The 62,669-nt window shown below is 39.3% G+C and overlaps 1 protein-coding gene across 1 annotated transcript; it reads right to left on the minus strand.

The window, feature by feature from the left end:
* Positions 1 to 13,682: 13,682 nt before the first annotated feature.
* slc6a1b (solute carrier family 6 member 1b) lies at positions 13,683 to 29,152 on the minus strand. The gene is made up of 15 exons (XM_068712311.1): positions 28,715 to 29,152; positions 26,922 to 27,342; positions 26,500 to 26,631; positions 26,151 to 26,251; positions 25,530 to 25,639; positions 24,937 to 25,069; positions 23,895 to 24,029; positions 22,997 to 23,100; positions 22,125 to 22,249; positions 21,583 to 21,695; positions 21,308 to 21,439; positions 19,540 to 19,642; positions 19,234 to 19,334; positions 18,110 to 18,277; positions 13,683 to 16,436 (listed from the first exon to the last, which is right to left on the minus strand). The coding sequence occupies exons 2-15, from the start codon at positions 27,163 to 27,165 to the stop codon at positions 16,323 to 16,325; spliced, it is 1,815 nt and encodes a 604-aa protein (XP_068568412.1). The 5' UTR covers positions 27,166 to 27,342; positions 28,715 to 29,152; the 3' UTR covers positions 13,683 to 16,322.
* Between the last annotated feature and the right edge of the window lie 33,517 nt (positions 29,153 to 62,669).

Genomic DNA, 62,669 nt, shown 5'->3' on the forward strand with positions numbered 1-62,669 from the left:
TGTTCCCTGGTAATTTACTGGGGCCAGACTTACACAATAACTGCTGGGCTTCTGAAATGAAAGGAAGACAAGAGAAAGAGGACATCTGATTGCTGGAGAGCCACCAAACACACACACACACACACACACACACACACACACACACACACACACACACACACACACACACACACACACACACACACAGGAGCCATGCCTGTGAAGCGTTTCAGTCTTATTTGGATAACCTTCACAAATGAAAGACCACAGACACAGACAGTCCAAGCTACACTGTGAAATTGGTTGCTCCAGAAAATCAAGTCACGCCTTACAGTATGACAGTAAATTTGATGTCACCTGTTTGGATGTGCATTTAGTTTTCTTGAAATATAATGTCATTATGAATATCATAATGTGGCAGGCTAGTGAGCCGGGTCACCATGTAGCGATAATATTTCAGTATGATGTTTGGGTTGTTGAAGTTTATTATTATTATTATTAATAATAACAATGAAAAGTAATTAATATGTATATATTATTTTTATTTTGTCCTATTTTGACTCAAAGGGGCTGATCTCTGACATCAATTGACCAACTTCACCTACATTTGTGCACGTAAACATGCATGCATTGCCTAATGTGCTTAATGATTTATGTAACACCTCTGCACTACAAATGACCTCAGAATATGGGCAGCCGTCCAGATTTGAGCTAAGCAAGCTATAATTCATCCAGCCAGCAAAGCAAGGAAGCTATTTGAGAACAATAATAACCCCGACCCCCAAAATGACCCCTTTCCAAACGAATGGTCACAGTCGACACAAACACCTTGATTCACGGTAGGTTGTAAGGAGGAGGCAGTAGCGCCACCCAACAGATCGCTTCAACAAACATGGTGAGCAACATTTACAAACGGGGTACTCCCAACATCAGTTTTCAATCCCTATGTGTTTGAATTTTGTACGTAAGAATAATAACTATAAAAAAAAACTAAAAAATAATAAACTCAGTGATATTTTATCATGTTGCTACATTATACCTGTGTTAAGGTGAATATGATATGCAGGATTTTTTATGAACTTGGGATCTATTCCATGTGAAACACATGTATGCTTACTTTAATAAGGAACTGACTTCTTTTGGAAAATGTATTGTTTTCTATTGGAAGTAGAATTATGTCTCATTTATTTCTCACTGACTAACAAATGCTGACGTTGCATTTCCATATATAAAACACTGCATCTGTAGGCACAAAAGCAACAAATTATGATGATTGCAATATTAATATTGCAATCATCTTATTGCGGCAAATCATATTATGGCAAATCATCAAATAATCAAAATACAAATGGCATATAAAGCAAACATAAAGTCTTTTGATTCCTTCATTCTGTCTTTTGTGTTAATGTAAGAGGGCTTGCATGAGCACAAATTAGTGTTTGTATGAATCTATCTGTGGTGGAAGGGGGGAGGGGATCATGAGAGTGCAGCGTGGCTATGCACAGAGATTGGACACCTTATTTGTGAATGCCTTTATTGGAAATATAATTTGTATTTTTTTATATAAATTTGACTATTTTCATTTAGTGCACTTGACCATGACTAATGGCCCAATTAGTTCACTAGCTTGTTGGTCGGGAAAATGCAATCTTACACACACATTACTTAACTTCTTCATGCATTATAAGCAAAATGTTCCCCATCTCTACACATTTCAAAGAGTGTAGATGAAACCACTTAACCTATCCTAAAAATCAAGGAATGAAACATGTTGTTGTAGTTAGACTTTTCTAACCTTGCCTGTGACTCATGTACAATGAAAATGTCTTTCAATGTGTCTGGATTACATCAGTTTCAATTGAGTTGAGCTGCACAAAATAGCCTGCGCCATTCATCTCCGCGTGAGAAATAAGCTATAGGTCATTACGCAGCTGCACCTTCTCACTGTGCTTTTCCTAATAGGAACATAGGACGAAACGGTTCAGAATCCCCCTGCTCCGGTTGTCATGGAACGTCTCGCAATGTCTCCACAGCCCACGGCTTACTTCCCTCTCTCTCTGTCTGTCTTGATCACTCTGACTTTCTCTCTCCCTGCCTTCCTTTTCCCTTTTGCTCTTTTCTCTCCCTCGCCTTGGCTGAGACAAATAGGAGGTATTTATCTCTGATGTGAGAACATAATGTCTCCTGCTCAGTAGAAACTACATTTGTCAGTGCCACAGTGCTTTCTGCTCTGGGTGATTGTGCGCCATTGTCTTGCCGAGCGATATTCCTGCGGCAGACAAGGAAGCGAGGTCGGCGGGAGAGGGGGAATTTTGTGCCATGTGGAAATGAAAAGAATGTGATGTTCTAGTATGTTGTCACGTGCAGTGGCCTGTATGATTAATTGTGCTATTAGCAGATGCAACCAGTTCCATGCTATTTGGATCATGCTGATCCGTAACGTCTTCAGTTTAGTTTTTCTGATTGGTAGGTTAAACACTTTGATAACACTTTCAATGACGGCAATGTCCAAAAGGCATTATAAACATGCATTACATTACATTAGCATTACATTCAGCTGCCACTTCTGTTTCGTTTTCCAAAATATTTAAAAATGTTTGATATGATCTGTATACTGTAGTCTTTTGCCACACAGACGGTACTGCAATGTTCCTGTTTGAGGTGTTGAAGATCTTGAAAGTCATTGGAATGCATGTAGATGCCATGTTGAGCATACCTAGCCTCCGTGGTTAATTTGGAGACATAGCACCGTCACAAACTGCCTATTCCCCCTATGAACTTTGAAAAGTCACTCTTGAAATATGATTTCTGTATTCCGTATTCTAAAAATAGCACCCTCAGTGGGTTTCTTGTAAGGCTGCAGTAAAGTGCTCTCTTTGTAATCAGGGCTCAGTTGATGGGCTCGCCTCACTGATGACGAGGCTCGTGAAAGCGCCCAGTGGGGAATAAACTGCTCACCTGCTTTGAGTTGTTCACTCCGTCGTCACACAGCCATCCTACTCCCTACAACCCACAATCAGTTTCACCCTGTAAAAAAAAAATATCTCTAGATAGTAAACAAGTGCACATTGTATGCCTTATGTGAGCACAGGAGGACCCTTCAATGAGCTCCATAAATCCAGCCTGAACTATATATCGCACTCAGATCTGGTGTAAAGTCAGGAGTGTCAGAACAAAAAAGGTAAGAGGTGCCCACCTGTTCACATAAAACTACATATTAGGGTTAGAAAAGATAACCTGTGATAACATTTCACACAGACTCTGCCCTGATTGACCTGATAGTTTACAAAAAAACAAACCACTAACACCTCACCACGGCTGACGACCAGTTGTAGGCTGATCACTGGGGGACTTACCCTTGTTGCGTTGTACAACCCACTCAAGCTATATGTGAACCGCCACCACAATCGTCTCATGTGAAGGAGTAATGGCGGAAACACTCTGTAAACAGCTAACACCCGAAACATGATGGACGGCTCCACCTCTTGAACTAGGTGGACTTTTAGGGCTCTGATAGATGGGGGCATAATTAGGCAATACGAAGCTTGGAAGTAAGGTTTGTCTGGGAAAAAAACACTCCAGGGGAGAGAAAGTCTCCCAGACATTAATGCATTTATTATAACGTTGGTTCATTAAAAGTTGCTTAGTTTCACCAAAACTGTGGTTCTGATTTTGGATTATTTGATGTGGAAATTATTTAGTCAAATTTGCAAGCATTTGTCTGATTAGAGATTAGGCCTCTCTTTAAAAAAAATGTATTGCTAGAAGTTGATTAACCCTCTTGCAAGTACAAATTAGACAACAAATTAAAATGTCTTTTTTTCTTTTGGTGTTGTTATACAGTATAATGTCTTTCCACTTATGCACAACATGCTGTGACCCCTGGAAGCAAATATTTAGACATGTAGATGTGAACCAAAGTGCATTCGGGCTGTGAAGCATCTCTTTGTGTCCAGAGCTCGCTACCTTCCCAAGCCTCCCAGTCATTCAAATGGTAAACTAGCAGAACCAACTCTTAATTCATTGGGCAGCATTAACAGTCCAGTCCAGCTCTCAGCACTCCAGCCTGACTCACTGTTTCCCACTACTTTCTCCAAACAGAGAAAAGGAAAGCATTTACCATGAGAAAAGAGACAGGGAGGACAGTTAGAGAGCTGGATGTGGCACGCTTAATCTGTAATCTGTCTCTGCCATTTTTCTTCCAAGCATGTCCTATTCAGTTTTTTTGTTGTTGTGTCCGTCTTGTGTTCTTCTCAGTTGCTCTCCCACCAGTAACCACAGTACTCAGCCTTACTTAAAGGTAGCACAAGTAAGAAAGTAGGAAAATAATATTTTAACCATGTTAAAAAAACAAAACAACTAAATGTCCTTGTTGGCCTGATACGGCATGTCAAGTCATAAAACTCGATTTGAATCCATTTTTCCCTCGATCACAATATTTGGTACACATTATTGTTGTCCATGTCTGCAAACCATGTCTGCAAAGATAGTTATAACAAAAAAAGAATCAATTCACCTTACATTCACTATAAACCAGTTGAAATCTGGCCCTTATGTATATCATTTGGTTTTGTTTACTACATGTAGGTGTGGTCTCTCTAATATTCTGTATCTGCTTTCCTCAAAAAAGAAAGTATTTTGGCATGCCAGCATGACATTCACATGCAACACATTTTCAAAAAACCAACACATTTTAAGAGAAACGTAATGTTGCCTACTTTACTTTTTGTTTGCTAAAATAGCACTTGACTGGAAAACGTTGCCAGTGAACAAAATCTTTAAAACATATTTGGAAAAAATAATAAGAAGTACATAACATTATTAATAGGAGACAGGAACGTTATCTGTCTTCTATGATCAAGCTCCTCTCAAAACAAGAAACAACAAGACAAAAACTTTATTCAGACTTCTTTTCAAGTCACTTTATCTCTATTATAAATGTGTACAAGAACTACAATAAGTGCTAAAGTACGTCCCACGATTTCATGAAGGGTTGGGGGTCTTAAAGAACATCTGTCTACAAACATAAAGTGACTGCAGGAGATGTGCGTCTGGCATTCAACACCATGTTGAGTGGTGAAGCCCATGTTAATCTCCAACTGCCTCTCGAACATCCACCTAATTACATCTGATTTCTCTCAGCATGCCCCTCGGCAATGTTAGAATTGAAGCATAAAGCAAAGACAAGTGCATGTTCTGCTCCGGTGGCTCAGGTTATGTGGAATGGGAGAGAGAGAAAGAAGGAGCAGCAGGATGGGAGAGTCTCCATGCAATCACTCAGTCATCTGCACTTGATTTGCATAGTAACTGTAGCCTTTAGAAACCCATATAAATATCCCTTGCCTGCCACTTCCTGCCAAATTCTGCACACTAGCCTGAATTTGAATGATAATGGCTATGATGAGGAAAAAGTATCCAGTTGGATTATTCTGGCTCCCGAGGGTTTATCTTATTAAAATTCTCTTTATGAGATCATGATTTTTGGAATCTTGATATAAGTTCATTTATGAGAAAAATTTATTCATCAGTCAACTTTTTTTTTTTGGTGAGATGACAACAGAAATCAATTTCCGAGTAGAAATCTGCTGCATTACAGTGGGTGTGTAGTTGGTCAGGTCATGTGTTTGGATTTGTGATATAACTCTTTTTTTCTGTCTGTATTATATAGACTGTTACACGCACCAAGAGTTTGATAATACTGAGTGATGGGCTTGCATCTGAACTGTCATAGAAGTAATTATACTGTAAATAACGTTTGTCCGTGTATGTATGTGTGTTTGAGTGTGTCAGGGGGCTTGACAGCCGAGGGCAGGCAGGCATGACATCAGATTTCTTCCTCTCTGCATAAGTAGCATTAGGGAGAGAGAGAGAGAGAGAGAGAGAGAGAGAGAGAGAGAGAGAGAGAGAGAGAGAGAGAGAGAGAGAGAGAGAGACAGAGAAAGAGAGAGAGAGAGAGAGAAATCGTGGGGGGCTGCTGACATATGATGCATCCTTGGTTGGATGTTGTTCTGTTGAGCAATGAATCGTTGCACCGTAGAGGACATTTAGTCAAGGATACAGTTTTTTAGCATCTCTGTTTTTTTCCCCTAATATGGGTTTTGTATATGAGGACACACACTCACTTAAAAGGCTGTGGGGTGGGGCCCCTGAATTGCTGTGTCTCGATTTCAGTGGAATATATTAATTGGGGGATTGGCTCAAATATTGTAGTCATGAGACTTGCTGCCCACCTGTTGCTGGCTTCCTTATGAAAATGCAGAGAACATGAGGGGTGACTTTTCGTACGATATCTTACAAACTGTTGTATGAGGATACATTGACTGTATATGTAGCGTTCATCAGTCGGTTGTTCTTTTGTCCAGACTGAATGGATGAATATGATGGATTGTCCTGAGATGTGTTATAGTCACTCATGATGCTCAGAGGACGATTCCTATTGACTTTGGCCGTCCCCTAGGTTTTCATCTAGAACCAAAACTTTTCAAGTGAAATATCTCAATATTTACTTAATTAATTGGCACATTTTGCACGGACACTTAATGAATCGTAATGACTCTTGTGATCTCTTAACTTTTCATCTACATCCTAATTTGTACAACTTTGGTTAATGACCAAATACCTGCAAAAAATGATGGCATTCCCATCATCTACAAGGGTCCTTTGTGTTTAATGCTAATTATCAAATATTAGCATGCAGCTAAATGGTGAACGTGTGAAGATTCAACATACTAAACTGTTAGCATGCTGATGTTAGCATTTGGCTCAAAGCAACGCTGTGTCAAAGTATAGCCTCAAATTTGGGAATATCATAGCTATGGAGCTGATTGGCTTATGCTTGAATAGAACTGCTTCATTAGACAAGCTGTCCAGTAACATCAGAAAGCCACCGTGGTGCAGAGGCTCTGTGAAACTTCACAAATACCATGTAATATCATATAAATATTACAATATGTTCCAGCCCTTGTATCTTGCTGTGAGGTGGTGCTGTGACCTTTCACGAAACCAAACACATGTGACTCACTTGTGGTGGAAGACAGTGTTCCCACCGTGACGACTGTGGCTCAATCTCAAACAAGTAGCTTTCACATTCATGGTACTGAACTCATTTCTCTTTTTTTTTTTTGTTTTCCCCTTCCACCATAAACAGACATACTTTCCATGAAATTTGAGCCTCTTTGTCGGTTGTGTGGATATTACTCTTCAGAAAATGGTGTCAAGTACATGATGTTTCTTGAGAGACACAAGCCCATTAATAACCTGGCTAAGTTAGAGAGCACTGGGCTGATGAGGTGATGGCTCTTGACAGAGAACACTAATTAAACCTTCTTCAATAGTGCGATAAGGTTTTCAGGCTCAGTGAAAACCTCCTGTTTCTGCTCATCATGTGGTTTTAGCACAGGCTGTCCTACCACATTATCTCAAAAACACTGTTTTTCTAGACTAAAGGGTCACTGAGCACTGTCAAGGTGTTGTGAAATAAAAAAAAACATGAATAGAAACACAAATAAATAAGCTATATAAGAAGAACAAACATTTATTAATTGTTTGCCCAACGTTCCACGTGTGTTTCCTGGAATTGTGCATGGTCTTGTTCCATTTAGTTTTCTCTGCTTCAATGTAGAAGAGGATGCCTCACCTCTTCCAAGCCTTGAGATGCATCGCAGCGCCAGCACTCCTGCTACATTTGGTGATAAATGTGGCGTGGCAAAATACCTTAGAAACTGGAAGGGATAGGATGGGTTCATTGGTTGAGGTTCTGGCATGGCAATCACTCACACTACCTAAGAGAAGAGAAGAGAGAAAAATATGTGGGGAAGAGGCAGAGCCTAAGAAAGCAAAGACAATGAGCGTTGAGCTCTGTTTGGGGCTCTTTACTCTTTTGTGCCAGGAGAAAGGAGCTGTTTCCAGCTGGAAGTCACGCTCCCTGTTCTGTCACACAAGCCTCTTCTGTCTCCATTCATCACTAAAACACAGAGAGGGTCTGAGGAACACATTTGGTTCGAGCCCTAAACGGCTGCGTACCTGCACATGATACAAAACGATTATAGTTGCTGCAGTTTACACCAATACACGTAACTGTCACCCTGGTGTTGCTTTTCTTGATCCCAATTTTTACTTCCTTTTTGTTTCAGCAACAATTTTCTCCACAATTTGACCACAGATGGTAGAAGGACAGTCAGATCCCGGGTTGTAACAGGACTGCCTCGAGGCTCTTTATCTTCACCTTTGATAAGGACAAAGCCTTGTGTTGGTTGAGCAGTGTGGGGTACTTTTGGCCTTTTACTGGTTCAGTGTGCGACCTGTGTTGTTACACAGACATTACTGTGTCTTCCTGCGCTGTGCAGTCAGACCAGCAGCATAGAATGTCACCATCTGTTTAATTATTAGCCTGAGTGGTGGTGTGCGACGGCCGCTGACCATTCCGGGATGTTTGTATCATAGTGACTGGTTCCACATCCTAGGTTGTAAAGCTGCTGTTATATAAAAGGTAGGCTACTGTAGGCAATGGGTAGGTTGGTCCTGATTAAACGCACGGTGTGTCATTTCTGCAGTTAGGGATCTCTCAATCAAAACAATAACTAAAGGACTTTGATGATGATGGGAAGTAGTCGGGAACGATGAGAGTCGTTGATGAGAGGTAGTTGATACGACTCAGGCAGAAATCACATTCGTGGATAAGATAATGTATTGAAGCACACATTTATTTAATTCTAATGAAATAGCCCCATGTGACGTTAGCTAACATAACGTTGACATTAAGATGACTCAACTACCCATACAGCTACTGTAGCTAACATAGAGTGACTCACTGTTGCACCCTTAAAATGAACTGTCCAAAAACACGTCCATCTTCGTTTTGCAACTTTTATTAACAGATCTCACGGTTAAGCAGAAGCACATTCTTGCCTTCAGCCTACATACAGCAACGTTCTCAAAAAAAACTCTTTCTTAAAGCGACAGCGCTCTCTTCTAAAGGGTCAGTACAACAACTTTCTTCCCCTCACAGTTAGCAAGCATACAGTTAGGTAATGTTTTTAACAAATTAAGTAGTACAAATATCAATGAACTTAAACACGTATTTCAAGCAAATGATTTTACATAGACACATTGATATTAAATCAGCAAGACATATTAAATGACATGTTTCAGTGTGCTACGTCACCAACTTCCTTCCTCACTCTCTGACGGATCAGCTTGTGTTTCCCATGTTTCTCCGGAAGTTAGGGCAACAAGAAGGGGTAAAGGTGATATGAAGCCATCAACACCATTGACTATGTTTACATGCACACTAATATTACTATTATTCTGAATATGACAATATTCTCAATTTCAAATGGGTCATGTGAACAGCTTATTCCTTTTGGATGTTCCGAATGGAGGATTTTCTGATAAAGAAATGCGGGATATGCCGATAATATTCAGGTTTTTGGAGCATTCTTTGGACATGTATACATCGCATTCGGAATATGTGTCTCAATGGGGGCTTTTACGACAGTTTGCGACACACTGCCTCTTGCATGTTTACGTCTAGCTCTCTGTGTGTTGTAGATTAGTTATACACAAACCAACTACCAACAGTTTGCAGGGATGCAGGCCCATAAGAAAAACCCACAAATCTGGTCGGAAGGAGATGCAAAAGGAAATGCATAACCTTCGATTCATCTTTTCATCTTACCTTGCCTTCGGCAGAGAATGTAGTCCTGAGTCTAATGTCCAATAACTGTAGTCATTTTTGCATATATGCAAAAGTATATAAATTTATAATAATAAGTCATACTTTTTTAAATGTTAAATGCATAGAGAGCAGTTTGCTAGATATAAAAAAAAATCACAAACTGATTAAGGTTCCAGTCTCCCATCAGACATAACTGGTATTTATATAGAATAGTATTTCTAGTATTTTTGTAGAATTGACATTAAAGGGGAGGGATGTTCAGGTCGCGGCAGTGCTGAGGGCCTTTGACCACAGTGAGGCTGCGCTATAGTATGGCACCACAAGATAATCCAAAACATCTATTGATTTTAATTAAGTCTGTACTGTGTGAGGGAGGGAACGGAGGTTAAATGTACGTCTTTGAAGCGATATTCTCTGTCACACTGTACACCAATGTATTGGAGCGACAGCAATGATGGTTTGTACTCCAGTGATGAAGAAGTTCTGTATCACTTGGAAGCCATTTCAGATGGGACAAATATGCGTCACTACCCTGTGTTGTGTGTGTGTGTGTGTGTGTGTGTGTGTGTGTGTGTGTGTGTGTGTGTGTGTGGTTCAGGCAGGGCTTGGCAGGGTATGCCGTGCAGGCAATTAAAACTTCTCATTAATGCTTTGTTTGACAACACTCAAGCTAATCCCATCATATGGCAGGCAGTGATAAGGGCACTTTCTTTTCTCTGTGCCTGTCTGTCTGTCAGTCTGCTGGGAGCAGATATGCTATCAGTAGCCTGTTGTAAAGGTGAACAGAGGGAAAGCATGAGGGCTCAGTAATATTCGGATTCAGCTTTGGTCAGAGGGAGAATAAGGGATCCTAGTTGAAGGAAAGGCGTGGCAGTGTACACCAGATAGCTTCTGAAAGTTTAGGTTCTGTGTAAAAGCTGCAGACGTTTAAAGAAAATCCGTAAAAGGAAATGACAAAATCCGTTGCGTTGTTTGTCCATGCCCTCTAGAATGACACATGGAAGTGTTTTCTGATCTGACGCCCTTATCAGCAGGACAACGTCATGTGTCTGTCCCTTCAAAAAAAAACGAGACAAATCCCTGTTAAAAAACAAATTGTTTTATGACATGACATGGGTTAGGTTTGGGCATAAAACCCATTTGACTAGGTTAAGGGAAAGATTGTGATGTGGTTAATGTAACTATTTTGTTAATGTTAAAATACTACTTCATCAAGGTCATGCTTAAAAAAAAATATGTTGACTCTCTGTTGAAAAATGGGAAACAAACAGGGATCTCCCTTGTTAAAATCTGATCCATGAAGTGCTTTAATTAAACATGATCTGTAAAAACTTAAACATTTACTCTATATACTGGCTGAGGCAGATTATTATTATTTTATTTTTTATGTTTTTGTTTTTTTATAAGCAAAGGATTTGTTGGCGTGTTGGCTATCTGAGTTCCCCCCCAAAAAAACTTCCATTAATATACCCATCAAATATGCTGTCTCCTATTGCAACGTCCATTGCGTAACCTCACTGCATCATCACATGAAACAACTGTGGAAAACTACAGCCTTGAAGCTATAAGACGAGCAAACAGAATATTTTTTTTTCCTCTCTCCTTTTCATGCCCCATCGTGCTGCGCATGTCAGCGCCCACTGATTGTGATGCGGTTGGAGAGTGTGCATGCAACTGGGAGCCTTGGCCAAGCTGGCAGGGGAGGAAACCGGATTACCATATCCACAGTGTGTGTGTTGTTGGGGCCCTCGAGCTGACTTCTGAGCTGCTACTACCTCTGCTAGACTGGAGCTGTCAGAGCTGCTCCGCTCATGTCTGTGTCATCACCACAACTGACACTTCTAGTGCCGGCGCATGCTCAGATGAGCAGACACAGACTTATATATATATATAAATGCATACTCACAAGGACACGCTGAATCACACGCATGCATGCACACAGACTCACACATGCTCAAAAACACAGTGTCATCACCGCTAAAGTACGACTGAGGATGTGTCTGACCAGGTACAAAATCACCTTCTCTCTGTTTCTAAATTTGTCTCTCGCTCTCTCACACACACACACACACACACACACACACACACACACACACACAAGCACAAACGTACACACGTACCATTCAATAACTTGCACCAGTGCTTTTCAATGCTTATGAATAACTAATTCTCAAAACTAAGAGATTATTGGATACAAAGACACACCAAAGACATGGATCTGAGCAAACACACCACAGTATTTTGTGGCAACAAACAGGCATGGTATTACTGGTTTAAGGAGGACACCCAAATATGGCAATAAACTATTTGTATTCATATTATTTGCTGAACGTCGTAGTATTTCACATGGTTAAAATCATCCATGGAATTCTTTGTGTCTCCTGTACTCCAACTAAACCTTATCCTTTGTACTTGATAGCTAGGTTTACATTTTTTCATCTCAGTTCAACGGATGCATTGTCCCTCTCATTTTCCAGGTGTCCAGCTGGAGAGCAGCTATACTGAGCTACCAGCTCACCAGTGTAGATATGTGGACTGAGGTGTTATTCAGGGAAAATAGCTACAACGGCCGCACACACTCAGTGTAGAAGATCCTACATAATATCTGTTGTCCGATGCGGTTTTTGGAGGGACGTTATTATCAACACTTCCCATTCTCTGCTGTGCTGAGCTTGTACACGGTTGCAAGGAATGATGATGTCATTGCCAAGATGCCAATTATAAACTCTGTTATATTCTGCATTCACATAATCCGTTCCACGTGATTAGGCACACTGAAATGTAGTAAAGCCTGTGAGCTATAGTGCAGGAAGACAACTGGAGTCTGCTGCTATACTCTCACATGACACACGGTACTTGCTGCATTTTATATCCAGCACGCATTAGAGCATGCATTTATGCTGTCAATAAGTGTTTTATTTTTGCGGTCTGCATGACAACGAGTATGTCATAATTGTTAGTTGTTAGACCAAATCAAATCGATTAATTATATGATCCAAAGTTGTATTACTTTTTGATAGGCATGCCTCCACGGGAAACAGATGGGAGGGACCCAGAGCCGTAAAAACAGCAATATTGATTAAAATGAAATGAATGAAATGAAAATCAAATATATTCTAGGTTCTAGGATTACTGGGTGTGTTTGGATAGGACAAAAACAATAATTCAAATCTTTTGTTAATGTATCAAGTGTTAACAAACGTTTAGTAAAAAGGAGCCAGAAGAGATGAATGTTACAAAAACAAAGCTCATCATATATTGAGATTACTGAGCTCTAAAAAATGAACACGCATGTAATCCACACACGTCATTTTAAGACGTGCTATTTAATTCATGCTTTTTTTCCCGTTATTTAATTCGTACTTTTCTCAATCTCATGCGCAACGTCAGGATTTTTATTTCATTGTTCCCTTTCCACAAACTCTTTGAAGTAAAGATATCTACACATTCTGTACTTCTTTCCCACCGTGCATTTGGTGATGATTTGGCTCTCTGGATCATAACAAATGTAGGCTAACCACAGCACAACAGCAGGGAGATGGATGCTGCATTGTGACCGGGAGGGATTGGCTGTCCTCCAGGACGGCTATAGTGTCTGTACTGGCACAGCGTTCAGTGCAGGTGTCACAAGGATATAACTGTGGCAAAAAAACATTTAGTCAGAAACTATAAGCTGAGTTTAAATAGAACATATCTTGCGGTGATGGAACTGATTGCATATTAATTTCCAATTACAGTAATTGTAATACATTTTGCATTAGCATAACACTGAGCAGGTTATTGTCATGCAAAACCATCTCACTCAACAATGCAAAAGGCAGGTTGGAAAAGCATTTCTATATCGTTTAAGTCAGTGCTTGTGGTTATTTACATCCATTTAACAAATAAAAATGGTGTTTGTACTTTCCACAATTACGCTATTGTGTATTTTTTACCATCGGCTGGTAAAATAAATATTTGTTGTATGCGTTTAAAAATGAATGGACACATATATTCCCTATATCTCCAAGATTACATGACACAGATATTATAATCTATAGGTCTTTATTTATTTTTGCAGATAACATATATTGCAATCATGCTTTTTCATATAACACCATCTAAAGACATTTATTATATGTTTTTTACATAGAATATTTTACATTAGGCCCATAAAACAGCTAGAAATATACAAAACAATATTCTCTGACTAGACATTTCTATTACATTATTGTTATTAATATTATCATCTTAATTATTACTCTACTCTGTTATTGTAATTATATTTTTTACAGTTGAGAGAGATATGTGCTTCAGTTTCTGAGATAATAATATTATTGCAGAAAACAGCAAATAATATCACTTTTTTTTGTTCAACATTTAGACAAAAGAAAAGAAAAACTCAGGTTGTACTGACATTCACAGATACATGTATTACACAGTCCAGTTTACAACATCATTCAAGAGAGAAAACTGCAGTATGGTAACTTTATACAAAATTCACGGAACCCTTTGTCATTGCACATTTTAATTCACATATCTTTGAAAAAAGAACATAGATAAAAGAAAATAAACGGGACTGGTTCAACCTGATTCCTGTCGCATGTAGCTGCCACAGAAGCAAATTTTCTTGATCCTCCTTCATAGTAATACAGTGATATCTGTGGTCTGTCTCAAAGTCAGCTTCTACATAATATGTTTTTATATTGCCGAGCAAACTTGATATGTAATAATAGGTTTTTCTTTACCCTATGAAAAGGAGTAGTTTCAGTGGTGTTGGCCTACAGTATATAGCATTTGTCTATGTCCTGTTGTGTTTACAGTGCTTTTGCTGGCTTTGTCCGCTGACTGAGCCAAAGTTTATCTCTCCTTATCTGCTATTGGAAATCTGCACTAGCCACAGGATAGAAACACAGTTTGGCTTCTACTAAAATGACTGAGTGAAGGCCATCACAGTTCATTTACACTGAAAGAAATGATGCTAGCTGAATAGCACACAGAAAAGAGAAAACAATTTGGATCAGCTTTTGAGTGTGCCCATGTACACACGCACACAGACACAAATACACACACACACATATATATATATATATATATATATATATATATATATATATATATATATATATATATATATGGTTTATGTGTTTATGTTTTGTTGCCGCTTAAGGTAACATGTTGGAATAATGGGAGAAAATGGCAAAAATTTGCTGATATATATATTTTTTTTCTTTTTTAAATATAGCATTAATTGTTTCAGTGTATAATGGTAGTATCTGAGAGCTGAGATAATTTGGTCACTTCCACCTTTGTTCCTGAGGAGTGGGTTACTAAATAGATATACAAGTAAACGGTTCCAGTCGGAGAAGTGGAGCTATCATAGAAATCCGTCATGCAGTCTCCAATGCAGCAGCCACTGCAGCTTATTCAATCTCACAGTTTAAAATATAGATTTGAATTAGCTTTGACTTATTGCAACACAACTCTGTCAATCCACTTTACTGGTTTTACTGGTTGTCAGGAGAAGGAAATTCTACTTTTTCTAAATAATGTCAGGCATAAATATTGTACGCACAATGCAAATGTGGGATTTATGTATTGGCTACTCGTTAGAGGTGGTAGTTTACAGATCCAAAAATTGTGCTTGTAATGTAATGGATGCTGTATTTGCTACTGTACTCTGTTGCTCTTCAGAGAGACAAAGGAGTTGCTTGATTTAATCCATATCTGTTCAGCGGCTCAAATGTCTGCACCAATCCTTCTAACACGAGTATGATTTTGGTCCTTCTCACTCTCACATATAGAAAATGACCTAAAAATTATTCTACAAAAAAGATTCAGACAACATACAAAGTTATTGTTCTTTAGAAAACAAAGAAACAATTATAACAGTCTCTTGCTATGTATCCTATGTAAGTTATTTTTGCTGTTGTCACAAGTTTCAATCGAGCCAAAATAAAAACTGGACGCTTCAAAATCCCATACTGTACTTGTGCTTTTCAAAGGTAGCCCCAGACATGGGTGGTAAACATTTCAGGTGAACTGCAGGATCCTGCAAGGGAGTGATAGTCTGGCTAAATTATATTTTACACATACAAGCAGATTTGGCCTTACCTGTTGCACATTCCCACATTGTCTTTGCCATAAATTGGTCAGTATTAAATTTTCACTTCACAAACTTTCAAATTGCATTTTTTTTCACCTACTACACTGCATTCATTTTAATGTATGTATTTTATGAACAAGCAAAATGCATTTAACCAATATTTTTCTTTGTACAGTAATTGTAGTTTAGTAGATTAATTAATATCTTCAAAGTAGCACAATACTATTGAATCAACGCGGGCCTCCAAATTTAAATTATATATTCAATATACAGTAATTTCCTAAGTCACATTTCCTTTTCTAAAAAGACTAACTTTTTTGCATAATGAAATTCAAAATATCACAACAGTTTTGCTGGGTAATTTGTTTTTTTCTCATAAGTTTTATAACTCTGTATTATACAAATAAACAAACAGAAAAACCCCTAAAAATAACTGTAATCAGGTTGGTCTCACGTGTCCCCAGGAGGTAGGTGAATAAAAGCAGACGTGGAAGTCTGGTGGTCGTTCCCAACCTTGATTATGTTTTTTTTCTGTGTAGATCGCGAGTCTGCCCGTTGAGACAGAGAGAGAGGCAGAATCTTCTAGATGTAGGCTTCCTCGTTGGCAGGGTTCTGATTCTGGTTTTCTGTCTGCTGGTCTGGACCGTTTTCCTGAGCCTTCGGCAGTATCACAGGCGTGAACATTATCCGCAGACGCTGAAACGGAGAAGCACGGCTATCACACAGCTGAACAAATCGCTGATGGTGTTGAAATTACAATGAGACACTGTCACACAGCTTTAGCAGGGACCAAACAGCTGCAAAGTTTGTGAACCAATAAGCTGTAACAAAAAACACACACCAGCTACACAGCTGTGTGCTTGATGAATGGGCGTAAACTCGTCAAGATAGTCTCAGAAAAGACATCCACATAGTATCCCTGATGTGATTTATAGTTATATGGTTAAATACAGCTTGAGATGTGGCTGACAAAGGAAATTAAAAGCTAACGTTCTTAACATTTAACTAATAAATAATTCATGGGCCAAACTTACTGATCCCACGAAACTTAATAATCAAACCATCCTGAACCTTTTAAATGATCTGAACTCTGGGTGCGGTGTTGGACCTGGGATTCTGCAGCATTTATGTGGAGTGTTTGTGAAACTAAGCTTCCGCCTGGCTGCAGGGCTGGCTGATTGCTACAATTAAACAATCAACCATCAGCTGGTACTGCAGGATCTGACACCTGCACATCGCATCTGACAGCCTCTGTTGCACTGCCTGCAATTATGACCCATTTATTCCGTCAGCGGTGGCTATAAAGCTATATCTGTCACTAGGGACCGTATAGATGCAAGGTTATTGTTCAGCCCATTATGGATGACTGCAAATCAAAATGCTCTTAATGTAAATGGCATGCAAAAGGTATTATGCGACCATAAAAATGCTGCGTACCATTCTGTTGCATTCAAATTAATGTCATTTTTTGAGAACTGGTAAAGCAAAAAGACATCTAAAATTGTTTCACAGAACTAATTAGAAACTCTATTTTACTAATCCTTTTATCACTGTTCTACTCTTCACAGCGATTTATCTCATCTTTACCAAGCACGCCTATGTGTTTTCTAATTACAGCATTGAATCACATTGGGCCAAACTGAGCATTTCAACATCCAGTGTGAAAAGTCTGTTTGCTGCCAAATTACATATCACAGCTAGGCATTATGTTATATTGTATATGTAAGTGAGTATGATATAAGTCCTGGATCAGCATGTTCTGGTAAACATGTTTGAGTCAGACTTATTGTAAATAAATCTACAGGGTGACCTTGAATGTATATTCAAACTTCCCATCATGTTTAAAACTGACTGTAAAATCTTCAGGGCTTATACGGCATTACATTATCCTCACTACACATCAGCCCCCTCTGTGTTCCTGTGTTGGATTGGTCTATCATACTCTATGTAATAATATATTTGAGCCAAAAAGTAATCCACTCGAAACTCTTAACGCAGAGCCTGCCTCGCTGCTGCCTGCAGATTAAACCTCAAACCAGCTAATACAGTAGATGTGTGAAATGCTCAGACGTGGATGCAGTGATGTGCTCTGGGAGATCTGCGGCAATCGTATTTTGCATTACATTTACTAAAACTCTCTGTATTTATATACCATAATACATATGTGTAAGTTCAATAACACGTCCTTTAAGTGTATGTATTTATGATTTAGTTTGCATATGCAGATATTAGCGCTATTTGCTATAAGCATCTGGTAAAATTGGCTTTGTAGCATAATTTATTCATTGCTTTGTAGCAAAAAAGCAGGTCAAATAGTATTATTTAAGTAAAATGCATCAACTATTTGACTGAATTCGCTTTGATCTTACCTCTTTGTATGTGCCTTTGAGTGTGAGGAACATGTAGCCCATGTAGCCAGGGATGAGGGTCATCGAGGAGAGGGCCATGCACCACCCAACGCCCTGGCCCCAGGCTGGGAACACGTAGTCACCCAGGGTGAGGGGAACCATCTGCACTGCACTAAACAAGAAGACCCCCTGGACAAGAGGGACAAGGAAATAGATCTCAGCATCTTCTTCATTATCATGTTCTGACACACAAAGTCTAAATTCTAGGCTATGAACATTGTCGCAAAACTGCAGAACAAGCTTTTGTTCTCGGATGATCTTTGGACAGAACAGACACACGTTGTGGTGTAATATGATGGTATGGTGAGATGGTAATGCATTTTAAGCAAAGAGCACTGACAGTTAATTAAGCCAATCGTCACATCAAGTAAAAGCTATTAAGTAAATGTAGTTTAAAGTGCTTTCGGTTTTGTGAACACAACCATTGAGATAAAGTGACAAAAATACATAGCTTAATTTTGCACATAAAGATTATGCAATCATTCTCAATATGTAGCTTCACATGAGACCTAATAAGCCTGCCCGTTCGCAGGTTGTCAAATACCAATGCTTTGTCATGTCCCTCGGCATCTGATACTGACCCACAAGTGACCCTTCAGAGTCTGCATAAGAAGCACTGGGCTTTCAAGTTACTACAATGTAACCCCATCTACGTCATTATTAAAAGCTTAAAGGAAATGCTCCGGGAGTGTGATGAAAAAAATGCAAACACAGAAACACATTCAACCAGGAGAGCGATTGTGTTGTTGAGTTATTTTGAAGTTATGTGTTTCCAGTACTTATGTTACATTGTTTAAGTTTTACTTAGTTTACGTACTTATTTTAATCCCAACCACAATGTGTTTTCCAAAACCTAACTAAGTGGTTTTGATGCCTAAACCTAAGGAAGTGTTTTTGTTTGAATTCACAATGGAACCATGTGATTACAGCGACTGTAGTGGAGCTACCCAGTGAGTTAGAAAGTGACGCCAAGGATCCTTAAACAATAAGGTGTTGGATTAGCCTAACTATTGTCCTTGATGGGGACAATCAAGGATCCCTGTTGCTGTTTGGACATGTGCATGTTAACCACAAACAACACTTACAGCCACAATGAGCGGAGTGAAAACGACCCAGCAGGCCTTCCACCACAGACAGGGCCTGTAGCCAACCATTTCCTCAATGTTGTCATAGAATTTGTTCACACCTGGAACCAAAGATGAAGCATCATGAATACAGTTTTAGTTATTGAGTTGTGTGACAGTAGATGTGCTCCAGATAGATAGATAGATAGATAGATAGATAGATAGATAGATAGATAGATAGATAGATAGATAGATAGATAGATAGATAGATAGATAGATAGATAGATAGATAGATAGATAGATAGATAAGACATAAGTGTGGCTCACCATAAAACCAGGAAATTGAGATGCACTCAAAGAAGACCAAGAAGAGCAGGCACATTCCACTTGCTGAGTAGTAATCAAATAGCTTGAACACATAGAGTCCACCCTGTAAAAGAAGAGAAGCGGAAAACAAGGGACAAGAAGATAAGACACATGAAGGTGAAGGGGAAAACGTTAAAGAAGCAATTATAGCATTGAATGTGCAGGACAGAACTAAATCAGTCAAGTGGAATCCAAAGACAAGCAGGCAGAAGTTGAAGCCTTTTTTTTAAACTTTTGATTCAAATTGTGACAAAAATACTTTTGTCAGTAATCATTTTGTGGGCTGGTGTTTGGAAAATACTTGCTGCACTGTAGTCCGAAGCAGAACATTAATAATTAATGCCAACCATTTAAAATAAAGCATGTTATTAAATGTTTGGAGATAACAGTGGACCTATACAATTACACAAAAATGTTAATTTATATTTTTATTCCAAATTAAATTAGTTTAGTCAAACAGCAGTGACCAGTGTTTCTTTCTGAATTACATTTCGAGGTTTATGTATTTTGTCCTGTGTAACGTTTGCGGTTGACGTAACACAAATGAGTCTGCGGAAGTCCATGTAGCGATGAGGTCAGGGTGCTGGATGGGTCAAATAACACAGGGCTTTCAACCTGGAGACTGATGTTTGTATCTCGTATAAACCAAGTATACGTGTGTTGCCTAAACGTAACCAAGTAGTGGTTTTGCTGCCTAAATCTAACCAACTACTTTTGTTATGTTTTATTTTAGTTCTGTTTTCATCGTCATTTTAAGCCAAACCATGTTTTTTTTTTGTTTTTTTTTTACAAATCCTAACCAAGCAGTTTTGTAGTGTTTTTGGTTTTGTTAAGTTTCATTTCACAACGTTAATCACTGTGACCGTAATCCGGGATGTAATAGGGAGTGCAGCATGGGATCGTAATTTCGTAGGAGACAGGCTTGGGTCATGGAGTGCACAACATGGTTCATTGTCTGAGGAGCATGAATGTGTTTGGTAATAATATTTCATAGCAATCTGCCTCCTTAGAATATGATTGATGACACCTTTAAGAATCTGGCCTCAAGGTGTGAGACATCTTCCTCTGATCGGAACTGTTGGACTGACCATGCGATTATCCTTTGGTCCAGTGGCTAGCTAGGTTAATATGTGAAATCAGGGTTGAAAACTTTTGTTTCATGTTGTTTCTTGTTTACAGACTGAAACATGATGCTAGATGACCTAAACCACTTTGGCCAGGAGCTACAGTCTCAGCGGTCATTACTCCACGACCGCTTTATTTAGATGCTCGTTGGATTTCATATTAGGGCCACTTGGAGAGCTGAGTTAACAACCTAGCTGAGCTAACACTCTTGCAGGTTACTGGGTCAGCTGCCGAGGTCACAACAACGGTGTGCGGTAGGATTTTTACAAGTCTGTGGAAATGTTTTATTATCTTATAACAGTGCCAAAGTCAGAAATGTAAAATATGAAAGAAACTAAGGCATGTTGGTGTCTGCATATATCAAGTGTTTACTCAGTTGATTAAAGGTGAACTTGTTGACCTTGTGCAGCATTTCTACTGAATTCTGCAAATATTATGAAAGGAGGGCAAATCCCCACGGTGTGATTATTTGATAAATTGTAGAAATTCAGACTCAATATGACCCGAATATGGAAACAGATATCAACCTTGTCATTACGATAGGAGGCTGCTGTGGGTGTTTTTGAACTAACTTGCCTGTAATGTCTCTGCAAGAAGAATTTACCTGGGTGATGTTGGACAGTCCAATAATGTAAGAAATAAAGCAGACGACGGCGATGAAGATCTCTCTGCGTTTTCGGAGAACTTGAGGGAATTCATCAACCAGCGCAGTTATGAAGCCTTCCACTGTGCAGAACTGGAGAGATGGCAGAGTCACGTCAAAACTGTATTACGTAAAACACTGGTGTCACAATAAAAACATTAGGAACATTAGCACTTTGCTGTATCATTATGGCACATAAACCACAACTTAGACCATTTTTGTTGGGTTATCTTTACCTGGCTGTCAATTCCCAGCATCAGCAGCATGGAGAAAAAGAGTATGGCCCAGAGAGGAGAGATGGGCAGCTGGGTAACGGCCTCAGGATAAGCCAGAAATGCCAGGCCAGGTCCTTAAAAAAAAGACACATTTCATACACATTGTGACATTGTGTGCTTACAATGGCATACAATATCAGTAAAAAAACTAATTGGTATATACGTTTTAAAAAAAATGAATGTTAAGTTCATTTAAAAACATTTTTAACACACATACTCAGCCGTAAAGTAGCAGTAATACTCGATAAATCCAAAGTGTCCTGGATAGAACAAAGTGTGAGTGCTGAATGTCAAACGAGTATTTATTTAAAGGACAGAGAGTTTTTTTTCAAAATTACTGAGCAATTTTTCTCAGAAATGACACATTGTGCCAAACTGAAACCCTCCCTTTTTGACTGAAAGAATAAAGTCTCGCAATTTCAAGGGCTAATTTTTGCAGAGTCACAAATATCTCTTCTCTGTGCCGATTGTTACTATCGACTTTCAACATTGATTGCAATTACCTGAGGCTGCCACATCAGCGATAGGTCTCTTTGTTACATTGGACATGAATCCCACGATGGAGAAGATGACAAAGCCAGCGAACATGCTGGTGAAGGAGTTGATGCAGCACACAATGATAGAATCTCTGTAGGGGAGAGACAAAGCACAAGGCAGCCATTGTCACGCCTATATCAATTCCTTATCAACCCGTCACACATTGTCGAGATGCACCGAGGGGGGAAGGGACGGCGGAGAGACATTTTGCATCCTGCAGTAGCACAGCAGCTGAGTACATTTATATTGACCTGTTCTTCTAAAATGGCAGTTAACTCCAGCTGTTTCAAAATAGCTGGAACCATAGATGTGCATAGGTGACCTGCAGACCAGTGTTTCTCAGAGAATGTGACAGAGGCTGAGGCAAACCTGACGTCTGTGCCTATGAGCGTAACACAGAGGGTGGAGCCAAAATAATGATAAGACTGATACAGCTGGAGGCTAAAATAGTCCCAAAATCGAAGGTACATTGTTGCTAAGAAACCCAAAATAATCACAGGCACAGTCTCCTTAAAAATAAAAAAGATGTAAATGGCCGTGTACTTGTATAGAGCTTATCTAGTCTTCCGACCACTCAAAGTGTTTTAACGCTACATGTCATTCATGCATGAATGACATTCAAACACTGATGGCTACCATGCAAGGTGTCACCTGCCCATCAGGACTCCGATTAACCATTCACACCCATTCATAGCAATTTGGGGTTAAGTGTCTTGCCTCTGATTGAAGGACCACCCTGCTCTACCGCTAACCCCCAAGTCGCCCCAGTGATGTGTGAGTGACTGGTGTTAGACACTATGAACAGGTATTGAAAATGCAACATATTATAATCTCCTACCTGTATACGTTGTTGTTGAAGGTATTGTAGCTGCCAAGAGCAATCAGAGAGCCTAATCCCAGCCCATAGGAAAAGAAGATCTGAGTGGCAGCATCCAGCCACACCTATCACACAAAGAAGGGAAGAAAAGAGGTTGAATTGACCAGGTGTAAACACACAGTTGATGCTAAATAGAGATATTTATTTAAAAATTGGCCAGATTTTCTTTTTTTTTACTGATGAAATTGTCTTGTTTGTCATTATCTGCCAATTTTACTGGCTGGTCTGATCAAGCGATGTACACAAAGGCATCTTGTGTCTTGTAAACCTTGATGTTAATGGCAGGAACTGGGACCAACACTTGGGTCGGGAACTTGGAAGACCTATGTGCTGTCTTGTTATACTTGGTCCTATATCTGACCCACTCTGATCCCATTGCATCCCATCTTGACCTAACTCTACCTCGTCTAATGATGTCTCTCCACACCTCATCTAGCTTCAGCTCATGTTCTACATGAGCTTTAACGATGTGGCTAGGTCATTAAGTCACAATCATTACAGAATAAAAGATTACATCATCATCAGAAAAAAAAAAGGAATACTATCATAGAGGGATTTTTGTTAACCCAGAACTGGTAAACTTCAGCCTTTCAACAGCTATCTGAGCTATCCTACTGAACACTTTTTAAAAAGTCTGCATCAGCAAAATAAATACAAATATGCTATATATATTTATAATTCAATATATTTAGCTTATTGCTTTGCTGCTCTAGGGAAAATATTTTTTATTTTCTATTATTTTGCTGCCCATGCAATTAATAGTCATTGGTATATCATCTTCATCCACCTTAGCAAATAGATAAATGTATCCCTGAACAGAAAAAATGTTTATACTTCATGGCAGAAACAGAGAGCATACCTCAGACTCCTTCAGTTTTTCAAAGTCTGGTGTGATATAGAAGAGAATTCCATCAATTGCACCGGGTAGAGTGATGCCACGGCAAAACAGGATGAACAGCATAAAGTAAGGGTATGTGGCTGAGAAGTACACCACCTGTGGGACACAACGTTATTGTTAGGAAAAAGTGATATTGTCTATCTAAGCTCAAACTTGTTAAATCACACAGCTAGTGAGCATCATTTAACTTTTAATATTTGTCCTGCAGGGCAACCGAACTGTAGAAGAAGTGAAAACTGCTAAGTTGTTCAACTCCTCATGAACAGCGTTACAGTACTGTGTGGCACCATTTCTACAGCACAGAGCAGCACAGTGACCTAGTCTGCCATTCCCTGGAGGCGAGATGACCCCAGAACGGTTGGGTTCAGCACACTCTCAGTGCACTATTTCCCTCCTTATCTGAACTAATTTGTGTTATCAAAGTCAACACAGTTCAGATCAATCATGAGAAAATAAACTGAATAAGAAGTGAACTAACATAGACTGTCATTGACACTCCTTTTTATAAAAATAAAAAGAAATGATGAATCTGTCATAAAACGACCATTGATATAAAAAGTGCAAAAGGCTAATCACACATGTTATGGTTTTGTAATTGTGTAGCCTTTGTATCTCTTTGTGGAACGTGTTGGTTGTTGTCATACATAAAGTGCTTTGGATTAATATTGGATGTGTTGAATGTTGTTGCCTTTTAAAGAGACACGGACAGAGAGCGGTTGGCAGAGTAATGCATGTCACTGTATTGTCTCACTTGAGAAGGGATGAAAATTGTTGTTTTATATCATTTTCAGATATTTCACGACAGTTAACCTTATGAAAGCATTGAAGCTAGAACTTACATTTTTGCTCAGCCTACACTACTTTTGATCTCTACATTTGACCAACAATTATAAATGTCATTGTGACAATTTTACGCCCTGGAGCATAAAGACAATGCAAATTGAATTCACAATGGGTTTTATTTTTCCATTTTGTTTAGTTTCCGTGTTTGTCCTCTACTTACTTTGCCAGTCCAGCTGACCCCCTTCCAGATACAGAAATAGACCAGCACCCATGCAATGGCGAGTGTGATAGCCAGTGGAATCCTGAGCTCCCCAGGCTTCTCCAGACCATCGGTCAGCTGGTGCATGTTACGTCTGCAGGGGAGTAAAGTGGGCTTACTACAACGCACAAATACATCCTTGATCTCATACATACAACATGCATGGGTGCACACACAAATATGCAAGCACGTGTCTAGATGCTCACAAAAAGACCTTTCCCTGGCTTTCTTTTCTCACCCCTGAAGCTTTTTTAAGGCTCCACAGTCAAAGGGAGTCATGCTTGCATGTCTACACGCATTTTTTTTGCTCTTATGAAAAAAAAAAATGCTTAGGTTTTTTCTGAGGGCCTTTATTATGCGCACAATTTCTCCTCCTCCAGAATGATCTGGATGGATGGATATTAAGGGATTCGGTGAACCATTGGATCCTCAGATCCAAATGGCCATATCAGACTCCAACCCTGATCTTGACTGTGCACAATAGGGACCATGACCTTCCGTTTATAACAGAGCAGTATCTTTGTGATCTAAACAGACTTTTATGTCCAGCTTACTCCCAGAACTCCACCACAGCGCTGGTGAGGTTTTTGGTGTCTGGGATGCTGTAGTTGGTGTAACAGCGCTCTGTGTTCCAGGGATTGCCACAAGTCTGCCATGGCAGCTCCTGAAAATTAAAGAAAAAAAAGAGAGAGCAAAATCACACAGACAGCTCTTTTTACTTGAACCACTCTCCCACCGTCGGGTCCCATTCTCTGTGGCTGTCAAGCAGCCAAGACCATGATACTCATTGAGATTTCATGCTTTTCTTGGAGGAGTGAATGCCTCATCGCCAAATGCATTTATCAATACCTTGTGTAAGGCGCTAATTATGTGGGAAAGGAAGTAATAAATGTCATACTCTGTTAAGAGCTGTTCACCCCTATATAAGAGCTGCTGGCAAAAAGAACCTGCCACATAACTTCAAGGGTTACTACGTCAAAAAAAATACAACCTGGGAAAGAAAAACAAAATGAAATCTATGCTTTGTTGCGATTTAAAGGGCATTTGTGTTAAATGTTTTTCAGAAGAAATCAAGGAAACTAGATCTTATCTCCTCTACATTTTCAAGGTATTCAAGTCCTATTATTGTATTATTTTATTAGAAAACCACATGAATATAAAAATCAAATACTCACAGTAGTGAAGGAGTTGTACAGATAGTAAATAGCCCAGGAAATGATTACAATGTAATAGATATTTAACCAGAAGGACAGAACAGCAGCAGCTATACCCACACCTGAAACAATGGGAGAATACAGGCATGTTAAACTGTGTTAAAAGATTTGTGTTGACATAAAACGGGAATATACATTTTTATTTTTGGTATTGGTCTTTTACTGGGGATAAACTTTGGGCCTCTGTTTCATGATTACAAAGAAATAATGACCGACTTTGTCTGTTAATCCACCTGGCCTTTATGAAGCAGCCAGTTAACACACAGAGCATAGTTTAAGGCCTTAAGGATAACGTAAAAGTGTATTTTACCTTTAAAAACCGGGGCCAGCTTCCACACTCCAAGTCCTCCAATAGAAGTGTACTGACCAAGAGCCGTCTCCAAAAAGAACAGGGGCATGCCAGCAAATATGAGGGTTAAAAAGTAGGGAATCAAGAAGGCCCCTGAATGAGAGGTGAGAGGTAAAGGTGTGTAAGTGAAGGTGAATCATTAACTAGTAACATTCATAATAATCCAGATAAGATATTTGGTAAAAGGAGCATTTCACTCTGCGCCCCTGATCAGCGTGCAGGCTTTCTCTTGTGCGCAATTACGCACGGCTTAAATGGGGGAGAAATACAGCTTTATTTTATTAAAAACCTCCGGAAGCAAACTGGCAGGTTTTGATGTCGAGATCTTTGCATTCCTTTTTGTGTATGGATAAATGGAAAATTGCCAAGGAAGTCCTCATTACCTCCTCCGTTTTTTCCACATAAATAAGGAAATCTCCAGACATTTCCGAGTCCGATTGCGTATCCGACACAAGAGAGAAGAAAGTCAAATCTCCCTCCCCACGTTTCTCTCTCGGGTATCTCATTTTTCGTCTTCTGCACTTTCACCACCAAGGTTTTGGGTTTGTCGTTTGGCGTGGTGGGCGCGTCATTAACTGTCTCCGTTAAGACGTGTCCGTCCGAGGCTTTGGTCCCGTTGGTGGCCATGGTCACTGTGCGTGTCGGATAGTCCTGACCAGTGGAGAGGAGGGGGTTTCAGCACCGGTCCAGGCAAACAGCAGCGTCTCCGTCCTGTACACCCAGCTCCCAGATAACCGTCGAGTAGAGATGAATAATCGGGGTAATAAGAGCGATCAGGAGCAGCTTGGCAGCGTTCCAGCGACCCTGAAAACAGAATTATATATGTTTACATATCGATATAAAAATTCACAAAAAAAAAAATGCTTGACATATCTTATGAAGTTGAATGTCAGGTCTTACTAATGAGGGATAATTGGCGTAATTCTGCGTTAATTGTTTAATATATTTACATTATTTAAAAAAATGTGTGATTCTGATTTTCAGTTCGATGAAACTGGAATCATGTTCCCAATTAACCGAATAACCTCCTAATTTCTAGGAGAAAAAAAAAAAAAAGATGTGACCAAAACGCTTATCAATGTGGACATTCTACTGGCCTGTGCATAAGAATAAGTTTTATGTTACTGGTCAAATATAATTTTCCACGATCACTGTGCATGCATCCATTCTAATTCCATGACATTTCTTCAGGGGTGGATAGAAAAATGTGCCCCACGATCCGTGAACCCCACGGGATCAAATAAAGACTTCTCATGCAATAAAAATCACTTTTAATTGCTTGAAGTGAATGCATGTTAGCAGAAATTTAGAGCCTGCCCTTGTCCTTGAGTCATTATGCTCTAAATTCAATGGCCCACTTCCTACTGCTCCGGTACAAGAGAAGAGCGATTAAACACATTTAGGAGTCAGGCGCGACGATACTGTCTAATGAATCACCTGGAGAGGCTAATAACTCACTGCAGTTTTTGAATAGACATTTTCATCAAGTATCTGCGGGACAAGGTTAAGATATTTTACATTTATTTTACTTACTAGTAAATATGCAGTAATGCAAATAATAAGCTTCACAATTTAAGTACATCATTTTAGCGAGGTAATGTATTCACGTTATTTATGTATATTTATATTTACTTTTGAAATGCAAAATAAACATTTGCTAATGATAGTTGAACAAATGCAACATAGAGCGCGCTCTCTGCGCTCTCCTTCAACTTGCGTGCGTAATAGTGAGAGGCATTAGGCTGTGAGGCAACACGGTTACAAATCGTTTGATGTTTTAAACAGTAAGCGTTTTACATTCAATCTGTTATTAAAAATCCAGGTCCATGTAACATTTGACTTCAAAGTCTCTCACACCCTCAAGACAAATTGAAAATTAAGTGAAGTAAGAATTATGTGTAATTTTTTTCTTCCCACACAGATCAGACATTTACATTCGACACATTTAAAATAGTTGGCTGCAGGATTGAAGGATCAAATTCGCTAATGACCCTCCTGAGATGAGTCTCTTGCGTCGCCAATAAGCGCAGTCGCACATCCGTGCACATTGCCAAATTCCGCGAATCTGCATATTCCAAATTCCTCAATGATCATCGCTTGTAATAAGTATGTCAACGAACACATATATATCCCTGATCTATATAAATGCATGCATACTGTGTAACAGAATACTTACAATAAATTCCTTTTATTTTCCAGATTGTTTCCCCGATGGGAAAATCCGATTTTTAAAAAGTTACTTCCTTGCACTTTTACAGAATAAAACCAAGGTGAAAACTTTGCATCCGACGACAGCGGGCAAATATATGATCCTGAGAGGGAAGGATGGCGAACAAACGCGTCTTTTAGAGCGAGGTGCTGTCCTGGAAGGAGTGGTGCTGAAAGAGAGGAGGGGAGAGAAGACGGGGAAAGGAGCTGCCGCCGTCTGAGTTGAAGCGAGCAGGGACGTAACATGAGCGCAGGATCCTCACTCTCATCTACATAGCGTCAATGTCACCTCAAAGTCGACCCTCCCCAACTCCAACATTTCCACCACTGAGATGGCAGCGGGTTTGAGAGAGGAGCATCCTCTTGTCTCAAGGTTTTATATCCTTACTCCTGCAGCTTTTTTTTTTTTTTTTTTTTTTTTTACATCAGCAAGTTCTCTCTCTCTCTCCCTTTCTCTCCCTCTCTCCCTCATTCATCCTTTATTGCTCACTCAGGGGCCAGTTGATGCTAACTAACCAACTTAATAAATAGACTCCATCAAGTTGCCATAAATAACACTTAAGTGACACATATTGTCATCTTCTAAACTTCCATCCATTACACTTTTGGGTGGTGAACATGAAACAGCTTGTGTAGAAAGGCCAGGCTGTGGGTAAAAATAAGAAGTGTAACAAAAGCAGCCATTCCAAAGTAGCTGATATAGAGGAAGATGCCAATGGCTGCTTTAGCTCCTGGCAAAACATGATAAGAGGGTCCCAGCCAATAAAGGGAGTCAGGGTGTGTGAGATAAATTGAAAACTCTGCTTATAATCTTCTTAGCCAGCTGTCTTCCAAACTGAAATACCCTTGTGGAACATCCCAAATGAGCAGTCTTAATGCAGACTTTAACTCCCACATCGAGATAAATTATTAGGGTCTCACTGGGAGATTAGACTCTCGCAGGGTTTAACAGTTAAAGTTTGAGTTGTGAAAATGAGTAAGGATTAAACCAGTGTTAATATTAAAAGAAAATCTACATCTGCCATTAGGAATGGCAAACGTCTCACCGATGAAAACTGTGATGGTGATTCATTTCTCCCGTATTTCGAGTTTGTTGTGAAGCTGTCTGGTGACACCTTGTCGTGATATCTTGGTGTCGTAGCAGCTTCATTTGAATGTCAAGTGGAATCATATGCGATGTCACGGCTTATGTCGTTGTCATGGATGCTTGCAAGTCTGGACTGCATCAAAAACGTTTAAGAAAATGTTGATATTCTCCCATTCGTTTGATTAACTTCTTTTCCTTCCTTGTCCCACACCATCCCTATTTCTCTCACGTCTCACTTCCTTTGCTACCCCCCCCCTGTGCTCATCTGCCCAAATCTTTCCCTTCCATCTTTTGTTCTTTTTGTCTCCGTCCGCCATGCTGTAGGCTGTGCGGTTCTGATACAGTGCAACAGAAAAGCCACACCACTGAGAGAGAAGGAAAGAATGCCCAGATGGTGAACCAATGAGGGGGTGAGCTAACCTTCTAATGATATGAAACAAAATTTAGCATTTTTAATCCCAACTGGCTGAATGGCCTGCAGGCTGTGGCACCTCAGATGTGCAAAAAGCCTCCCGTCGGCCTGCAGCTCTCACACGAGGGGAATTCAAAATGCCACGGTGATGAGAGCTGGTGGAGCTGCGCTTCTGGCCCTGGCCACACCTGATGGTGAGACTGTGTGCAGTGGAGCTTGTAATTACAGAAGGAGGTGGTAGTAATAGAGAGTAGAGTACAGGCAAACACACAGGCAGACAGCTGGACCCCTGTCAGTTTCACCGCGCAGACATGGGGGACAAAAGTGATGTTGTGAAACTGTAGAGCAGATTATTGCTCATGTGAGAAAGACAAAATGGCGATGCAGATGATGATGACAGTGATAATGACGACAGATGCATTGTATAGTGCAGGCATATTTACAGAGCCTTATGTTGCCTCTCACTTTCAGTATTTCCATGAGGTTTTGCAGACGTGCTGAGGCTCTTTATGTGTGACATAAATATTATGACTGGGAGTAACACCATCCCAAGTATACCTCTTTGAAAACTGAAATGAGCAGGATTTGAGTGTATGTGAAGTATTTGTATATATTGATAAAGTGGAATGACTTATTGTGGATTAACCTAGCTATGAGGAGAGTCTAAAGCCAAACCAGCAGGCAACCTGCTCACAATGACAATGATAACATGCTGCATGTAGACGCAATCTTTACTATATTCACCAACTTAGTTGACCATGCTAGCATGCTATAATTTGCTAATTGCAATAAATACAAAGCACAGAATGTCATTCGTTTTTCAGGTATTTGGTCATAAACCAAAGTATTAAGGGATGTTTACGGTGTGTTTACATTTAATCCTTAGAGGAGCATTAAAATTTCATGGTAATCCATGTAATAGTTGAGACATTTTACACAAAACCACGATTGTCGACCTCATGGTGGCGCGAGAGGAAACATCAGGGGATCACCCAAATCGTAATGATTCAACCTCTGGGGACCATGAATGTGTGTACCAACTTTCATGGAAATCCATCCAGCACATTGCTGATATGTTTCTGTTTGACCAAAGTAGTTGACTGACTGACCGACAATGCTGGGCCCATAGCCATGATGTGGCCATAGCTAAAAATTAAAACAGTAAATAAAAGCATATGATTGAAATATGAATCCGTACTTTTCTTGGGACAGTGGTTTTAACTTGTTTGCTACTTGGCAGCACATTAACCTTTTAACATTGACTGCATGAATCGTCTGCTGACACTCTTCAAGTCAGTTTCAGTGTTTTCCAATTGAAGTGTGTTTTAGCATCTCAAATACCTAATTTGAACAAATATTTTGTTTTAACACTGTTGTATGTTGGCTTGGCACTCCAGAGCTTATGGAAATCAATGTGTATGTTTGGGCATATGAAAGAGAGATAAAGACTGAGAGGTAAACGGAACGACACACTAACAAACAAACAAACAGACAGACGGAGCCCTGTACTGTAGCTTTTCCATGTCTCTTAATCCTAAAAGCCTCTGTTCTTTTCGGGTGGTGGGGAGAGGGAGGGACTGTTGTCAGGACCAGTTATGTGGAACACTGCAGGCCCATAGAATGTGTCTGGCTCTTCATTGGTAAGTCAGTCAGGTAGGACGCTGCTAGGCCTCTCCAGAAGAGCCTCGGTGCAACGTTTCCGCTCGCAGTGAAAAGAGGGAGACAAAGTGATGTGTCTGTTGCCGGGTGATTCACAAAAAGAACCCAGGGTGCCTTTCTAAAAAAAGAGAGGATGGAAACACAGCGGCAAAGTAAAACAAATACTGGCCTCCCTCCCTGCCTCCCTCACTCTTCTCACAGCCAAGCAGGAATGTCGAAGTCCGCCAGGGAGAGTATGGAGGGAAAGTGAAGCCAAAATGTGCCTGCAAAGCCATTCTTAAATGTAGCAAAATCTATAAGAACTACATCGGAACATAAACATGAAGATTCAAACACACTGAATCTGGAATTTGATTCTGAGAACATGTTTAGAGAAATGCCAGAATGAGGGATAACTCTAAATAAAAAATAAAAAAACAGTTGTCAGTTAATCATCACCTTCATTTTAATGGCTGTAAGTTTTTCCCTAAATTAATCAACTGTCATGGTCCACGTAACAGTGAAGTGTCAAGCCGGTAGAGATATGTTCAGACACGTGAGGAGTGGTATTGTCTGTAAATGCATTGTGTCATTGTTTTACAACCTGTCCTGATTTATTATAGGATCAGCAACACAGGTTGCAAAAAGTTACCATGGTGCAGTGGATGAGCATGCAACACGGCATTTTAAATGTACAAGATAAAAGACCAATTAAGAAAGAAGCGCTTGTTTTCAATGACTAATTACAGAGCTGGCTTATGTCATATTGACTACACTGTGTCATTATGTGTGTATATGAGAATAATTAGTAATTAAAGCTGCATTGCCAAACCTGCCACAGGTTAGACAGGTACGTTGCTTCTTTCACACTACATTGAATATCTGGAGTTAAACCAAAACATGGAAAAATTTGTGCCAAGAAAATGTCGCCTTTTCATTTAATAATTGCGGAGGTATTTAAATCTGGACATAAGTGGTGGGTCGACCATCACTGCCACTCCAAGAGTCACACCACTAGTATTATAAAAACACTGTACTGACACAATGCTCTACCAAATGTCGCAGCAATCCATCCATTAACTCTCACTTAAAAACAAAAATGATAACCTAATTGTTACACTAGAGGAAAAGTCAGGAGTCTCTAAAATCAGAAGACTTTATCCTCTGGGGACCATGAAGGTTTTTGTCTATTTAATCAGGCTCAGTATGTGACCACGTCTGTGTCACTAATGTGCCTTTTTCATGCACAAATGAAAGAGCCTTTGAATGAATAAATGAGTCATTAAAATGGTAATTAAATACGATTTACATATTTGTTTCCTCATTACAACCTCTCGCTTTACTGTTGCTTGGAGACACTGAGACAAAGCATCAATCATGGGTGTTCGAATTAATTCAACATAAAACTGTATGGATATCCGACACTATGTGGGTTACCATACAATAAGAGCCAGTCTGAGTAGGTGGTAGCTTTTTTAGCTTGCAAGCTATGGATTCACATATCTTGCCTCAGTGCCATTTTACTGTTGTTTGTATGCCTTTTGAAACCCAGTATTATTTTTAGGCTCCATTGTTTTGCTGCCAGAGATTAAATAAATAGAACTATTCCCGAGAAATAAAACTTCTGAAATGCAGAGATCATCCTTAGACAAATGCTATGAAGCTGGTCATAACAGGAAGTCCTCCCAACTTCAGGACAGATGTGGAACAGTACATTAAATTATTATAAAGAGAACCGTGTCCATATTATATGACTATAGACAACTTTTTATATAACAACCACTTAAGTATTATTACATATTTTACTGTTGACAAGCACGGTGGGAAAGTTCATTTTGTGCATCTCTGAATTGACGCTGTGGAATTTTACTCTCTGATCCTAACGAGACTTGAGTAAAAAATTTCAAAGCATGGCAGAAAACATCAGGGTGGACGGCGATACCGGGGCATAAGATAAATATTCTAACCTGCACCAAGTCTCTAAAAATGAGTCAGCTGCTTTGTATGATTATGCATATAATCTTCTGTCAAGTGGTTTGCTGTGTCAGCATTTTTTCCTACTCTATTAACTATGAGTTCATAGGACTCAGATGTACCTCTTTTGACAGACGCACACGCGCCATCACAATACATGGGACTGTTACATCACCGCGCAGTTGTGCCCTTTGCCCCACATCATGATCTTACTACTACTGTGTGATAATCTTTGAAGTCATTAAAGCAACTCTAATGTGCCTATTTGCTATGCTGCTGCAGTGGTGACACTCAACACATCAACATTTTGATTAATCTGAATGAATTCATATTTTGAAAGAGATTAAAATTTGCATCCATCACTGTAACAAAAACATGTACAAAGTTAATGTTTCATTTGACTTTTCTCACATTATCACATCGTTAATTGAAGAAGAATAAACCAAAACAATTAAAAGTAAATGAAAGTAGAAACAAAAATACATCATCATGAAATCAATACAAGAAGCATCTATTCTCTTGCTGGTCATCGTTCACATTATTTAGTCACATCTGCAAACTAGAAATGAAAATAAATTAATAAATAAAAACATTAGATAAATTAGATAAATAAAAACATTAGTATTTCAGCATGCATTATGTATCTCAAAAAAGGATACAGTTCAATGTCAAACTGTTGATTTGCAGGAGAATAATTGATCTATTAAATATTAAAACAAAATGCGGTTTCTCTTTGTCCAGAGGGCCAGTGGGTTGTGTTATGGGGATATCAATATACGTTGGCCTCTGGTTATACAATAATTTATTGCAGCGGACAGTTTTCTTGCCTGTGCACCTGTATTAATGTTCCCCATCATTCAGCTGTTTTATACAACAGCAGAGCAGAGCAGAGTGTGGGGGCTTTAGATGCTGGATGACTGAGTTTGATTGGGTATAGCTGCCGAAGCTACAGACAAATGAATCATAGGATGGACAAGCTTGCCGGACTCAGAAAGGACTCAGTGGTTGGAGCCATAACTGGGATTCTCCTCTCAAACTGGTTTCTGTTGAATGTCATGTATTTGTAATAAAGGCTCGACAGGAGAAAGGAATGGAATGGGAAGATGTATCCTTTCTATGGGTTTCAACTCTGTTCCCAAAACCATTTTTATGGGTTGTTAACCCATGTCAGGGTAATGGAGGCGTACATAATGTGATCCACAGTCAGGGCTGATACTTAATGGCTTTCAGAGAATCTGCATCCGCTGCCACCTGCACCCTCAAACTCATGGCTGACTGAAGTTGCCACCACAGAGGAAAGGGAAGGATGGAGGAAAGGATAGAGGAAAGAGAGGAGATTTGGAATGCTCTTATTCTTTTTTCCAACGATTTTGTTTTTGCTCTTGGGCAGATTACAGTAACTTTAATGTGAGATACTCGCCGAGGATCTTGAATTACATCATTGAATTTAGGTCAAAGGCGAAAAGGTTTTTGGGCAAAACGTAAGAATCTACAACATTTTGAAAAGCAAACTAGATCAGTTCAATCCACATGACAGTTTAAATGCAAATCCCTGCTGTGATGAATGAAATATTCTCTCATGTGTTGCTAGGCAACAGAGCTGTGGGCTGTTGTGGTCTGCTTTGAAGACAAGGGTCACCTAAGAGGTGGGCCTCAGACTGTGGAGCTGGGATCCAATGAGTGTCCCTGTGATCGTTCTTTAATCATTTAATCATTTTTGTAGACAACAGTGTTGTGAGCAATAGGGTCTTCCTTATAAATTAATTCTCAATTCAAAACTAATATTTCATGTTTATTGCTCCTTCTTATAGGAAAACTCAAAGGTGTTTTGGATCAGTGACCCATTTGTTTCCTTGTGTCTACTCATGTTATTAGGAATTGACTTACTCCATAACTCTGCATAGTTATTGACTTCTACATTCATACAATGAGCACTTAGCATGTTGGAAAAGATCAATACAGTGTTTAACACCCTCATATAGCTCTCTAATTGATAGAATTGATTGCCATTGAGAGTGGAGCTGGTTTCACTGACATGCTTTTGTCAAATGCTCCATCCGCATCAGCATGTTACTGTTTTTGTCAAGCAAATATTTAAATCAGAGGAGCGTGGCCGGGTTCCATTGTGTTTTTCTTTATTACAAAGTGCAAAGCCACCTTACGACAAAAGAGTCATGATAGGCACAAAGGCATCTTGTTGCACCGCCATAAAAGTTATAATTCCCTCTTCAGTTAAGTGTCTTTCCCTCTTTGGGGTGGACTGATCTGATGATGGATGGTGAAGATTGTATGTCTCTGCCTTAAAAGACATCCTTACATGGTCATCAGTTATGCATCTGTCTAGAGTCTCCACACTCTAATTGTCACATAGGCGGACAGAGACAAGCTGTCACACTAAGGACAGTGATTTTCTCCTGCAAAGCAATAGACCACTACAATCCACTATCCTAAATACAAATGTGGCAGTCCGTACATTGTGTCCTTACACGAAAAGTTCCATTCAAAGACAAAGGAATCTTTCTTTGAAGAGCTGCTTCAGACCCAACCACCACTTCAAAAATGTAAAAAAATAAATGAATCAAAAATCAGACACTCCAGCGATCATTGCAACATTGAATGACCGTTTGTTTAAAACGTCCTTCTAAGACGTTTGGTTCAAAAGCAGTTCTGTTACCCAACTGTCCTCCCTGAACATTCCAGCGACAAAGTGTCTAAATATGTTGTTAGCATAATCAATGGGCCTTTAAGCTATTCTGTATGCAAAACATTCTTAAGTGTGATTAACTAACTCAAAAGAACGGAATTAGAAGAAAGTTACTCTACCAAGGTTTTATACGGTAGATGAAAAGTTACATAAAATACATTTGATTACAGTGTATCCGTATCATTTTACAAAGTCAAAATCATATGAACATGCAGAGACCCTGAAAAAGACAAATGGGGCTGAATATTCATTTTGTTTAATCCATTGAAACAGCATTGCTTTATGATAGAAGTTTACTAACAATTAAGGATACACAATCAGCCTGCGGAAAGAAAACCCATTAGTACAATGAGATTATAGCCGCATGCAAAGCTGTAGGATACATGAAACATTGAATCCCAATGAGAGAAGAAAGTACCTGCTATCCAAGGCTTCATCAGTAAAATAGATCTTACAGGCGGTACAGTAGTATCAGACTAGGAATGAGCAGCACAGATGGAAAAACACAAATTGAAGCATTGTTAAAAGTCCTGCAATTTTCCAGCAACTATGATGTCAAGTGCAAAAACTGAGCCTCCAGTTCATATAGGTAAATGGCAATATATAGTATAAAAGCATTTGGTCACTCATCTTAATACACCCAAATGTGTCAGTTAAATTTAAAGTGAAAGTGGCAGAGAGGGAACATGAACAGACACTCTGTAAACCTGTAAATATCAACCGTTGGTGGTATTTTTTCTTTACTTGCTTATAAAGCCTTTTCTGCCCAGAGCCATGAGCGTGCTACCAGACCTAAATTACAGCAAACTGGTACCTGTCAGCAAGTCGTACTCTAACACTCTACACTGCCGACAAACACTTCTATCGATCAGCAAAGCACTCATCAAAGAGTGTCGCTCAAGAACTTGTTCATCAGCGCAGATGAAGGTCTAGCCGTGAAGGACACTGCACAAGTGCACCAAACAAGAATCTGGCAGAGAATACAGGTACATTTTCATTCTGTTCATAAAATTGAATATTAGCCATACTGGTCAATTATTGCCTCTAGGTAAGACTGCAAGGCTTCTTTTTTTATACACTTGGAGCATTTCCGTGTTGCCACTAGGACGCAGTATATCGCTTTACCTCTCCCATGGACTCTTTTTGTGAGCAAACTCGTTGTTTCCTCATTCTGCTGAGCGAAATTGAACTGAAGGGAAACACCTGTCGCATTATTTCTTTTGTTTTTACAGGTTTGTGAAGTTTTCAAACTAAACTAAGTATTAATACTGTTTTTTTTGGTAGAACTGCTCGTTCGAAAGAATATATTGTTATTGTCACAGTTTAATGTTTACATTCTTGAATATTAGACATTTTCAGCCAACGCGTTCTTACTGAAGTGAGATTCATTAGTAGCAATGTGCTGCTAAACATTTGAACTAAGAGAGAGGTTAAATAATGAATCGCATGAGAACATAGACATTTTTTAGAGATGTTTTTTTGTTAGTTGTCAACTCAATGAAAACACTAGCCTAGTTAATGGACTGAATGAGAATTATGAATGCAGTTGTACACTGACTGAACTCATTATTTTAATGGTAAATAAAAACATGGGAAATTGTGTTTTTCTTGAAAGCAGATAATACATTGAAACTAGCCTGGATATTTTGTCTTATTTTTTATTATGGATGTTTGTATTGGCAAAATAACATTGGAATATGGAAAAGACAATACAGAAAGATGTATATTTCCATTATTGGCAAATAAATGATTCTGCTTAGCAAAGCTGCACTGAAGACCTGTCTCATTCGTTTCTGTTAATGGGTCCTCAGTTTGAGACCTGTTACAGATTTGTGGTTGGAGAACGTCTTTGATCCAGTGATCCCTGAACCTGTGGACCAGTGTGTGACACGTCACCAGAGCAAGGGGCTGTAAGAATCCAGGGCATCTGACTGCTGCCAGAGCGACGGATTTCGAGGGCATCTGATGAGTCTTCACAATGACAGACCATGAGAGGAAGAACCTGGTTTGGCCTGTAAAGAAAGGACAGTTCTGCTTTTCTGCTGATGAGTTGTTCCAGCTTACAACCGCCATCCTACGGACAGTTGATCAAGACCCAGGTAAGAAGAACAAACATGACGAAGAGGGCTGAATCGTCTGCTCATACATGGGCTGTACTGTTTTGCTGGAGTTAGAGGATGAGGGCATGTTGCAGTTACTTTTTCTAAGAGACATGATTAGTGAGATGATTTACACCCCGTAATCAGGGTGAATTTACCACAGAGGGGGGTGGGGCAGGTGTTATTGTGTCTGATGCTAATGTTTTGTCACCCGTACCATTTAATGTTGGATACATGCGGCTACCTCGTTCAAACATTGACCAATATTCCACCAGTGAAAGATTGCTGTCAAAGACTTTCCTCTCCTGCAGAGTTTAGTTTATTAGTTTATTTAACAGGGGCCACGCACATTTAGCCATATGGCTAATTTGCATTTGTGGGCCCTGGGCAGGAAGATATGAAAAAACAAACAAAGTACAATACGAACAATACGATGCGAACAATTAAAAGCAAAACTGTTTAGAAACAGTTAATCACATTAAAAACAATGTCGCACAAAATACAGATTATGTAGTCTCGATGCTGTTCCATACAAAGGTTTAGATCAGTGATCGCATGATTGGTTTGTCTTGAGCCATGTTTTAAGTGTTTTAAGTGTTGAAACATGTGCATTATCTGATTTGGGTGGGTTTTGTTTTCCATCTATCTGCTACTCTGACTGAAAATGATGATTGTACAGAAGCAGTTTTCCTGCATTTAGCCGAGCAGTCACCTCTGGCTGATGCTGGTCTCTCTAGCATCGTCCCCATAGAATGACACACATTGTTTAGGTGGTGGTGGCGCAAGACCATAAATTAACTTATGAATTGGGCACATATCAGGTAAAATAAAAAGAAACGTCACAGGTCAACAGGTTATACTTTTGAATGATGGTACAATGGTGGTCGGTCCTTGTTGTTTGTTTACATACATGTCTCTTAAACGTTAGAATCAATGATTATGCCCAGATACTTGAAGTTCTCAAAAAATATGCATTACCTTTCCTTTATTTTGATGTCAGCTTGATGTATGCCATTTCTCTTCATAGAAAGAAAATGCATATCCACAATTTTTGCTCACACTAAGAGTAAGACAACAGTGAGTTAACCAATCTGACAGTTCAATACTGCTGTGAGTTTTGAAGCAGTTTGTCCTCTTGCTTTAGCATGGGTGTAAATTACTGTATCATCTGCATATATCTGTATGGGGAGATCTGTGCAAATCAAGAGCAGATCATTAACATATAAGCTAGATAGAATTGGCCTAAGGATTGATTCCTGAGATGAGCATTTGCCTTTTTTTTGTTGCACTGTTGTCTTTAGTTTAGGTATGATGTTAGGTATGAATTAAATCTTGACAGTTTGGATAGAAGAACATTATGACTGACCATCTAAAATGCCTTTTTAAAATAAAGGAAAACAGCACCTGATTCTGAAATCCAAAATACATAGAATGCAATTGGGAAATGGCCATGGTTCAAATATGTATTATTATTATAATTAGCAGTAGTAGTAGTAGTAGTAGTAGTAGTAGTAGTAGTATTGTAATTCTTATTATCCTTGCGTAATAGTTAACTGTGGTTATCCTGTGGTGGAGCTGTCCACTCCACTATGGTGCTGAAATCTATTCACAAGCACCAGCTTGAATTCTGTACTGTCAATAACTGAGAAGTCTTGCGTAGTAAGTAGCTATTGTTTGCTCTGATGTGTGTAAATACCGTATTATATCTATGCTGTGTAGAAATGGATCATGACTTCTAACATGTTGCCAGTTGAAAGGAAGATCATAGAACTCTTCAAAAATATGCATGTGTTTAAGCTTGTTCAATTTAGGAATTGCAATACGGTTCTTGCAGGGTAAGATATCCTGTGCAAACACAGATGTGTTTTTGTTTTTAATTTCCCCAATGACTCTAGGTAACCACTTTCAGTTCCAATCATTGCATATTTCTGTCTGAAAATGTTCTGAAATGAATGTAAGTTCATAAAGTGGTTAAAACTGGAGACCAATAAGTTTCAAATCCCTCAGTGATGTGTTTCATACATACAAGGCTTTGCTCAGTCTTAATTTACTATTATTTCCCTGAGTGGGTGTCCATTATGAGGCCAATGAGTAGTGGATTGGCACCAATCATCCATGTGGCAATCCATTCATTCGTTACCATAGAAACGGCCCGGGTGAATAGGGGATAAGTAGGGGCGGATGGAGAGATTGCTGACACCTGCTCTCCTCCATTTCCTATTCCCACACACACATACTGTAAAATTCCTCACTAACATATAAACATTATGTAACTGTGCACACATGCACAATCACAATCAGTATATTTAAGGCCTTGTCAGTGAGACTGTACCCCTTACTAGCAACGTGAAACATCAGCAGATTTGATCTGATTCTACAAGTCTTAAGGAGGATTTTTGTTCACTTTTATTCTTTGCCCTTCATTAATCCAAAACTGGGAAAAAGATTCCTTATTCTTAGAGCAAAGTACAGTTATTTGGTTTTATATTCATCCTTTCAAACAAGATGATTTAAAAAAATAACTTGAGGGATAAAAACTTCACAGGGAATTTCTCTGTTAAGTTTTGTTAATAGCTTCTGTAGTTTATCGTGAGCAACAATTAACATTTTGTCATTACAGCAGTCATTTTAGTGAACAAAAAGACAAACAATACATCTTACTTATACATTGACCCCTCTTACATATGCCGTTGCTGGCCTTCATAAAAGGCATGCTACCTACTGCATTGTCGCCAAATGTTAACACTCGATGTACTTCCAAAGGACACTGAGCTCATAAGCAGAGCTCTTGTTCAGTTTCTCAACATTCTCTTATTCAAGATTTCTTTCATTGATCTCTCTAAATAAATGAAACATGTTCTTGGGGTTTACTATTCCATATCATTTCTAATTGGCATTTACTACACCACGATTACTTTGTGAGCATTCAAAAAATCTACGGCACCCATGAAAGTGTGTCAGACTGGCAGTGCTGGTACTTATGTATGCAGATTTCATCCTCACTCTCTTTTAAAGTCTTTCTCCCTACTTTCTAGCTGTATTCTCTGCTGTCTAAAACTCCTTCATCGTTCGGTCCTCTCTGTCCTGCTGTCATTACAGACGTGTCTGAAGTCAGCAATGGACTCTTTTCTCGGCCCTTGTGCAGACATGTAGAGTAAACCACACAACATAATGTTGAGATTTTTAGTTTGCGTTAATACAGATATCAGTGAGGTTTTCTTCTCTCTGGAACAGGACCCTTAAGTTCTGGGTCCACTTTGGCTGTCTTACAGTGATTCCCTGCTCTGTCAGTGGCCTACAAACAGCACATTTAGCATGATGCTCCTTATTTATTTAACATCAGAAGGTATAGTGCAGGGGAGGATGGCCAGGAATGCTGACATAGTGGTCCCGAGGGACAATGTCATGGTACTCTTCAGCCGCATGTCCGACACACCGCTCAGTTGGTGGACACACTGTTGCCTGTATGTTAAATAATCCATAATTCAAGACACCGTGGTAAATCATCCTCCATGCATCTAAGCTTATTCTTAAGCAGGTGTAGCATGGTGAAATGTGAAAGCACACGCAAACACACATGCAAACACAAGGTGGATCAGGTTGTGATGTGATTTGCATAATAACATATCACAGTCATGTTTAAACTCAATGTGACCTTAGCATACTTGTCTCTTTTTAAATGGTCTAATAGGGCAATCCTGTGGGAAAGGAAGCTCTGAGTCCTCTCTGGAGGAGTTAGTGGAGTGTAGGAGGTGTGTGATTGGATCATTACACAGCCAATTATGCTGAACTAACCTACACCCTACTGGACTACTCCTTGTCCAGCTAGGCTTACAAGGCAACAGATTAAAGGTGTGGAGTACTGCACAAGAAAAATAAATGCCTTAAAAGCTACTCTTTTTTTTTGCTTTCACATTTTTGTATATGCCATTTTGAAAAGAGCAAAAGTGATGGGTGCAAAATATTCAATATCCCAAGAGAGAAACCTCCCTTCTACTACAGGGTATGAAGACAGAGCCTGCTTTGTAATTCATAAGCATGCCGGCTCTCTTTAGAAAACAGGGGTTTATAATCCTACAATGCTTCTTCATTTGGACTATCTCATTACTACTCACACACAAAAGCTACTTTATTGTATCACGGCAGAATGTGTTACATCTAAATACTGAACAAGTCCAGATGGAATTAGACGGATGTTTTAATTTCGGTGTCTGCTAGCACCGTGTGTATGTGCATTTTTAGCAGGCACCAATGGGAGTTACTGTATATGACAAACCCCAGAAACATTGAAACCTGGGCTGGCAACATGCGTCACTTTGAACGGTACAAAGATCCAGTTCAGTAAAAGATCTGAGTTACAGGATTAGATTAGCAGAGGCGTCAAATGTTCCAACTGTGCATGAAAAAGACATTTCATTATCTCCTTCAAGTGGTGCCCCTTCCTCCTCTTATAACGTTTTAAAAGCATTTCCTTGAAATGTCAAATACACATGGCAGGGGAAGACTTGGATACTAATTAGCATACAAGTATAATTTGCTTGAAAGACCTTCAGGTTTTAACAACCATGAGACCATGAAAGCCTACAGACTTTAATCTTTTACCAAATTCAAATGAACCTCCCAAAAACCTCATCTGAGTAACAATAATAGGGTTAGAAGGTTCCTATAAAACGTAATCTAGGCCTGTTTGAGCAGCGGCTGTAGTAGCAGCAGTAGCCCACAGGAGCTGGAGGAGCACAGCAGCTCTGCTATAGCCTCCTTCTTCATATCAGAAGCCTTTCTCCTTATAGTCCTCTGCCCCCGAACTCAGACGTTGCCTCAGGTCTTGCCCTTCAATTCAAACATTGGCTTTAACTGTCTCCTTCATCCTAGTAGCCTATCTTTAAATCCGATGTCAAGTTTTTCGCTCACGTCTACATGCTCCTGACTGCAGCCTTGATTGATACTTCATCTCAGAGAGCCTCAGCCCTCCGATATGCTGCCCATCTTCCAGAGTGGCTGTCAGTGCTCTTTAGTCCAAGACCCTTCTTTCACCTCAAGATACCCGCTACTGCAGCTTGCCTAAATGTGACACTTTTCCCCTTCAGTTTTCTTTATTTGGTTCTTTTATTGGATGCTGGTTAGATGTTGGTTTCGCGGCAGTAGCGATGGACCATTTATTTTGCTTTCGTTTAGCTGCTAACACTGAAAGTACTAAAAACAAACAGCATATGCTATTTTTTTGTTTTGTAATGGGCATTCATTATCTTTTTCCATTTCGTATTTGTGAGGGAAATTGTAAATTTACTAAATCGTGTCATGTCCATATGAAGAAACAGTGAGAAGAGAGGATAGTCAAGGAGCTAGCGCCTGGATTTTCGGCAGCTTTTATTCTTATCAAGGATTTAATAACCGTGAGTCTGTGATCAAAGATGATCAGTTATAATAGCCTGATGGCAAAAAGAGATGACACAGAGATAAAAGATAATTGGCGTGAAGCTTTTTTCTTCGAACATAGACTTTCTGCCCTATTTCAGTTTTTGCGATACGGATATATTAATAACCATTTATACTTTCAGAGCCAATGCCGGCCACAAGACACATTCTTACAGAACGTACTCTTGAATTTATTAAATTGAAATTGAATGATGAAAAAAAATAACTGTTCTTAAAACAATAAAGGATTTGAGTTTCATCATCAGTATAGTTAATAATGAAGTTGCCCCTTTTTGATTTAGTCCCACGCAGATTTTTAGGAGCACCCATCTGGCATCTTTCATTTTTAACAAATGTTAATGCTAATAATTGCCAGCCACAACGTCTTCAAAACAGACGAAGGAGCAATGATCTTCCCTGAATGATGACAGGGTGCATTAAGGCGCATTCTAGCCCTGTAGCAAAACAGACGTTGCATTGTGCCACTTTCTTAACATCAGTTTCAAAAGACAAAGATCTTTGTCATCACCGGTGAAATCCATTCCCCTCTGCTGCTGCATCTTTTGGCTGTCTTGACGAAAAGATCGCCATTTCTTCATATCGTGTTTCTAAATAGACATTTAGTTTGAGAAGCAGATGTGTTGTGACATGGCTCTCTGGATGGTTGTCTGTTTGGCTATCTTGTGATGTAGACTGACAATGACAAGGGAAAAAGGTTCCAGCGGGCGTTTTGTGGCTGAACCACCTGCTGAAGCAGAACACACACGAGGACCTAACCTTGCCTGAAGAACCTAACCAATGGGCACTGCAGGCTTAAGTGCAATATATTTTTGTTCTTTTTGCATGCTAGTTAATAATCTTTTTCTCAAATTGTCCAATAAACGTTTATTAGTTCTGTTTTTGAACTGCAGATTAGCTATAAACTGTACAATTGGAGTTTCCTCACTACTGAACTTAAGAATCAAGTGTTTTTTTTTCTAAGGCTCATTAGTTGTGGTCATGCCAGTTGCTTGAAAATTAGTCTGTATTGTAGATTTCTTGTTTGAGCACAGCTCCAAGACATGTCTTCTTCTGGTCCAACTGTAAGAGGTCGGGGTGAACGAGGAGTGTAATTATCATGGGTCCTGTCTACTGGTTCATTACCAGTTCAACATGCATGACACTGCACTGGATTTAATGACTTTAGTGCGCAGCAGCACATTTTTATCCCATTTAATCTACTGTATTTGTGGAAGCATGAATCTTTAGGAGGATCACTATAGATACTAAACAAGAAGTCTCTCCTATGTTGAGGATATCTATGCCCATTTAACATTTGTTGTCCTCAGTACGGAGATGCAATATATGGTAAAGGAGAGAGAGAAAAGCAGGATAATATGTAGAGCAAAGAGGATTGCGAAGGGTATTTGAGCATGGTGCATGAAAGACAAAGTAAAACAAAAATGGCTCATGAAGAGATACAGGCACAACGCTAAACAGAGGGAAACAGAGAATAGGAGCAAGGGTTGGAGGGGGGGATCTGCCAGTTGAGAATTAACAACAGCCAGGCGCTGCTGCTGGCTTAACTATTGCATGTCTTCATCACTGAAAGGTTACCATGAACAATACTGACAGTTCTGCCTACTAGGCTCTGACTGGCGTTCTTTCGTTGTAGAAAAGGAGAGAGGGAGAGAGGGAGAGGAAATAAAGAGCTAGTAAAAAAAAGGAAACAAACATAAGAGGCAAGAAAGGAGAAATAAGTATATTTAAGGTCGTGGAAAGATGACTGAAAATTTGGAGGAAAAATGAAGAAGGGGAGGGTAGCATGTAGACCTTAAATGAGCACAGACGATTGTGTGATGCTGAATCATTAGTCCTGGAGTAACAGCTCTCATCACAGTGTCATTTAGAAAAGGTAAGAAGAGGACAATTGGCCCAGGTTATAACTGAACTAGACTGTTACTTTACACTGGCACAGAAAAAAATAATGTTTTCATGGAATTTGACAACAAAAAGTGTTTAATACCTGAACCTTTTTCCACTTAATCATGCAATGAATCTGCCTCATTCACTTCTGACAAAGTTTTGAAAATTTGACTGTTAAACTGTTCCACCATATTAGGTTCAGGGTCTGTATTGTCCTTGCAGCAATTTAATACCAATTCAATTAGCATGACACAATTTGATCCTAGCTTAACCGTAAGCATACAAAAATGACGTGGAGTTCCCCAAGGCTCCATTCATGGACCTCTTCTGTTCAACCTCAACACGCTCCCTCTAGCTTAAATTATAGAAAACAACAAAACGTCTTAAAGAAACATTTAAAAGAGGACAAAATGTTGGCCCACACAAGCAAAAGCTGTTTTTAAATAAACCTTTCAATCAACAGTTTATAAAAAAAATTAAAATTCTCTTTTGCGAGGCAGACTCCATATGCAATCCATATGCAAAAAAACATTAGCTACAGTGCAATGTAATTTCTTCTTGTTTGTTGGCCTACAGCCTCTAGTGTAACATCAATGATGTGAGGAAAGGTCACGATCAATTAATGTTCCCAGTCTGTCAGAGAATCAATTCTCAATGCTAATTTCTACTACTGTAAGTAATTGACAGCGAATTGCTGCTGCTGGAACTTATGTGATTGTTAATTATTTCTTCTCTCTTTTACCCTGAGTACATTTTTAAGTTATTATAGAATGATCAAAAATCAATTTTGATGCATCAGTTTGTCATGTGGTTCATGCTGTGATTAAAAGGTAATATTGAAGGTTTGGCATGTACACTCTCAGATGGATTCTTACTCAGAAACAAAGGTTACCTTACTGCATAACTGCATGACTGCATGACTGCATGACTGCATGACTGCTTGACGAACACAATGCATGGTTCAAATGCAGGCACCTTTCTAATCGGAAATTGATGAACAAATTTAAAAGATGACTGATTACTTCTGTTGGGTTTTATTTTGTAAGTGTTAAAAAGCTTGAAGATGTCTTAATGGCTTTGCCAATGTGGTTTTATTAGTCACATTGTAAGAATTCATAAAACACAGACAGGCTTGATTCCAAACGTACAACACAGAGACAGATTGGTAAAAGTCTTAAATCTTTTGATCAGTTCCAAAAACAGGCAAGGGTCAAGTACCAGGCAGGCAGTCAGACAGAATATATAGTGGAATCTCTGGGAATGAGGTTATGGCAGGGCAAGTGGGAGTTGCCTGATCTAAAATGACACGAGAGTTATTGATATGGCAGGTAAACACAGAGCAAAAACCTGAAAGATGGTCTATATCCGTCTGGGGACGTCACACACGTGTCTTGGATTTGAAATACAATTCGGTACCCTGTGGGGATTCTGTGAAGAAGGAAACAACAGATGACAAAGATACATTTGGATTAGTTGAATGTGGATATGTAACAGAGAAGCAACTGCGCTAAGACTAAGAGGCTACAGTTACATTGCTAACATTGTAGATGCTTGGTTATAAACCAAAGCAGAAATCATAATTTTGACCTGATGATGGGATGAGATAATTAAACTTCAATCTGAAAAGGATGTGAATGTCTGTACCAAATTTATTGACAATACCTCCAGTACTTGTTCTTACATTTTTACTCAAAACCCCAAATGTCAACCTCGTGCCATTGGAGGAAAAGACAGAGGATCAACAAAGTCTGTCGGCTTCATCCTCTGGGAACAATGAATGGTTCATCCATCAAACAGATGTTCAGAGATTTCTGTCTGGACAAGGGATGTCGGGATTAACCAATTTTGCCAAAATATGCTAATTTTAGTTTTTCATCATTGCTTGACTTTGAATTTACCAAGAACAAAAGACCTATCTTTTTTGGTTTGAGTGCTCATATTAAGGTTAGAGCACTGAAGAACGGAGATTTAACAAAGTGAAATACAGTATATGAACAGGCAACATAAAACATCCCGTAGCGTCACAAAAGAATAGAAGAAGTGACGTGCTGATAGTATGGCGCAAAATTAAGCAGAATCCTGTCCTCTATCTGATGTGTGCAGAGGAAATTTGAAAGGATGTGATGCTTGCACTGCATCCACGGGGTCTAAAATAGCTTTTCACCATATTGCACTCACAGGATAGAAGAGGCCCTTCATACATACAAGAACAAAACAGTTCAGATCGCCTCGGGCATCGAATTAGGACCGAATTAGCCTCCTCTCTTCTCCCCCGTGTTATTTCCGTGTAGCCGCTCATGGCATAGTAAACTAAATAATCCACTCGTTATCACAAAGCACATCATTATACGGTAATAGCCTATCCATGTTGACACACCATTAGGCATAGGAAATTTGGGTAATGTGCTATACCACCATTTGTAGATTCTTCCTTATCTCAGGGGACGTATGCGATAGCCAGTGAGAAAACAAAGAAGTGAACTAAACATGTAATGCCATTTTTCTTTTTCTTTTTAAATGGAAGCATGTTGTTAAGGCATTGTTCAAGTGACTTATAACCTTCATTATTCGGATTTGATAATGATAGGTGAGTTGTGATATGACAGGACTGCACCACGCGATTTAACATCTGACGAGAGGAAAAGTTGAAGAAACGGAATGAAACAAAGTGAAAACCAGGGAGGTGGGGAGAGAGTTGGAGAAAGAAAGAGCGAAAAAGGAACGATAATAAGGGGAAGTAAGCAATGGAGAAAAGGAGAGGAAATAAAGAGACCAAGTGGGGGAGAGGCAGAGCAAGAAAGAGAAATGGATTAAGTGTAAAATGAACCTCTAGAGGAGGAGGTGTTCCTCTAGCTTTGATGCTGCCATTCAGGTCTGCTTCCTCTGACCTGGCAGACAAACTTTTCCACACACTCCAGTTCACTGCACTGAGACCGGGGGCACCTTTGGCCCGCTCCATTAACTGAAGTTAAACTGATTTTCAGGTTGGTGGAAAATAATTCAGTATCAAAATTTGAATCCAGTGAAAAAGTTGTGTCCCTTTGATGAGGAGAGCAAGGTGGTTTGGCATGATAGTTCACTTTGGCATGACTTTCTTTTGACACATCTTTTTGAAGCCGTCAGTTGCCAAAATCAGCTTTTCTCTTCTAATGTGGAATTAGTAATCTCCCCTTGTTCTACAATCTCTGTTGCTGGTGAATTATGAAATCAGGAATGTTTCACAGATTTGTCCCTGAGAAGCTCAGCTCTCACCAGTCTACAACTGTGAGTGATCTTCAGAGTGTTTTACATAAAAATACAATGATGCAGACACGCTACTGTAGTTTTACTGTATGCGTAATGATTGTACGACTGCTGAGCACAACTGTGGGAGGCACTCTATCTTCAGGCTATCAATTCTCTCTCTTTCTGTCATGCAAACACTAGCTGCCTTCTTTTTGACAGATAATAGTTGGATTATGCACAGACTCTGTGGGTGGACAGAAAGCTCAAACTAGCTGGATTCTTTTCAGTGTTTCATCCCTCAACAGACAAGATTAATGCCCCTTAAAATACTTCTCTGAAGTATCACATAGAAGGAGAAGTTTTTCATTAGTTTGATATAATAAGCATGTAAGTTCATTGACCAGACGTGTTGGCATGCAAACCCCAAAAAGGCACTGAAGTGCAAAAAGTATTTTGATCATATGTAAGAAATATTTAGCAAATATCTGCTTTGTTTCTCTCTGTAGGAGATCACTTCTCAACAGATTACAATATATAAGACAGGAATATCTTTCCTAAAATTAGAGCAGTTTCTTATCAGATTGCCAAATGCTTAAGGGACCTATTCTCCTTGATATTAATTTGATTTCACACTTCATTCAGAGAGAGGGACAGTAAGATATAAATAGAGGGGAAACAGAGAGGAAGAAAAGAGATAAAAATAGGATGACAGAGTGCAAGAGAGAGGGACAGAAAGGTAAATAGAGGGAAGAGAGGGGATAGGAAAAAGGGGAGAGAATGACAGTGGAAGAGAGACTCTGGGTGTAAAAGGTGGAAGTGTGGGCCACCATGAATGATTACACACACACTGAGAAGGACTTCATAAATATGAGTCATTAAAGTAAAGCAGCATCTCATAAGCTTGGGCAATGTTTCATTAAAATTATTTTGACATTTTTTTAAATATCAAACAAAGCAAGGAAAATACAAAATGTTGGCACAGATTTGTCTTTGTATATAGTGCTCCCCCGTAAAACACTCTCTGATGTTTAGCAGGAAAGGTTTACAATACATTATTAGTTAGCAAGAAAAAAGTACTGAGGCTGATTGGGACTTTTCTTTCCAAGTATAAAGGTCTAGAAACTCTAGATCTATTGTCACTTGATGAAAAAGTATGGGATCAACAAAGTCACCAAGATTGCATGGACAAAATTGTATGCCAATCAGTCTGGTAGATATTTTACTGGATGAGTGAACATTTTGACCTGCTAGTGATGCTAAGGAAAAGTCAGAGGATGAGCTACATCAGCTCTCTCACGGAAATATTATTAGATATGGCGTTCAAATGAGATCATCTGCTCCTCAATCATTATGTTCATCAGAATCATAAGTTTGACTCTATATATTTTCACACATCATTACCTATATATATATATATATATATATATATATATATATACAGTATATATTAGTGCTGGGCAACGATTACAATTTTTAATCGCGATGCAGGAGACGTGTTCAGAAGGCAGATGTCTCGCAGCAGCGATCATATTTCATCTGTGCTCAGTGTGCTGACTTTATTTGAAACGTTCCACTGCTGTGCAACATGAATAAAATGTTCCGCGCATGTTTCAGCAAAATGTCTGTCTTCTGTTTTCATTACAGTCAGAGCATGTGAATGCAGCTCCCACTGTTCATCAACATAATGCACTGTAACTCCGAGGTAATTATGGTTACCCAGCGATGTCCAGTAGTCTCCAGTGAGAGCAACAGCTGGTGCACGTTGTAACGCAGTCGCTTTTGTAGTCCTCTCCTTTTCATACAACTCGTGTATTCTTCTTGTGACGGTGCGTCTTGAGGGAAGCTCATACGTTCCATCATTCGTTGTGCACCTAAGAACGTTCCTCAGACCGACATCTTCCACAACTCTAATCGGCCTGCAGTTTGTAGCTATCCACTTTGCTGTAGCATTTGTTAGCTTTGCTTTTGTCTATCTATACTTCTCCACACACTGCATCCAACGTAGTCTGCCGAAGTAAAAAAAAGTCATCGATCACCTTCGCACGCTGGAGTTCACCTTCACACTGGCATGTTATATAATTGTGAGGCATTTTTACAGTGAACAGAGTCTGAAATTTTTATACCGCCATCTGATATCAAGTAATCCTGTAATCTTGGCTGACAGGCTCTAAGGCCTGTGTGCATAAAGCGTTTCTATCCACCTGTTTTATGAGCATGTTATGAGCATTTCCATCATGTTCAATAAATTGTTTAACAACACTTAATGGCAACGGATTAGCGTCACCTACTGTTTATCTAGATGTCATGGATAGGAACACACATTAAATTGCATTCTCTTTTGCCGCTGTTCTGGAAATTTTGTAATAATCTACACTACATTGATTGAAATAGGAATCTGGCTAATTTCCGATAATTAGTTATCTTTCGGTGTAGTGTATGTTTCCATCAGACTGAGGTATCCTGTCGATCCAGGTTCATGCTCTTATTAGCCCACCTCTCTGTGCATATCTAAACATACTGTAGGATAAATGACTGCTTCATTAATTGATTTCCTCCAGACATGTTTTCCTCCAGCAATGCACATATACTTACACTATAAAGCATATTATCTATTACAACATAATTAATCAACCTAACTGTTGGTTATCACAACCACATTACTAGGAACAGCTACGTACACATACACACACACACACACACACACACACACACACACACACACTCTCCCCAAACACTGCACATACCCACACCTCAAGACCGATGTCACCCCAAGGAACAACTTAATTTACTTTTTTCGCCGCTGGCTTTACATGGTGACCTTTCTGAGAGGTAGGTGTGTGGCGGTGGGACCGAGTGGCAGGAGCAGTGACTCACTGGGAGGTGTCTCTGCCTGCAGCCAAACTCATCAACATGCATGTTTTCAGGTCCCTGGACTCCAAGAGGTGGCTGTGTGTGTGTGTGTGTGTGTGTGTGTGTGTGTGTGTGTGTGTGTGTGTGTGTGTGTGTGTGTGTGTGTGTGTGTGTGTGTACTTCGTACCTGGCCGGGTGTTTCTGTGTCATTCTTTTGCAATTTGGGTGTCAACAGTCCATGTGAGTGTACTGCTGTGTCTGTGAAGTGTTACGCCAGTGACGCTGTTACATTTGTAGTGCTCCAGGCTCCTGTAGCATTTCACCAGAGAATCTGAAAGGTGGATGCACAGAGTAGTTTATTATGTCCTCTTGGGAGAGAGAAAGAAAGAGGGAGGCAAATGTGCATGGGGTAAGCTCACAAAATGTAACCCATTGGATGATATGGATATTTACAACGAAAAACTCATCTTAACCCTCTTTTTATGTGAGATTGAGATTGAGAGAGAGAGAGAGAGAGAGAGAGAGAGAGAGAGAGAGAGAGAGGGAGCATAATCATGGCACTCAGTTGAGAGAGTCCATTTTATTTTTCTAAAACATTTTATCCATGCCCACCACGTGATGTTCGCTCTCAGTGGCATGGATTTTAATATGCTGCTTCACTTTACAATCCTTCTGGAACTGTAGATAAGAATATTCAAAGGGACTGTTTCTCATATTTCCACAGTTTAGCAGAAACATTGCAACAGAAGCCACACAGAAGCTTCAAAGGTCAAATTACACTGTTAACCTCAATTACCCCGCGCTTTACAACTGGGGCTAGAGGTCACAGCCTTGATGAGGAGATTCATTTTAGAATAGCCAGAGGTGTTTGTGGATGGATAGCATCTCTCTCTCTCTCTCTCTCTCTCTCTCTCTCTCTCTCTCTCTCTCTCTCTCTAATTCTACCCTGTCTTGTCACCATCACTGCAATCAATCCTTCAGCTGGTGTGTGTGTTGTGTTTTCAAAGGGCTAGAGCTCAGCTGCCTCTCAGAAACAACAAATGACAAACCCCAACATGGCTCAATGTGTCTTATGTTGCCAGTCATATCCAAATAGGCAGATCTGACACTGTGTGGCAGTACCCGATGTGTTCATACAGGTTTGGCTTATATTTATGTTACCATTGCTACTGTTGATTATGCTCTATAAGCTCTCCAGGGTATTTAAAACTTGATGTCACAAATGTTTAAGCAGTTAAATGCATACAACTGAGAATTATTGTTGACAATATTAGTGTCATCACACGGCAACTTAAGAAAATACAAGCAAATAGACTAAACACAAGCAACAACACAACACATACACAGCATCCTGGAAAAAAGACAGAAAACTCAGAAGTCATAATGTACATAACCGAGGGTATAAGGCACCACCAGAATTATTGGTTGACCTACAGATTGATTTGAAACATAATGGATACTAGCTTCTATAAAAACTGAAGTAGTGCTATGGTTTGTTGAGTTGCAGGGAACATGAAATTGGTTCAGATTTGCAACCTAAGGCATACTGGGTAATAAAAATTGACTTTAAATCTGAGTTAAACGACAAAGATATGTCTAATGTTGCTGGAGAGCATCATTAACGCTTGGAGCTAAAGACTTATAACTCAATAGACGCTTACAGCTCCTTAATGCTCCTATGGGGGTTGGATGGTGGAACATGAGCTGCAACATAAAAAGAACATTAGAGCAGTAGGAGGGGAGTTGTTGGGGTTGTAAAAAGCATGTGAAAAACACACAGACGGGCGCAACATACATAATCATGCATGCACATTTATATACTTTTTTTTTCAGAAAAGATATCTTTAAAACAGCTTGCATTAATATTGTGTGAGGTTAAGTACATCATTACTGGACTGCTAGCATGGCTGTAGATTCTTAGTTGTATAGGCCCGAAGACGTAAGACCATACAGTCTGCTATTTTACAAGAAAATAGAAAAAGATATGAGATATTTCTGAATGAATAAACACTAATGTGGACCAACGTATAACCAAGCACCAATGACAGTGAGCGCTGTGTTCTCAATGGGTAACTACGTGATACACTGCATGTGCTAAACGGAACCCATTGGCACTCATCATGACTTCCTGACCTACGCACTGTCTTGAAAAGAATGGTGTGTTGGCTGTAATTCTGATTTACATTTTAACAAGGTTGTGATATAAATATGAACACCGCGTCCATGGTAACACAAGAACGTGAAAGCTTTTTGTTTCTTGGCTGGTTCAGAACAATCACTTATTTCACAAGTGATCATAGATATATTCAAAGATCAAGACAAGATCTGCACTACCATAAACAAAGCACAGAAACGCTCAGATAACCACGCACACAGAGCGAGGGCAACTTCATTCCCTCAGAGAGACATTACTCCACTATATCTTTGCTATCTATCTATTGCAAATAGTTGTTTGCTGCTATAGCTCTGAATGTTGTGTAGATAATTCTTAATGAGACATGTGTTGGTGTCAACAACCAATGTAAAAACAAAACTCAAACTTTACATTAGACCTTTAAATTAGAATTATTAGATTACTGCACTTCAGTGAACTAAAAATGTGGAATTTGAACAATCTAAAATCCTGGTTCTACCTTTGATGTATGTATTTTGTTAACAGCTTAGTATTGTCAAAAGTAAGTTTTTGTGAAGTGTGTCTCTCATTAGGAAACAAAGTGTCAAACTACATCATATTTATTGTAACATCTAAATGAAAAGAAAAGTAAAGGTGCAGTACCTTTTTTTCCGCAAACCTGCTAGATTAACATTTTGCAAAGCACCACACCTTTTGTCTCTTCTGTCCAAGATGTCTTTACTCCTCTCCTGCCTTCAACTGTTGCCATTGATCAGGTCTCCCTGACACACACACACACACACACACACACACACACACACACACACACACAGATACCATTTAAGCACTGAAAGGTGGGATAATGATGGTACTACAAGTAAGAGGGTATTGACTGTTTTGGTGATCAATAACAGAAAAGTGTGATGAGTGGAAAGCAGGGTAGTAAGAGTCAATAGTAAGAGAGTGAGAGAAAAGCCAGGGGAGCTGTACAATCAGATCTGATCAACATCTCATACCATTAAATTCTTACGCCATCATAGAGATTGTCCAATGTTTGTGACATTGTTTTTTTGTGGCTATACAGTCATAAACATCTGACATACAATATACCTTTCATTATTGAGGGCTTGTACCAAAAATAAACTTGTAGAAGTAAAAATAAAACATACATTAGGAACACATACTTTGCACATATACTATAATGATCAAATGAAGGTATGCATTCATTTTGGAGTATGATGTTAAATCTGATAGCCTAAACATAACTATTTAAGGTCTGTATGCTGGAAATTACGTAATCAAGAGACATGCAATTAATCAAATACGGTAGTACTGTTTTTCTTCTCTATCATAACAAGTTCCATGTAGGCTCCTTGACGCTAAGAAACCAGGCCCAGAGTGATGAACAGTGTTCTCCCGAGCCCCACAGAGCTGGCGCCCCACCTAACCAGTGACCCATTCAACCAGTCAACATTACTTGACAGTGAAATTGGAAGCGTTGTCATTGGCTGGTGACCTCTTAACACCACGTTTGTGCATGTATGTGTGAATGTGTGTAGATGGAGGGTGGTGGTGGCTGATGCATGAATGTGAGCTGCTGGGTGTGCATTTGCATTTTGGTGAGTGTATGTATGAATATGTGTGGTGTTTGAGCAAATTGAGTCGCTGTGTACATTAAATTGTTTGCTTGATTGACTCTTCTGTGTATGTATACATATACAGTGTGTGGGTGGGTGCGTGTGTGTGTGTGTGTGTGTGTGTGTGTGTGTGTGTGTGTGTGTGTGTGTGTGTGTGTGTGTGTGTGTGTGTGTATATGCCTTACAAATGACACCTGCACTGCAGAAGAAGAGTTTTCCAAGGTCAGGGGTAAATCAACAGAAATTACACAGCTGCCAAAACCTATTACCGCAGAACCGTGCAACACCAGGCCTACCCAATGGGCATAGACCACTCATTGAGTGTACTAAGCAAACACACACAATTCTGGGCACATACACTACATGTGTGTGTATGTGTGTATACATTTTGTAACACACACACACATTCTTAATCACAGAGTAGAACACGCAGGCATGGCCATCCTAACACATTCCATGTCTGTGCTCATCATTGATAATACAGTTTCTTCATGCCACACAGTATGTATTCTGTAAATCTATTTTTTTTTCAGTGCTCACCTCACTGCCATGATTCAAACTAGAAACAGAAACATGAAAAAAGAGATTTGCCTCATTACCCTTTAAAGAATCAACCAAGAAAATGGCATGGTGTTGATGGACTATGAGAACCTTGAAGTAGAAAATAATATTACTTTTACTGTAAGCAGATTTCAGCTTAGCATGAAAATAAACAAAAGCTGTTCAGCCCCTCCAGTCACTCTCCCCCTGACTCACCTCAATTCTCTCCCTCCCACATTCACACAGAGCTGAGTTTGACCTTTCACAGCATGCTATAGCTGCACACAGGTAGAAAATCAAGGCCCAGCTTTTGTAACAGTAATTCATATCAAACTATGAAATTGGGAGGACGATGACAAAGCAGCTAACACTTGACAACATGAGTGTTCACCCTATTTTTTTGGTACTCGAGGCTTGCAGAAAAAGTGGTCTTTGTTGCAAAAGTATACAGAAAGACACAAAGAAAATAAGGCAAAAAACCTGTATGCTGTCAGCACTTTCAATTTATTCAATAGCCAAGTTTTAGTCATACAAAAAATTCAGAAGCCTGCAGATACTGTACCTACACACAATCAGCTGATCCTATGGACAAAGTAATCAACAAACCCATAAGCAAACACATCTGGGAGCAGGCGGGGGACAGAAGCCACTTTAATACAATTTAAATGAGGCAAATTCCCATTAAGATACCCCCAAAAAATGTAAAAGCAGAACCAACAATACGCTTACAAAAAACAAACAAACAATTATTCCATAGAAAAGAGGTTAATATCTTCTTCTAGAATAAATAGGATATTTATCGTCAAAAGTACAAAACAGTATGAAAATATTAATTCTCAAAATGACTGAATAGTGATAGTAATCGTATTAATGAATAAATAAGCTAAAAATCCAACACATACTGTAACCACAATACAATCTTAGAACAACTTGCAAGAACAGGAAAATGAGCAAGAAAGTCAGAAAAATAGAAATTGTTGTCAAAATCAGATCCTAAAAAAGTCTTAATGCAGATTATACAAAGAAAAAAATGTGATAAGTGATAAGTGGTACCAAAGTCAGTTCTTAGTTAAAACTAATTACAAAATGAGTTACTACCAAAACTAGTCACTGGATCGCCCCTTTGGTTAGTTAATAATCACTTCCTGATTGCATTGAAGATGCTGGTAATGATGATGATAGATGGTGGTAATGCTGATTTCTTTCAGGCTACACTTCATTTGCTGCCTACTGAAGAGGACAGAGAGGGCGATGGAGAGAAGGAAAGATGCCTGGAGTGTCCTCAGGCTTCTTCTCCTTTGACCCATGAGCTGAGAACTCAAAGAAGGTGCCAAGTCGGGTCCCATTTGACATCCTTACCCCTGTGACATAGTCTCTCCCTCTCTGTTTCACCCTCTCTCCCCCACACACATAATTCTAATGTGTGCTGCACTGTCATTATACAACGAAGATGTTGACGTGTAGGTCAGGGTTTACCGCGCAGTGTAATAGCTTTTCATTGACTGTTTATAATGTCAGTGGAAATGAATGTGTCATTAAGAGAACAAATATAGGCAGCACTGAATAAGTAAGTAGAGGAGAGAAACAATTTATTATTAAAACATAAATGTCAGAGCATTTTAAATGGCTCCACAGTTCAGTTTGTCATCTCAGTGTTCAGAGACCCCATGACAATATAACTGAATCGGTGTGAATGTAGATTGAGACGTATTATTTCTCTTTACTGTCACGAGGACATCTTTGAATCGCTGAAAGAAGCAGAAAGCAAATTAAAACGACAAGAAATGTTAAAAGCTACTTTTAATTGGTAGCACCAAACATTTATTGAATCTAAAACATGAGGAATGTTTGACGGAAACAGCTTATGGAAATATGTATTTGTGTTGTGTTATCGTATTTCCTGTAATATGTTGGTTTTGGACCACCCCTAATTGTTTTATCTGGTGGTATTTATTAACTCTATTTGGACTCGTTTATTTTGCAGATATAGAGAAAGGCTCTGGTAACACACTGTGATATAATCGCTCTCTTTTAACGTCAGGTTTGCCAGAGGTTCTTGGGGTGTGATTTTAATTCTCTCATGGCCCACTTTCATGTTTGTGGGCGAGTATAGAGATCAACTGCGATGTTCCACTGTGTACCTCTGCATTTTCTGATGATTTTCTGTTTTCAAAATTAGATCTCCACCATACACATAACACAAACACATAACACTCAACAAAACACAGACAAATTAAACAGTTGATAGAATGTTTGAGAAGCTTGCAGATTACAAATGATGCATTATTTACAGACTGAATCCATTATCATTCATTGAATAAATAAGTTATTTTCCCCAAATGAATATCATATTAATTTGATATTCTTTGTCTGAAAACAACAACAGTGGAAATGAGGTATTGTCATCACGGACAGTTTTTTTTTTTAGCTGTATCTGGAGATTTCATACAAAGGACAATGGACAGTGTTAACCTTTTTTGACTTCTGCGTTTTCTGTCCATTCTCTCTGCTCTCTCTTTCTCTCACCAGGTACAGAAACCATTTTCTCTGTGTTGCCTCCTTTCATTACACAGCAGATTACTCTCACTCATGCCCCACCCCTCTTCATTTCCTTTCCCCATCCTTCTCTTTCCTCATGTTTTAGTTGAACCATTTATTTCCCGCTGTTGGCCATCCACTTTCTATCTATCTCATTCTATCTCTCTCTTTTTTTTTCACAAGAATGTGTGCCTGTGAAACCTTGGGATATCATGATCAAGACACGCATGTGCAAAGACATACTCACCATGACAGTGAGGGCTATGTATTTCATTTGCTTTGGCTGTCAGCATCGAGCGTGCAAGGATGAAAATGACCTGAAATTGCAATGATGCCCTGTGAGCATGCAAAATTGAATTCAACAATAATGAAGGCAGAGATGCACACATGATGCTTGAGCACACAGATATATTGTCATGAGCAGAAAACATATTGCACACGCACAGAAATGCACACACTTGTAAAAACATATGCAGCCACATGCAGATGCCTTAGCACACGCACATGCACCAGAAACAGAAATATGCAAATGAACTGTGGTATTTCTACCTGGTGCTGAAGCTTGTTCAGTCATGGTAGTTTGGAATTTGCTGCCCCCTGCTGAAATTAAAAGAATAACTTTAACCTCATGTCACCAGCAGGGGATCAAGAGCGAACAAAAACTGAGTGATGTTAGTTTGGAAGTAGACGATTTTTAAAGCACAGAACCAATAACGCAACCTCTGGCTGATTTCAGGCACCGAGCCATAGTTCAATAAAAGCTGTATCTGTATATCAGAGATGTTCTATGAACTACTGGCTTTTTACTGCATATTTTTGGCTTTTCTCAATCACATTGTCTCACTTTTTTTGATTCAGCTTTTGCACAAAGTTGCCTCACAATAATCGTATAGTGGTCTCACTCATTCATTTATCTTTAATTGGAATGTGCAGCGCGTTGGCAAGTCTCTAAAGGATTTTTCAATCACTTCCTTTTGGATTGAGAACAACAGAGTCATATTAATGAGGATCTTTCCTTCTCATCATGATTTGTTTGACCCTGTGTCCTGCCTCTTGGTGTTCAGCAACAGTTGCAATACATTGTTTGCAGAAAAAGAGCCAAGAACAACACATACAAAGCCATGGTGCCAGCAGAGACTTGTAGTATCTGAATCAAGTCAGGAACTACATCCTGTTTTTTTTGCTTGGTTTTGGCACAAATGTCATGAAGTAATGCATTAAGGTCTATTTGCCAAGAAAACTAAACTGATTGAGTGAGCGAGTGAGGGAGTGATTGATTGATTGATTGATTGATTGATTGATTGATTGAATAACACCCCCCACTCCTCCAAAAAAAGAGCATCAAATAAAAATACAAGAAGTCATAGCAGCAAGACATCTACTACAGTAATGAATTAAAGGGTAACAGGATTTGGTGTAAGATTAACTGTCACATCTATGGATTCCCTTCACATTTTCTTGCACATTTCCTTTTTCTTTTATCGCTCACTATCAAAAGATCAGGAGAAAAATCTAGGTTACTTTAATCTTTAGGCAAGGCTGACTTTTGGTGCGTCGTGTTTCTATCTTGGCTCTGTCCTGAAGCGCCGCCCCAGAACACAGTGCGTGAGTCAACTAATCTGTTATGCCTTCTCCATAATCGCAGGGAAGAATGCTGCCTCCCTCTTTTCTCTCTTCTACTGGCTGCTGTTCTATCTGCTGTTTGTTATTTCCTCATCTGTCTTATGGCATCCGTCTCTCCATCACTTCTGTAAATTTGCGTTTGTTAGGCTTCCTGTTGGTGCTCTATGTATTATTGTCACTGTATCGCTATAAGAGCATGGTGTTTGTTTGCTTGTCCTTCATCCTGATGGCTTCCCTGTCCTACCTGTCTCGCTCTCACTCCACCTGATTGTTTCTCTTCAAGTTATTCTCACTGATTCAACAGCTGTGGTCTGTTAAATCTTTCAACCTCTGTTTGTGTCGTTGTACAGGATCACGATTTGCATCTTTATTAGCTAATTGTTTTAGCGTTATTGGCTGCACATCTACTTTGACTTGCATGGTTGTTTCCACTCCCATCAACCCTGTCTGGTCAAATATACCATACCGCTATCCTAACGCCAAACAAAGTCGGCAATTAGCTGATCATTAAAGTCAAATAACTAGTAAGTGTAAGAGCCAACAAACATTACATTCTTCAGATAACCATAATCAAAACTCCAAATGAATGCTAATGTTGCTCTTTGTCTGCTGTTTGTGTATGAAGCCAACTGCTAACACATTAACCAAAACTGTATTACCCATTGATTTGAGCATAATATGCATAAAACCTTATATAATGCATAAAACATATAGTAAAAGATACATAGAATAAACAAAATGTATGTGGTATCTGTGTAACTGCCAGGTAGTTTTTATGTGTTTTAATGCGCCCTAGCCAGAAATTCATCAATGTCGTTTTAAAGATTAAAATGAAATGGTTAGATGTTTCCCTAATCTGCTATCTTTCTGCCTGGTCTACTCTTATGCTGCAGTGGTCGATTCAGCTTCCAGGAAAACTATTTAATGTGGAATGCCAGCTGTCTTCATTCCTAACAATCATCGGAAGAGTGAAAAAATACAACCCTTTGTGGGGAAATTGTATTATGCCACTGCGCCAGACACAGCCGTGGCCAGAGGCATTCTGTTTTCTGGTTTCTGTCCGTCCGTACATACTACGTATATCTGGTCTGTTCTCTGGAGCGCGATACCTCAACAACTCCTGGAGCAAATACATTAAAATGTGGCACAAACATCCACTATGACTGGAGTATGTACGGATTCGATTTTGGAGGTCAAAGGTCACCATGTGCTAATTATGACAATTTCACAGAAATGTCTCATTGGATAAAATGATGAAGCGATGACATTTTGGACATATATGAATTGCAACTTTTCTGGTTGGCAGAGGCATACAACCATGAGGCGGTAATCCTAGTTCATAATGTATACATTAGATAATTTATTAGAAAGATAAACCCGTCTTTTTTTCAAGGGGTCCCGTCACTAAACTGGTGTTACTAAACTGTAATAGTAATACAGTATGTGCATGTCAGTCAATAGAACTGTTTAGATCAGGGTTTTAGATAAAAGCTTATCTCCTCAAAGAAAAAAAGAGAGACGCATGAAGACATTTTACAGCATTTGAAAGCGATAGAGTTTCCGCTCTTTTTTGTAACCTTTACATTACTCTCTGAATGGCTTTTGCTTGGCTGAAAAGTCCTGAAACTTTTTCAGCTCATAATGTGTTCTCAGAATTTGTCATGCAGTTGCAATATGACACAACAACAAAAGAAGATTTACTTCACATCATCAACCGGATCAAGTCAAGATGTCACCTCCAAGTCAAAGGAAGTAAAGCTCATTTCTGAAGTGTGACAGTTGGATATATGTGCATGAGTGCACACACACACACACATACACATGAAGCATGCACAACACACATACACACTGAAACACATCCAGAGGCCTACAAACACACTGGTAAGGGATTTCATCAAATCTGGACTACAGTCATGTGGAGGTCCCTGAACAAAATCATCTAATAAGATCATAGAAAGAATGATGGCTGCTGGCCCTATACTCCTGGCTGTAATCAGGATTTCAGAGGCCTCTGTCATGACTTTTAGGATAGAGAATAACAACTATAGTCGTGACAATGGTGATACAGAAATGTAGGGGAAAGAAAGAATGCATCAAAGGCCCCATAATGCACCGGACCAAGACACAACAATTGCATAGTTTGGTCAGCACCTACTTTGTACT

Source organism: Cebidichthys violaceus, unplaced genomic scaffold, assembly GCF_023349555.1.
Source record: "Cebidichthys violaceus isolate CVI_PGR_0920_01 unplaced genomic scaffold, fCebVio1.0.p SCAF_17, whole genome shotgun sequence".
Lineage (NCBI taxonomy): Eukaryota > Metazoa > Chordata > Actinopteri > Perciformes > Stichaeidae > Cebidichthys > Cebidichthys violaceus.

What these genes read in the sequence shown, in the direction of transcription:
- slc6a1b (XM_068712311.1), bottom strand. Translation starts at nt 27,165, where the DNA reads ATGGCCACCAACGGGACCAAAGCCTCGGACGGACACGTCTTAACGGAG. An exon ending in TTCAACAACAACGTATACAG is followed by an intron (nt 22,250 to 22,996) that starts GTAGGAGATTAT and finishes TCTCCCCTACAG; the next exon opens with AGATTCTATCATTGTGTGCT. An exon ending in TCAAAGGCACATACAAAGAG is followed by an intron (nt 16,437 to 18,109) that starts GTAAGATCAAAG and finishes TCTCCGTTTCAG; the next exon opens with CGTCTGCGGATAATGTTCAC.